Genomic DNA, 72,089 nt, shown 5'->3' on the forward strand with positions numbered 1-72,089 from the left:
GGAAAGGTGTGGACAGCACTTGAGATCGGAAGCGTTGGACATTGTGGGCCAGCAGGTACTATCCTATCTTTAAATGAGATGTTACGAAATATTGGTGTAATAGTATTCCTAAAAATGCACCAATTCTGGAGATGGAATGGCCGGCTGAAGGGGTAGGAGGAGGCCGTATTTTTTTTTTAACACCATGTGTGCATGAACTGAAGGCTTGCACACAAGTTGTTAAATTCATTTTTTATAGCCTGATAGTCCAGAATACATACAAGTTTGTCACATGTTGAAACAAAGAATGTTTTCCAGATCGAATTGGCGTTGTGCCCCTCATTCTTTCCAATATTGTGGGCAAAGAATGGGTCATTTGTTGTAGGTAGAAGAGGAATGGTGTACTAATATTGGTACCAGAAGAACGCACCTCCAAGGGATGAAGAGGTTCTTGGCGCGCTACACACCTGTTGGATCGTGGAGTAACACTTTAAGGAAAGGTATGGACAGCACTTGCGATCGGGAGCATTGGACATTCTGGGCCAGCAAGTACAATCCTAACTTTAAGCTAGATTTTAGGAAATATTGGTGTTATAATACTCCTAAAAATGCACCAGTTCTGGAGATGGAATGGCTGGCTGAAGGGGTAGGAGGAGGCCGGATTTTTTTTAACACCATGTGTGCATGAACTAAATGCTTGCACACATATTGTTAATTCATTTTTTAGAGCCTGATAGTCCAGAATACATACAAGTTTGTCACCTGTTAAGACAAAGAATGTTTTCCAGTTCGAATTGGCATTGTGCCCATCATTCTTTCCCATATTGTGGGCAAAGAATGGGTCATTTGTTGTAGGTAGAAGAGGAATCATGTACTAATATTGGTACCAGAAAAACACGCCTCCAAAGAATGAAGAGGAACTTGGCGCGCCACACACCTGTTGGATCGTGGAGTAACACGTTAAGGAAAGGTATGGACAGCACTTGCGATCAGGAGCATTGGACATTCTGGGCCAGCAGGTACTATCCTATCTTTAAACTAGATGTTAGGAAATATTGGTGTAATAATACTCCTATAAATGCACCAATTCTGGAGATGGAATGGCCGGCAGAAGGGGTAGGAGGAGGCCGGATTTTTTTTAACACCATGTGTGCATGAACTGAAGGCTTGCACACAAGTTGTTAATCTCATTTTTTTATAGCCTGATAGTCCAGAATACATACAAGTTTGTCACATGTTAAAACAAAGAATGCTTTCCAGTTCGAATTGGCGTTATGTCCCTCATTCTTTCCCATATTGTGGGCAAAGAATGGGTCATCTGTTGTAGGTAGAAGAGGAATGGTGTACTAATATTGGTACCAGAAGAACGCGTCTCCAAGGAATGAAGAGGAACTTGGCGCGCTACAAACCTGTTGGATTGTGGAGTAACACATTTAGGAAAGGTATGGACAGCACTTGCGATCGGGAGCGTTGGACATTCTGGGCCAGCAGGTACTATCCTATCTTTAAACTAGACTTTAGGAAATATTGGTGTCATAATACTCCTAAAAATGCACCAATTCTGGAGATGGAATGGCCGGCTGAAGGGGTAGGAGGAGGCCAGATTTTTATTATCATCATGTATGCATGCACTGAAGGCATGCACACATGTTGTTAAATAAATTTTTTATAACCTGATAGTCCAGAATACATACAAGTTTGTCACATGTTAAGACAAAGAATGTTTTCCAGTTCAAATTGGCGTTGTGCCCCTCATTCTTTCCCATATTGTGGGCAAAGAATGGGTCATTTGTTGTAGGTAGAAGAGGAATGGTGTACTAATATTGGTACCTGAAGAACGCGCCTCCAAGGGATGAAGAGGAACTTGGCGCGCTACACACCTGTTGGATTGTGGAGTAACACATTTAGGAAAGGTATGGACAGCACTTGCGATCGGGAGCGTTGGACATTCTGGGTCAGCAGGTACTATCCTATCTTTAAACTAGATGTTAGGAAATATTGGTGTTATAATACTCCTAAAAATGCACCAATTCTGGAGATGGAATGGCCGGCTGAAAGGGTAGGAGGAGGCCGGATTTTTATTATCATCATGTGTGCATGCACTGAAGGCTTGCACACATGTTGTTAAATACATTTTTTATAACCTGATAGTCCAGAATACATACAAGTTTGTCACATGTTAAGACAAAGAATGTTTTCCAGTTCGAATTGGCATTGTGCCCCTCATTCTTTCCCATATTGTGGGCAAAGAATGGGTCATTTGTTGTAGGTAGAAGAGGAATGGTGTACTAATATTAGTACCAGAAGAACGCGCCTCCAAGGGATGAAGAGGAACTTGGCGCGCTACACACCTGTTGGATCGTGCAGTAACACATTTAGGAAAGGTATGGACAGCACTTGCAATCGGGAGTGTTGGACATTGTGGGCCAGCAGGTACTATCCTATCTTTAAATGAGATGTTAGGAAATATTGGTGTAATAATATTCCTAAAAATGCACCAATTCTGGAGATGGAATGGCCGGCTGAAGGGGTAGGAGGAGGCCGGATTTTTTTTAACACCATGTGTGCATGAACTGAAGGCTTGCACACAAGTTGTTAATCTCATTTTTTTATAGCCTGATAGTCCAGAATACATACAAGTTTGTCACATGTTAAAACACAGAATGCTTTCCAGTTCGAATTGGCGTTGTGTCCCTCATTCTTTCCCATATTGTGGGCAAAGAATGGGTCATCTGTTGTAGGTAGAAGAGGAATGGTGTACTAATATTGGTACCAGAAGAACGCGTCTCCAAGGAATGAAGAGGAACTTGGCGCGCTACAAACCTGTTGGATTGTGGAGTAACACATTTAGGAAAGGTATGGACAGCACTTGCGATCGGGAGCGTTGGACATTCTGGGCCAGCAGGTACTATCCTATCTTTAAATGAGATGTTAGGAAATATTGGTGTAATAATATTCCTAAAAATTCACCAATTCTGGAGATGGAATGGCCGGCTGAAGGGGTAGGAGGAGGCCGTATTATTTTTCAACACCATGTGTGCATGAACTGAAGGCTTGCACACAAGTTGTTAAATTCATTTTTTATAGCCTGATAGTCCAGAATACATAAATTTTTGTCACATGTTGAAACAAAGAATGTTTTCCAGTTCGAATTGGCGTTGTGCCCCTCATTCTTTCCCATATTGTGGGCAAAAAATGGGTCATTTGTTGTAGGTAGAAGAGGAATGGTGTACTAATATTGGTACCAGAAGAACGCACCTCCAAGGGATGAAGAGGATCTTGGCGCGCTACACACCTGTTGGATCGTGGAGTAACACATCAAGGAAAGGTATGGACAGCACTTGCGATCGGGAGCATTGGACATTCTGGGCCAGCAGGTACTATCCTATCTTTAAGCTAGATTTTAGGAAATATTGGTGTAATAGTATTCCTAAAAATGCACCAATTCTGGAGATGGAATGGCTGGCTGAAGGCGTAGGAGGAGGCCGGATTGTTTTTTAACACCATGTGTGCATGAACTAAATGCTTGCACACATATTGTTAATTCATTTTTTAGAGCCTGATAGTCCAGAATACATACATGTTTGTCACCTGTTAAGACAAAGAATGTTTTCCAGTTCGAATTGGCGTTGTGCCCATCATTCTTTCCCATATTGTGGGCAAAGAATGGGTCATTTGTTGTAGGTAGAAGAGGAATCATGTACTAATATTGGTACCAGGAGAACGCGCCTCCAAGGGATGAAGAGGAACTTGGCACGCTACACACCTGTTGGATCGTGGAGTAACACGTTAAGGAAAGGTGTGGACAGCACTTGCGATCGGGAGCGTTGGACATTGTGGGCCAGCAGGTACTATCCTATCTTTAAATGAGATGTTAGGAAATATTGGTGTAATAGTATTCCTAAAAATGCACCAATTCTGGAGATGGAATGGCTGGCTGAAGGGGTAGGAGGAGGCCGGATTTTTTTTAACACCATGTGTGCATGAACTAAATGCTTGCACACATATTGTTAATTCATTTTTTAGAGCCTGATAGTCCAGAATACATACAAGTTTGTCACCTGTTAAGACAAAGAATGTTTTCCAGTTCGAATTGGCGTTGTGCCCATCATTCTTTCCCATATTGTGGGCAAAGAATGTGTCATTTGTTGTAGGTAGAAGAGGAATCATGTACTAATATTGGTACCAGGAGAACGCGCCTCCAAGGGATGAAGAGAAACTTGGCACGCTACACACCTGTTGGATCGTGGAGTAACACGTTAAGGAAAGGTATGGACAGCACTTGCGATCAGGAGCATTGGACATTCTGGGCCAGCAAGTACTATCCTATCTTTAAACTAGATGTTAGGAAATATTGGTGTTTTAATACTCCTAAAAATGCACCAATTCTGGAGATGGAATGGCCGGCTGAAGGGGTAGGAGGAGGCCGGATTTTTATTATCATCATGTGTGCATGCACTGAAGGCTTGCACACATGTTGTTAAATACATTTTTTATAACCTGATAGTCCAGAATACATACAAGTTTGTCACATGTTAAGACAAAGACTGTTTTCCAGTTCGAATTGGCGTTGTGCCCCTCATTCTTTCCCATATTGTCGGCAAAGAATGGGTCATTTGTTGTAGGTAGAAGAGGAATGGTGTACTAATATTAGTACCAGAAGAACGCGCCTCCAAGGGATGAAGAGGAACTTGGCGCGCTACACACCTGTTGGATCGTGCAGTAACACATTTAGGAAAGGTATAGACAGCACTTGCAATCGGGAGCGTTGGACATTGTGGGCCAGCAGGTACTATCCTATCTTTAAATGAGATGTTAGTAAATATTGGTATAATAATACTACTAAAAATGCACCAATACAGGAGATGGAATGGCCGGCTGAAGGGGAAGGAGGAGGCCGGATTCTTTTTAACACCATGTGTGCATGAACTGAAGGCTTGCACACATGTTGTTAAATTCATTTTTTATAGCCTGATAGTCCAGAATACATACAAGTTTGTCACATGTTAAGACAAAGAATGTTTTCCAGTTCGAAATGGTGTTGTGTCCTTCATTCTTTCCCATATTGTGGGCAAAGAATGGGTCATTTGTTGTAGGTAGAAGAGGAATCGTGTCCTAATATTGGTACCAGGAGAACGCGCCTCCAAGGGATGAAGAGGAACTTGGCACGCTACACACCTGTTGGATCGTGGAGTAACACGTTAAGGAAAGGTATGTACAGCACTTGCGATCAGGAGCATTGGACATTCTGGGCCAGCAGGTACTATCCTATCTTTAAACTAGATGTTAGGAAATATTGGTGTAATAATACTCCTATAAATGCACCAATTCTGGAGATGGAATGGCCGACTGAAGGGGTAGGAGGAGGCCGGATTTTTTTTAACACCATGTGTGCATGAACTGAAGGCTTGCACACAAGTTGTTAATCTCATTTTTTTATAGCCTGATAGTCCAGAATACATACAAGTTTGTCACATGTTAAGACAAAGAATGTTTTCCAGTTCGAATTGGCGTTGTGCCCCTCATTCTTTCCCATATTGTGGGCAAAGAATGGGTCATTTGTTGTAGGTAGAAGAGGAATGGTGTACTAATATTGGTACCAGAAGAACGCGCCTCCAAGGGATGAAGAGGAATTTGGCACGCTACAGACCTGTTTGATCGTGGAGAAACACATTTAGGAAAGGTATGGACAGCACTTGCGATCGGGAGCGTTGGACATTCTGGGCTAGCAGGTACTATTCTATCTTTAAATTAGATTTTAGGAAATATCGGTTTTATAATACTCCTAAAAACGCACCAATTCTGGAGATCGAATGGCTGGCTGAAGGGGTAGGAGGAGGCCGGATTTTTATTAACATCATGTGTGCATGCACTGAAGGCTTGCACACATGTTGTTAAATTAATTTTTTATAGCCTGATAGTCCAGAATACATACAAGTTTGTCAAATGTTAAGACAAAGACTGTTTTCCAGTTCGAATTGGCGTTGTGCCCCTCATTCTTTCCCATATTGTGGGCAAAGAATGGGTCATTTGTTGTAGGTAGAAGAGGAATGGTGTACTAATATTGGCACCAGAAGAACATGCCTCCAAGGGATGAAGAGGAACTTGGCTCGAGAAACACCTGTTGGATCATGGAGTAACACATTTAGGAAAGGTATGGACAGCATATGCGAACGGGAGCGTTGGACATTCTGGGCCAGCAGGTACTATCCTATCTTTAAACTAAATGTTAGGAAATATTGGTGTAATAATACTCCTGAAAATGCACCAATTCTGGAGATGGAATGGGCAGCTTAATGGGTAGGAGGAGGCCGTTTTTTTTTAACACCATGTGTACATGCACTGAAGGCTTGCACACATGTTGCTAAATTCATATTTCCTAGCCTGATAGTCCAGAATACATTCAAGTTTGTCACACGTTGAAACAAAGAATGTTTTCCAGTTCGATTTGGCGATGTGCCCCTCATTCTTTCCCATATTGTGGGAAAAGAATGGGTCATTTGTTGTTGATAGTTGAGGAATGGTGTACTAATATTGGTACCAGAAGAACGCGCCTCCAAGAGATGAAGAGGAACTTGGCGCGCTACACACCTGTTGGATCGTGGAGTAACACATTTAGGAAAGGTATGGACAGCACTTGCAACCGGGAGCGTTGGACATTCTGGGTCAGCAGGTACTATACTATCTTTAAACTAGATGTTAGGAAATATTGGTGTAATAATACTCCTAAAAATGCACCAATTCTGGAGATGGAATGGCCGGCTGAAGGGGTAGGAGGAGGCCGGATTTTTATTAACAACATGTGTGCATGCACTGAAGGCTTGCACACATGTTGTTAAATTCATTTTTTATAGCCTGATAGTCCAGAATACATACACGTTTGTCACACATTAAGACAAAGAATGTTTTCCAGTTCGAATTGGCGTTGTGCCCCTCATTCTTTCCCATATTGTGGGCAAAGAATGGGTCATTTGTTGTAGGTAGTAGAGGAATGGTGTACTAATATTGGTACCAGAAGAACGCGCCTCCAAGGGATGAAGAGGAACTTGGCGCGCTACACACCTGTTGGATCGTGGAGTAACACATTTAGGAAAGGTATGGACAGCACTTGCAATCGGGAGCGTTGGACATTCTGGGCCAGCAGGTACTATCCTATCTTTAAACTAGATGTTAGGAAATATTAGTGTAATAATAGTCCTGAAAATGCACCAATTCTGGAGATGGAATGGGCAGCTGAAGGGGTAGGAGGAGGCCGTTTTTTTTTTAACACCATGTGTGCATGAACTGAATGCTTTCACACATGTTAAATTCATTTTTCCTAGCCTGATAGTCCAGAATACATACAAGTTTGTCACACGTTGAAACAAAGAATGTTTTCCAGTTTGATTTGGCGGTGTGCCCCTCATTCTTTCCCATATTGTGTGCAAAGAATGGGTCATTTGTTGTAGGTTGAAGAGGAATCGTGTACTAATATTGGTACCAGGAGAATGCGCCTCCAAGGGATGAAGAGGAACTTGGCGCGCTACACACCTGTTGGATCGTGGAGTAACACATTAAGGAAAGGTATGGACAGCACTTGCGATCGGGAGCGTTGGACATTCTGGGCCAGCAGGTACTATCCTATCTTTAAACTAGATGTTAGGAAATATTGGTGTAATAATACTCCTAAAAATGCACCAGTTCTGGAGATGGAATGGCCGGCTGAAGGGTTAGGAGGAGGCCGGATTTTTTTTAACACCATGTGTGCATGAACTGAAGGCTTGCACACATGTTGTTAAATTCATTTTTTACAGCCTGATAGTCCAGAATACATACAAGTTTGTCACACGTTGAAACAAAGAATGTTTTCCAGTTCGAATTGTCGTTGTGCCCCTTATTCTTTCCCATATTGTGGGCAAAGATTGAGTCATTTGCTGTGGGAAGAAGAGGAATGGTGTACTAATATTGGTAGCAGAAGAACTTGCCTCCAAAGGATGAAGAGGAACTTGGCACACTACACACCTTTTGGATCTTGGAGTAACACATTTAGAAAAGGTATGGACAGCACTTGCGATCGGGAGCGTCAGGCATTTTGGGCCATCAGGTACTATCCTATCTTTAACCTAGATGATAGGAAATATTGGTGTAATAATACTCCTGAAAATGCACCAATTCTGGAGATGGATAGGCCAGCTGAAGGGGTAGGAGGAGGCCGGATTTAGTTTTTAACACCATGTGTGCATGCACTGAAGACTTGCACACATGTTGTTGAATTCATTTTTCATAGCCTGATAGTCTAGAATACATACAAGTTTGGCGCACGTTGAAACAGTGAATATTTTCCAGCTCGAATTGGCGTTTCTGCCGCTCATTTTTTCCATATTGTGAGCAAAGAATGGGTCATTTGTTGTAGGTAGAAGAGGAATGGTGTACTAATATTAGTACCAGAAGAACGCACCTCCAAAGGATGAAGAGGAACTTGGCGCGCTACGCACCTGTTGGATCGTGGAGTAACTCATTTAGGAAAGGTATAGACAGCACTTGCGATCGGGAGCGTCCGGCATTGTAGGCCATCAGGTACTTTCCTGTCTTTAAACTAGATGATAGGAAATATTGGTGTAATAATACTCCTGAAAATGCACCAATTCTGGAGATGGAATGGCCGGTTAGGAAGAGGGGTAGGAAGAGGCTGGATTTTTTTTAACACCATGTGTGCATGGACTGAAGGCTTGCATACATGTTGTTAAATTCATTTTGATAGTCTGATAGTCTAGAATACATACAAGTTTGTCACAAGTTGAAAAAGCAAATCTTTTCCAGTTCGAATTGCCGTTGTGCCCCTCATTCTTTCTCATATTGTGGGCAAAGAATGGGTCACTTGTTGTAGGTAGAAGAGGAATGGTGTACTAATATTGGTACCAGAAGAACGTGCCTTCAAAGTATCAAGAGGTACGTGGAGCGCTATGCTCCTGTTGGATCGTGGAGTAACACATTAACCCCTTCCCACGATTTGGCATGACTGTACGTCCGGAATCAAAGTGATTTCCCGCATTCGGGCGTACAGTTACGCCGAAGCTTCAAACTGTCACCATGTCAACAGACAGCAGTTTATTTTTTGATAAAAAGAGTTTATTTAAAAAAAAATGAAAACATTTTTTTTTAAAAAGTTACAAAAATAATGTGTTCGTTAGTTAGGTAGGAAGAGTTAGTTAGTATGGCCAAAAGAGTCTTTACAGCCGAGGAAGCATATGAAATGCTGTGTGCCGATACGGACAGCGCTAGTGAAGGTGAAGCACAGTTCGTGCTTTCATCATCTGCATCCAGTGACTCTGAGTCTGCACCCCCCAGTCGGCGAAGAAGAGCCGTAGGTCCTGCTCTGCCTGAGCTGACCTGGGAAGCTGCGGACAATTATACCCCCCAGGTGCCTGAATTTACAGCCCCCTCAGGCATTTAAATTGAAACAACGGGTTTCAGCCCCCTTGATTATTTTAAACTTTTTTTTTCAGATGCCTTTTTAGAACTAATTGTCCAGCAGACCATCATTTATGCGGAACAATTTATTGCCCAGAATCCCAACTCATTTTATGGGAGATGCCAAAATTGGAACCCCACAAACCCAGTGGAATTGCGGAAGTTTTGGGGCTTATTTTTAAGTTTTTGACTCATAAAAAAGCCCAGTATTAGAGACTTTTGGTCCCCTGATATTTTATACCCCCGTTTACCGCACAGTAATGACAAGGAAGCGATTCGAAACCATCCTAAAGTTCCTGCATTACAATGACAATAGTCAGTGCCCACCCACACAGGACCCAAATTTTGATAGGCTGTATAAAATAAGACCATTGATTGCCCACTACACCCAAAATTTTTCCCAAGTTTATACCCCCAACAAAATATTTCGGTGGATGAATCACTAGTGAGCTTCAAGGGTAGACTGCACTTCAGGCAGTATCTACCCAATAAAAGAGCCCGGTACGGCATAAAACTCTACAAGCTATGTGAAAGTGCCACCGGTTACACCTACTCTTTTAGGGTCTATGAGGGAATAGACTCCCATATAGATCCCCCAGAATGCCCCCCTTCCTCAAAATTAGTGGAAAGATCGTATGGGATCTTATCCATCCTTTACTTGACAAAGGATATCATCTTTATCTGGACAACTTTTACAATAGTGTCCCATTGTTAAAAGTTCTCTCGTCCAGATCCACCTTGGCGTGCGGAAAAATCCGCAAAGATCAGAAGGGCCTCCCCAAAACTTTTCTGGGACAGATCCTAAAATTAGGAGAGAGCAGAGCTGTCTGCAGCAACGATCTGCGCCTCCTGAAATATAGGGATAAAAGGGACGTCCTTATACTGACCAGCATTCACGACAGCAGAGGCAGCCTTGTCACTGTACGCGGATCCACCACCCAAGTTCCCAAACCATATTGTGTACAGGAGTACAACAAATATATGGGTGGCGTTGACCTGTCTGACCAGGTTATAAAACCATACAGCGCCATGCGCAAGACCAGGGTATGGTATAAAAGCTGTCTGTGCATCTTACACAGATGGCAGCATACAACGCCTTTGTCCTCTACAGATACGCTGGCAGTGGGGATACGTTCCTGCAATTTCAGGAAAAGGTCATCAAGTCCCTGATATTTGGTGACCAGGAAGGGGAGGGCAGTTCATCCGGTTCTTCTGTCAGCAGGATAATTCCATGTCAGCATTTCTCCACAGGAATCCCCCCCACTGAAAAAAAACAGAAGCCCCCAAAAAAATGCTGTGTGTGTGCCAAGCGAGGCATTCGTAAGGACACCACATACCATTGTGAGACATGTCCCACAAATCCCAGCCTGTGCATGAAACAATGTTTCAAAATATATCATACCTCCTTGGATTTTTTATTTATTTATTCTTCATTCACCTTTTCTGTCTCCCATATTGGCCATGACCAATTATTCATTTTTTTTACTGACCAGCCCCATTTAAAATTTGATCATTCAAAATTTGTAAAAAAACACCAAAAACAAAACTAAAAATTCTCACTATACCAAGGACCCGAGGGAGTGTCTGTCTCATCCAGGTTGCAAATTTTTTTTTTGCTGAGGCCTTTGATTTATTTTTTAGGCTGGATTTTATGGAATGGTGGGTAGGTTGGTAGTGGTACCTGCCATTCCCTCTCCCTCCATTGCAGGTTTTCCAGGTTGTCCTCCTTATTTACTAAAGTTAAAGTATTTCTTATTATACCCCTAGATGAATACCTAGAGGGTTGTCACTTCACAATTTAAAAATTCTCACTATACCCCTAGATGAATACCTAGAGGGTTGTCACTTTACAAATTAAAAATTCTCACTCTACCCCTAGATGAATACCTTGAAAGGTGTTACATTACAATCTAAATCTTCTCACTATACCGCTAGATGAATTCTTTGAGGGGTTTAGTTTCATAAATGGGGTCACTTCTCTGGGTTTCTAATGTTTTGACACCCCAGAGCCTCTGTTTTCATGACACAGGGCAGTAAATGCCATCGTAGTAGGCCTCAGATGTTGCATGGTGCTCTTTACCTTCTGAGCCCCGCCACATACTCAAACAGCAGTTTATCTCCACAAATGGGGTATTGCCGTATTCAGGAGAAATAGCATAACAACCTGTGGGTGCTTTTTCTCCTTTAACCCCTTGTGAAAATTATGAGTTTGGGGCTAAAGCAGCATTTAATTTGAAAAAAATCTAAATTTTATTATTTTACTGCCTTTGTATGAAACACCTGTGGGGTCAAACTGCTCACTATACCACTTGAAAAATTCCTTGAGGGGTGTAGTTTCCCAAATGGAGTCACTTTTGGGGAGTTTCCACTGCACTGGTACCTTTAAAAATGTGACATGGAGCAGAGAAATCAATCCACCACTCCAAAATCTAAATGGCGTGCCTTCCTTTCTGAGTCCTGCCGCTTGCCCAAACATCTTATTGGAATATAATGTAATTTTTCATTTTCACTGCCCAATTCTAATGAAATCTATGAAACACCTGTGGGGTCAAAATGCTCACTACACCCCTAGATGAATTCCTCAAGGGGTGTAGTTTCCTAAATGGAGTCACTTTTGGGGGGTTTCCACTGTACTGGTACCTTAGGAGCTTTACAAATGCGACATGGTGCAGAGAAATGAATCCAGCAAAATCTGCGCTCCAAAAGCTAAATGGCGTGACTTCCCTTCCGAGTCCTGCCACTTGCCCAAACAGCAGTTTATGACCACATGTTTGGTATTTCCGTACTCTGGAGAAGTTGCTTTACAAATGTTGGGGTGCTTCTTCTGATTATTTGTTTAAAAAAATAAAAATTTTGAGGTAAAGCTACATCTTATTGGAAAATAATGCGATTTTTCATTTTCACTGCCCAATTCTAATGAAATCTATGGAACACCTGTGGGGTCAAAATGCTCACTACACCCCCTAGATGAATTCCTCAAGGGGTGTAGTTTCCTAAATGGAGTCACTTTTTGGGGGGTTTCCACTGTACTGATACCTTAGGAGCTTTACAAATGCGACATGATGCAGAGAAATTAATCCAGCAAAATCAGCGCTCCAAAAGCTAAATGGCGTGCCTTCCCTTCCGAGTCCTGCTGCTTGCCCAGACAGCAGTTTATGACCACATGTTTGGTATTTCCATACTCTGGAGAAGTTGCTTTACAAATGTTGGGGTGCTTTTCCTCATTTATTTGTTGAAAAAATTTAAAATTTTGAGGTAAATCTACATCTTATTGGAAAATAATTGAATTTATTCATCTTCACTGCCAAATTTTAATGAAATCTCTGAAACAAAGAATGCTTTCCAGTTCGAATTGGCGTTGTGTCCCTCATTCTTTCCCATATTGTGGGCAAAGAATGGGTCATCTGTTGCAGGTAGAAGAGGAATGGTGTACTAATATTGGTACCAGAAGAACGCGTCTCCAAGGAATGAAGAGGAACTTGGCGCGCTACAAACCTGTTGGATTGTGGAGTAACACATTTAGGAAAGGTATGGACAGCACTTGCGATCGGGAGCGTAGGACATTCTGGGCCAGCAGGTACTATCCTATCTTTAAACTAGACTTTAGGAAATATTGGTGTTATAATACTCCTAAAAATGCACCAATTCTGGAGATGGAATGGCCGGCTGAAGGGGTAGGAGGAGGCCGGATTTTTATTATCATCATGTGTGCATGCACTGAAGGCATGCACACATGTTGTTAAATAAATTTTTTATAACCTGATAGTCCAGAATACATACAAGTTTGTCACATGTTAAGACAAAGAATGTTTTCCAGTTCAAATTGGCGTTGTGCCCCTCATTCTTTCCCATATTGTGGGCAAAGAATGGGTCATTTGTTGTAGGTAGAAGAGGAATGGTGTACTAATATTGGTACCAGAAGAACGCGCCTCCAAGGGATGAAGAGGAACTTGGCGCGCTACACACCTGTTGGATTGTGGAGTAACACATTTAGGAAAGGTATGGACAGCACTTGCGATCGGGAGCGTTGGACATTCTGGGCCAGCAGGTACTATCCTATCTTTAAACTAGACTTTAGGAAATATTGGTGTTATAATACTCCTAAAAATGCACCAATTCTGGAGATGGAATGGCCGGCTGAAGGGGTAGGAGGAGGCCGGATTTTTAATATCATCATGTGTGCATGCACTGAAGGCTTGCACACAAGTTGTTAAATAAATTTTTTATAACCTGATAGTCCAGAATACATACAAGTTTGTCACATGTTAAGACAAAGAATGTTTTCCAGTTCGAATGGGCGTTGTGCCCCTCATTCTTTCCCATATTGTGGGCAAAGAATGGGTCATTTGTTGTAGGTAGAAGAGGAATGGTGTACTAATATTAGTACCAGAAGAACGCGCCTCCAAGGGATGAAGAGGAACTTGGCGCGCTACACACCTGTTGAATCATGCAGTAACACATTTAGGAAAGGTATGGACAGCACTTGCGATCGGGAGCGTTGGACATTGTGGGCCAGCAGGTACTATCCTATCTTTCAATGAGATGTTAGGAAATATTGGTGTAATAATATTCCTAAAAATGCACCAATTCTGGAGATGGAATGGCCAGCTGAAGGGGTAGGAGGAGGCCAGATTTTTTTTAACACCATGTGTGCATGAACTGAAGGCTTGCACACAAGTTGTTAATCTCATTTTTTTTATAGCCTGATAGTCCAGAATACATACAAGTTTGTCACATGTTAAAACAAAGAATGCTTTCCAGTTCGAATTGGCGTTGTGTCCCTCATTCTTTCCCATATTGTGGGCAAAGAATGGGTCATCTGTTGTAGGTAGAAGAGGAATGGTGTACTAATATTGGTACCAGAAGAACGCGTCTCCAAGGAATGAAGAGGAACTTGGTGCGCTACAAACCTGTTGGATTGTGGAGTAACACATTTAGGAAAGGTATGGACAGCACTTGCGATCGGGAGCGTAGGACATTCTGGGCCAGCAGGTACTATCCTATCTTTAAACTAGACTTTAGGAAATATTGGTGTTATAATACTCCTAAAAATGCACCAATTCTGGAGATGGAATGGCCGGCTGAAGGGGTAGGAGGAGGCCGGATTTTTATTATCATCATGTGTGCATGCACTGAAGGCATGCACACATGTTGTTAAATAAATTTTTTATAACCTGATAGTCCAGAATACATACAAGTTTGTCACATGTTAAGACAAAGAATGTTTTCCAGTTCAAATTGGCGTTGTGCCCCTCATTCTTTCCCATATTGTGGGCAAAGAATGGGTCATTTGTTGTAGGTAGAAGAGGAATGGTGTACTAATATTAGTACCAGAAGAACGCGCCTCCAAGGGATGAAGAGGAACTTGGCGCGCTACACACCTGTTGAATCATGCAGTAACACATTTAGGAAAGGTATGGACAGCACTTGCGATCGGGAGCGTTGGACATTGTGGGCCAGCAGGTACTATCCTATCTTTCAATGAGATGTTAGGAAATATTGGTGTAATAATATTCCTAAAAATGCACCAATTCTGGAGATGGAATGGCCGGCTGAAGGGGTAGGAGGAGGCCAGATTTTTTTTAACACCATGTGTGCATGAACTGAAGGCTTGCACACAAGTTGTTAATCTCATTTTTTTATAGCCTGATAGTCCAGAATACATACAAGTTTGTCACATGTTAAAACAAAGAATGCTTTCCAGTTCGAATTGGCGTTGTGTCCCTCATTCTTTCCCATATTGTGGGCACAGAAAGGGTCATCTGTTGTAGGTAGAAGAGGAAAGGTGTACTAATATTGGTACCAGAAGAACGCGTCTCCAAGGAATGAAGAGGAACTTGGCGCGCTACAAACCTGTTGGATTGTGGAGTAACACATTTAGGAAAGGTATGGACAGCACTTGCGATCGGGAGCGTAGGACATTCTGGGCCAGCAGGTACTATCCTATCTTTAAACTAGACTTTAGGAAATATTGGTGTTATAATACTCCTAAAAATGCACCAATTCTGGAGATGGAATGGCCGGCTGAAGGGGTAGGAGGAGGCCGGATTTTTATTATCATCATGTGTGCATGCACTGAAGGCATGCACACATGTTGTTAAATAAATTTTTTATAACCTGATAGTCCAGAATACATACAAGTTTGTCACATGTTAAGACAAAGAATGTTTTCCAGTTCAAATTGGCGTTGTGCCCCTCATTCTTTCCCATATTGTGGGCAAAGAATGGGTCATTTGTTGTAGGTAGAAGAGGAATGGTGTACTAATATTGGTACCAGAAGAATGCGCCTCCAAGGGATGAAGAGGAACTTGGCGCACTACACACCTGTTGGATTGTGGAGTAACACATTTAGGAAAGGTATGGACAGCACTTGCGATCGGGAGCGTTGGACATTCTGGGCCAGCAGGTACTATCCTATCTTTAAACTAGACTTTAGGAAATATTGGTGTTATAATACTCCTAAAAATGCACCAATTCTGGAGATGGAATGGCCGGCTGAAGGGGTAGGAGGAGGCCGGATTTTTATTATCATCATGTGTGCATGCACTGAAGGCTTGCACACAAGTTGTTAAATTCATTTTTTATAGACTGATAATCCAGAATACATACAAGTTTGTCACATGTTAAAACAAAGAATGCTTTCCAGTTCGAATTGGCGTTGTGCCCCTCATTCTTTCCCATATTGTGGGCAAAAAATGGGTCATTTGTTTTAGGTAGAAAAGGAATGGTGTACTAATATTGGTACCAGAAGAACGCGCCTCCAAGGGATGAAGAGGAACTTGGTGCGCTACACTTCTGTTGGATTGTGGAGTAACACATTTAGGAAAGGTATGGACAGCACTTGCGATCGGGAGCGTTGGACATTCTGGGCCAGCAGGTACTATCCTATCTTTAAACTAGACTTTAGGAAATATTGGTGTTATGATACTCCTAAAAATGCACCAATTCTGGATATGGAATGGCCGGCTGAAGGGGTAGGAGGAGGCCGGATTTTTATTATCATCATGTGTGCATGCACTGAAGGCATGCACACATGTTGTTAAATACATTTTTTATAACCTGATAGTCCAGAATACATACAAGTTTGTCACATGTTAAGACAAAGAATGTTTTCCAGTTCGAATTGGCGTTGTGCCCCTCATTCTTTCCCATATTGTGGGCAAAGAATGGGTCATTTGTTGTAGGTAGAAGAGGAATGGTGTACTAATATTGGTACCAGAAGAACGCGCCTCCAAGGGATGAAGAGGAATTTGGCACGCTACAGACCTGTTTGATCGTGGAGAAACACATTTAGGAAAGGTATGGACAGCACTTGCGATCGGGAGCGTTGGACATTCTGGGCTAGCAGGTACTATTCTATCTTTAAATTAGATTTTAGGAAATATCGGTTTTATAATACTCCTAAAAACGCACCAATTCTGGAGATCGAATGGCTGGCTGAAGGGGTAGGAGGAGGCCGGATTTTTATTAACATCATGTGTGCATGCACTGAAGGCTTGCACACATGTTGTTAAATTAATTTTTTATAGCCTGATAGTCCAGAATACATACAAGTTTGTCACATGTTAAGACAAAGACTGTTTTCCAGTTCGAATTGGCGTTGTGCCCCTCATTCTTTCCCATATTGTGGGCAAAGAATGGGTCATTTGTTGTAGGTAGAAGAGGAATGGTGTACTAATATTGGCACCAGAAGAACATGCCTCCAAGGGATGAAGAGGAACTTGGCTCGAGAAACACCTGTTGGATCATGGAGTAACACATTTAGGAAAGGTATGGACAGCATATGCGAACGGGAGCGTTGGACATTCTGGGCCAGCAGGTACTATCCTATCTTTAAACTAAATGTTAGGAAATATTGGTGTAATAATACTCCTGAAAATGCACCAATTCTGGAGATGGAATGGGCAGCTGAATGGGTAGGAGGAGGCCGGTTTTTTTTAACACCATGTGTACATGCACTGAAGGCTTGCACACATGTTGCTAAATTCATATTTCCTAGCCTGATAGTCCAGAATACATTCAAGTTTGTCACACGTTGAAACAAAGAATGTTTTCCAGTTCGATTTGGCGATGTGCCCCTCATTCTTTCCCATATTGTGGGAAAAGAATGGGTCATTTGTTGTTGATAGTTGAGGAATGGTGTACTAATATTGGTACCAGAAGAACGCGCCTCCAAGAGATGAAGAGGAACTTGGCGCGCTACACACCTGTTGGATCGTGGAGTAACACATTTAGGAAAGGTATGGACAGCACTTGCAACCGGGAGCGTTGGACATTCTGGGTCAGCAGGTACTATACTATCTTTAAACTAGATGTTAGGAAATATTGGTGTAATAATACTCCTAAAAATGCACCAATTCTGGAGATGGAATGGCCGGCTGAAGGGGTAGGAGGAGGCCGGATTTTTATTAACAACATGTGTGCATGCACTGAAGGCTTGCACACATGTTGTTAAATTCATTTTTTATAGCCTGATAGTCCAGAATACATACACGTTTGTCACACATTAAGACAAAGAATGTTTTCCAGTTCGAATTGGCGTTGTGCCCCTCATTCTTTCCCATATTGTGGGCAAAGAATGGGTCATTTGTTGTAGGTAGTAGAGGAATGGTGTACTAATATTGGTACCAGAAGAACGCGCCTCCAAGGGATGAAGAGGAACTTGGCGCGCTACACACCTGTTGGATCGTGGAGTAACACATTTAGGAAAGGTATGGACAGCACTTGCAATCGGGAGCGTTGGACATTCTGGGCCAGCAGGTACTATCCTATCTTTAAACTAGATGTTAGGAAATATTAGTGTAATAATAGTCCTGAAAATGCACCAATTCTGGAGATGGAATGGGCAGCTGAAGGGGTAGGAGGAGGCCGTTTTTTTTTTAACACCATGTGTGCATGAACTGAATGCTTTCACACATGTTAAATTCATTTTTCCTAGCCTGATAGTCCAGAATACATACAAGTTTGTCACACGTTGAAACAAAGAATGTTTTCCAGTTTGATTTGGCGTTGTGCCCCTCATTCTTTCCCATATTGTGTGCAAAGAATGGGTCATTTGTTGTAGGTAGAAGAGGAATTGTGTACTAATATTGGTACCAGAAGAACGCGCCTCCAAGGGATGAAGAGGAACTTGGCACGCTACGCACCTTTTGGATCTTGGAGTAACACATTCAGGAAAGGTATAGACAGCACTTGTGATCATAAGCGTCGGGCATTCTAGGCCATCAGGTACTCTCCTATCTTTAAACAAGATGATAGGAAATATTGGTGCAATAATACTCCTGAAAATGCACCCGTTCTGGAGATGGAATGGCCGGCTGAAGGGGTAGGAGGAGGTAGGAATTTTTTTAACACAATGTGTGCATGCACTGAAGGCTTTCCCACATGTTGTTAAATTCATTTTTCATAGCCTGATAGTCCAGAATACATACAAGTTTGTCACACGTTGAAACAAAGAATGTTTTCCAGTTCGAATTGTCGTTGTGCCCCTTATTCTTTCCCATATTGTGGGCAAAGAATGAGTCATTTGCTGTGGGAAGAAGAGGAATGGTGTACTAATATTGGTAGCAGAAGAACTTGCCTCCAAAGGATGAAGAGGAACTTGGCACACTACGCACCTTTTGGATCTTGGAGTAACACATTTAGAAAAGGTATGGACAGCACTTGCGATCGGGAGCGTCAGGCATTTTGGGCCATCAGGTACTATCCTATCTTTAACCTAGATGATAGGAAATATTGGTGTAATAATACTCCTAAAAATGCACCAATTCTGGAGATCGATAGGCCAGCTGAAGGGGTAGGAGGAGGCCGGATTTAGTTTTTAACACCATGTGTGCATGCACTGAAGACTTGCACACATGTTGTTGAATTCATTTTTCATAGCCTGATAGTCTAGAATACATACAAGTTTGGCGCACGTTGAAACAGTGAATATTTTCCAGCTCGAATTGGCGTTTCTGCCGCTCATTTTTTCTCATATTGTGAGCAAAGAATGGGTCATTTGTTGTAGGTAGAAGAGGAATGGTGTACTAATATTAGTACCAGAAGAACGCACCTCCAAAGGATGAAGAGGAACTTGGCGCGCTACGCACCTGTTGGATCGTGGAGTAACTCATTTAGGAAAGGTATAGACAGCACTTGCGATCGGGAGCGTCAGGCATTGTAGGCCATCAGGTACTTTCCTGTCTTTAAACTAGATGATAGGAAATATTGGTGTAATAATACTCCTGAAAATGCACCAATTCTGGAGATGGAATGGCCGGTTAGGAAGAGGGGTAGGAAGAGGCTGGATTTTTTTTAACACCATGTGTGCATGGACTGAAGGCTTGCATACATGTTGTTAAATTCATTTTGATAGTCTGATAGTCTAGAATACATACAAGTTTGTCACAAGTTGAAAAAGCAAATCTTTTCCAGTTCGAATTGCCGTTGTGCCCCTCATTCTTTCTCATATTGTGGGCAAAGAATGGGTCACTTGTTGTAGGTAGAAGAGGAATGGTGTACTAATATTGGTACCAGAAGAACGTGCCTTCAAAGTATCAAGAGGTACGTGGAGCGCTATGCTCCTGTTGGATCGTGGAGTAACACATTAACCCCTTCCCACGATTTGGCATGACTGTACGTCCGGAATCAAAGTGATTTCCCGCATTCGGGCGTACAGTTACGCCGAAGCTTCAAACTGTCACCATGTCAACAGACAGCAGTTTATTTTTTGATAAAAAGAGTTTATTTTAAAAAAAAATGAAAACATTTTTTTTTTAAAAGTTACAAAAATAATGTGTTCGTTAGTTAGGTAGGAAGAGTTAGTTAGTATGGCCAAAAGAGTCTTTACAGCCGAGGAAGCATATGAAATGCTGTGTGCCGATACGGACAGCGCTAGTGAAGGTGAAGCACAGTTCGTGCTTTCATCATCTGCATCCAGTGACTCTGAGTCTGCACCCCCCAGTCGGCGAAGAAGAGCCGTAGGTCCTGCTCTGCCTGAGCTGACCTGGGAAGCTGCGGACAATTATACCCCCCAGGTGCCTGAATTTACAGCCCCCTCAGGCATTTAAATTGAAACAACGGGTTTCAGCCCCCTTGATTATTTTAAACTTTTTTTTTCAGATGCCTTTTTAGAACTAATTGTCCAGCAGACCATCATTTATGCGGAACAATTTATTGCCCAGAATCCCAACTCATTTTATGGGAGAGGCCAAAATTGGAACCCCACAAACCCAGTGGAATTGCGGAAGTTTTGGGGCTTATTTTTAAGTTTTTGACTCATAAAAAAGCCCAGTATTAGAGACTTTTGGTCCCCTGATATTTTATACCCCCGTTTACCGCACAGTAATGACAAGGAAGCGATTCGAAACCATCCTAAAGTTCCTGCATTACAATGACAATAGTCAGTGCCCACCCACACAGGACCCAAATTTTGATAGGCTGTATAAAATAAGACCATTGATTGCCCACTACACCCAAAATTTTTCCCAAGTTTATACCCCCAACAAAATATTTCGGTGGATGAATCACTAGTGAGCTTCAAGGGTAGACTGCACTTCAGGCAGTATCTACCCAATAAAAGAGCCCGGTACGGCATAAAACTCTACAAGCTATGTGAAAGTGCCACCGGTTACACCTACTCTTTTAGGGTCTATGAGGGAATAGACTCCCATATAGATCCCCCAGAATGCCCCCCTTCCTCAAAATTAGTGGAAAGATCGTATGGGATCTTATCCATCCTTTACTTGACAAAGGATATCATCTTTATCTGGACAACTTTTACAATAGTGTCCCATTGTTAAAAGTTCTCTCGTCCAGATCCACCTTGGCGTGCGGAAAAATCCGCAAAGATCAGAAGGGCCTCCCCAAAACTTTTCTGGGACAGATCCTAAAATTAGGAGAGAGCAGAGCTGTCTGCAGCAACGATCTGCGCCTCCTGAAATATAGGGATAAAAGGGACGTCCTTATACTGACCAGCATTCACGACAGCAGAGGCAGCCTTGTCACTGTACGCGGATCCACCACCCAAGTTCCCAAACCATATTGTGTACAGGAGTACAACAAATATATGGGTGGCGTTGACCTGTCTGACCAGGTTATAAAACCATACAGCGCCATGCGCAAGACCAGGGTATGGTATAAAAGCTGTCTGTGCATCTTACACAGATGGCAGCATACAACGCCTTTGTCCTCTACAGATACGCTGGCAGTGGGGATACGTTCCTGCAATTTCAGGAAAAGGTCATCAAGTCCCTGATATTTGGTGACCAGGAAGGGGAGGGCAGTTCATCCGGTTCTTCTGTCAGCAGGATAATTCCATGTCAGCATTTCTCCACAGGAATCCCCCCCACTGAAAAAAAACAGAAGCCCCCAAAAAAATGCTGTGTGTGTGCCAAGCGAGGCATTCGTAAGGACACCACATACCATTGTGAGACATGTCCCACAAATCCCAGCCTGTGCATGAAACAATGTTTCAAAATATATCATACCTCCTTGGATTTTTTATTTATTTATTCTTCATTCACCTTTTCTGTCTCCCATATTGGCCATGACCAATTATTCATTTTTTTTACTGACCAGCCCCATTTAAAATTTGATCATTCAAAATTTGTAAAAAAACACCAAAAACAAAACTAAAAATTCTCACTATACCAAGGACCCGAGGGAGTGTCTGTCTCATCCAGGTTGCAAATTTTTTTTTTGCTGAGGCCTTTGATTTATTTTTTAGGCTGGATTTTATGGAATGGTGGGTAGGTTGGTAGTGGTACCTGCCATTCCCTCTCCCTCCATTGCAGGTTTTCCAGGTTGTCCTCCTTATTTACTAAAGTTAAAGTATTTCTTATTATACCCCTAGATGAATACCTAGAGGGTTGTCACTTCACAATTTAAAAATTCTCACTATACCCCTAGATGAATACCTAGAGGGTTGTCACTTTACAAATTAAAAATTCTCACTCTACCCCTAGATGAATACCTTGAAAGGTGTTACATTACAATCTAAATCTTCTCACTATACCGCTAGATGAATTCTTTGAGGGGTTTAGTTTCATAAATGGGGTCACTTCTCTGGGTTTCTAATGTTTTGACACCCCAGAGCCTCTGTTTTCATGACACAGGGCAGTAAATGCCATCGTAGTAGGCCTCAGATGTTGCATGGTGCTCTTTACCTTCTGAGCCCCGCCACATACTCAAACAGCAGTTTATCTCCACAAATGGGGTATTGCCGTATTCAGGAGAAATAGCATAACAACCTGTGGGTGCTTTTTCTCCTTTAACCCCTTGTGAAAATTATGAGTTTGGGGCTAAAGCAGCATTTAATTTGAAAAAAATCTAAATTTTATTATTTTACTGCCTTTGTATGAAACACCTGTGGGGTCAAACTGCTCACTATACCACTTGAAAAATTCCTTGAGGGGTGTAGTTTCCCCAATGGAGTCACTTTTGGGGAGTTTCCACTGCACTGGTACCTTTAAAAATGTGACATGGAGCAGAGAAATCAATCCACCACTCCAAAATCTAAATGGCGTGCCTTCCTTTCTGAGTCCTGCCGCTTGCCCAAACATCTTATTGGAATATAATGTAATTTTTCATTTTCACTGCCCAATTCTAATGAAATCTATGAAACACCTGTGGGGTCAAAATGCTCACTACACCCCTAGATGAATTCCTCAAGGGGTGTAGTTTCCTAAATGGAGTCACTTTTGGGGGGTTTCCACTGTACTGGTAACCTTAGGAGCTTTACAAATGCGACATGGTGCAGAGAAATGAATCCAGCAAAATCTGCGCTCCAAAAGCTAAATGGCGTGACTTCCCTTCCGAGTCCTGCCACTTGCCCAAACAGCAGTTTATGACCACATGTTTGGTATTTCCGTACTCTGGAGAAGTTGCTTTACAAATGTTGGGGTGCTTCTTCTGATTATTTGTTTAAAAAAATAAAAATTTTGAGGTAAAGCTACATCTTATTGGAAAATAATGCGATTTTTCATTTTCACTGCCCAATTCTAATGAAATCTATGGAACACCTGTGGGGTCAAAATGCTCACTACACCCCCTAGATGAATTCCTCAAGGGGTGTAGTTTCATAAATGGAGTCACTTTTTGGGGGGTTTCCACTGTACTGATACCTTAGGAGCTTTACAAATGCGACATGATGCAGAGAAATTAATCCAGCAAAATCAGCGCTCCAAAAGCTAAATGGCGTGCCTTCCCTTCCGAGTCCTGCTGCTTGCCCAGACAGCAGTTTATGACCACATGTTTGGTATTTCCATACTCTGGAGAAGTTGCTTTACAAATGTTGGGGTGCTTTTCCTCATTTATTTGTTGAAAAAATTTAACATTTTGAGGTAAATCTACATCTTATTGGAAAATAATTGAATTTATTCATCTTCACTGCCAAATTTTAATGAAATCTCTGAAACACCTGTGGGGTCAAAATGCTCACTACACCCCTTTGTGAATTCCTCAAGCGGTGTAGTTTCCAAAATGGGGTCTTTTTTGGGGTGTTTCCGTTATTTTTGCACCACAAGACCTCTTCTAACCTGACATGGTGCCTGAAATATAATTTAAGAAAAGGAAGGCCCAAAAATCCTCTAGGTACTCCTTTGCTTCTGGGGCTTTTGTTTCAGTCCAGTAGCGCACAAGGGCCACATGTGGGATATTTCTAAAAACTTCAGAATCACGGCAATAAATATTCAGTTGTGTTTCTCTGGTAAAAAACCTTCAGTATTACAGGAAAAATTTATCAAAATGGAATTTCTGCAAAAAAAATTAAATTTGCAAATTTCCCTTCCACTTTGCTTTAATTTCTGTGAAACGCATAAAGGGTTAAGAAACTTTCTAAATGTTGTTTTGAATACTTTAATGGGTGCAGTTTTTAAAATGGGGTGATTTTTGGGAGTTCCTAATATATAGGGCCCTCAAAGCCACTTCAGAACTGAACTGGTCCCTAAAAAAATTGACTTTTGACATTTTCTTGAAAATTTGAGAAATTGCTGCTAAACTTATAAGCCTGGTAACGTCCTAGAAAAATAAAAGGATGTTCAAAAAACAATGCCAATCTAAAGTAGACATATGGGAAATGTTAGCTAGTAACTATTTTGTGTGGTATAACTATCTGTCTTACAAGCAGATACATTTAAATTTAGAAAATGCTAATTTTTTCACACAAAAATATTAAATATATCGACCAAATTTTTTCTCTAACTTAAAGTACAATATGTCACGAGAAAACAATCTCAGAATCGCTTGGATAGGTAAAAGCATTCCCAAGTTATTACCACATATAGTAACACACGTCAGATTTAAAAAATGAGGCTGTGTCATATGGTCCAAAAGTGGCTGCGTCCTTAAGGGGTTAAGGAAAGGTATGGACACCACTTGCGTTCGGGAACGCCAGACATTCTGGGCCACCAGGTGCTATCCTATCTTTAACCTACGTGTATATATATATATATTCAACACCAGAACTAAGCTTGATACATAAATACAGCACCAGAACTAAGCTCAGTACATAAATACAGCATCAGAACCAAGCTCAGTACATCTATACAGCACAAGAACCAAGCTCAGTACATATATTCAGCACCAGAACAAAGCTCAGTATAGATATACAGCACCACAACCAAGGTAATACATAAATACAACACCAGAGCTAAGCTCAATTCATTTATACAGCAGTAGAACTAAGCTTAGTACATAAATATAGCATCAGAATGGAATTCCATACATATATATAGCACTAGAACCAAGCTCATACATATATACAGCACCAGAATCGAGCTAATACATATATACTCTACCTGAACCAAGCTCAGTACATAAACACAGCACCAGTACAAAGCTAAGTACATATATACAACACCAAAAGCAAGCTCAATACGTATATACAGCACCAGAACAAAGCTCAGTGCATAAATCCAGAACCAAGCTCAGTACATAAATATAGTCCCAGGACCAAGCTCAGCACATAAATATAGCCCCAGAACCACTCTCAGTACATATATATATATATATATATATATACACACATACATATATATATATATATTACACTAGAACCAAGCTCAGTACATTAATACAACACTAGAACAAAGCTCAGTACAGAAATACATCTAAAGATCCAAGCTCAACACCTATATACAGTACCAGAACAAAGCTCAGAATATAAATACAGCACAAGAATCAAGCTTAGTACATATATATATATATATATATATACAGTACTAGAGCCAAATTAATACATAAATACACAATCAGAACCAAGCTCCTATATTTATACAGCACCAGAACAAAACATAGTACATAAATACAGTACCAGAACCAAGCTCAGTACATATATACAGCACTAGAACAAAGCTCAGTGCATAAATTGAAATTTGGGGGGGGGGGGCATACTTCCCCAAAGAAATTTAGAATCAAGCAAGTAGCCATGACTTGGCAAAGTCTGCAGGTAACGTACATGTTAGGTCAGGTTCACACCGCAGATGTTTAGGCTGAAAAACACGAGGCTGATATCAAGACTAAACAGACTTTGAATCCAGGCGGTTTTTAGAACTGATATTCCAAGGATTTTTGAAGCTTGTTTTGAAGTGTTTTTAAAAAAAGGGACATGTCACTTTTTTATAAACCATTTTTTTACGTGGTGTTTTTAATTCAGCAGTGAAGAAACACACCTCATATGAACTACACAGTGTATTTTCCTTATGAAAACAAAGGGAAGCAGTTTGCAGGCGTATTTCAAGTTAATTCCGGAGCGTAACACGAGCATTTTAGCTCTGAAATACGCCTGAAGATAAGATTTTGATCATGCCCTTAATGTGTAATCTGGAAATACTCCTTTAAGACCCATTTACATTTATATTATTGTTACAAATGTTATAAATGCACAAAAAGATCAATGTTAAAACATTAGTAAATAGATTTTGTATCCATAAAAATAGAGGATATCTGTGGTGGCATCTTCATATAAAAATACCTTATGTGCCCGCACAATCACCATGACGTAACTGTAAGTCATGATGGCATAATGTAAGACAATCCGTGACGTACAGTTATGCCATGTAGGCTTAAGGGGTTAATGTTATTACTGAACGGTGTATAATCATCAAGGGCATAAGAATAGGGGTTGCAAAGGTAAAAGCCTCACCGGGGGATGGAATATGAGGGGCCAAAAGACGATACTAATATTATAAATGGCACTTAGTCTATCTAAATAGTTGCCTATTGGTCAGTGTCTGTAGCGTCCAAAATAAAAAGAATACGTAATTTCTAAACAAGGTTGTAATAATAGAGACGACCCCTCTAAATCCAGAAGTGACAGTTTTACACAGGGATCCAATTTATATAAGTGACACTATTGATGTAATTGTTCTGCAATATGTCAGCTTCTATGTACAGATGTAGAGATCTTTAACTTGACTTAATGTGTTAAATACACAGTGGCAAGAAACTTACATTTCACTTTTTCACTGGTTTTCAATGGCTTAAGTGGTAAGTTACAGCGCTGCAGCAAGTTATCAGAGTCAGGATAAAAGCCCTTTTACACTGGCCGATTATCGGACGGACAAACGTTCATAGTACGCTCGTCCCCTATAATTGCCCTGTGTAAACAGGGCAGCGATCAGCAGATGAACGAGTAAACGCTCTATCATATGCTGATCGTATAGTTTAAAAAAAGTTAAATATTATCGTTGTCGGCAGCACATCTCTCTGTGTAAACAGGGAGACGCACTGCCGACATGATAATAATGTATGGGGACGAGCGATAGGAGTAACGACTGCTCGTCCACATACATAGCTCTGTGTGACAGGAGCAAATGAGCACCGATCAACGATGTCTTGTTGGTCGGCGCGCGCTGCACCGGCCGAATATCGGCAGGTGTAAAAGGCCGTTAAGGATTGCTACATCTGTACATGACTTCACACAAACAAACAAGAAGTTTATCTGCTCACCAGGCCGTGCATGTGTCCAATAAACTCTCGGTGTGCGAATAATAGTCTGGTAACTTTGTAGAGCATTAAAAATTAGATAATCCAGAAGTGAAACGAAATTAAATCAAATATATCCTTTATTAGTATATCAGTTTATATCCATCTAGTAACAGCTTACATGTTTCATACATTACATGTTCTTAGTCGTAGCCACTATAGCAACACACGTATCTTTCTTCCAGGTCTATAAAACAGCAGTCCCATGTAACATGCCTATATTCAGTGTATACACAGACAGTCTATCCAGCCAGTAGGAGATAATCGATGATGTAACAGATACTGCAGCCACTTATGATGTCACTGATGATGTCATAGACAGTACTAGTCGTTAGGTTCTATGTACAGCTGGATTACACTCACTTTGCACTTGATATTTGATCAGTGTATCCTACAGCTCACGACTTTTTTGGCTTTTTCTACCATTTCTGGCAATAACATCTGGACCAGGACTGTGATGACTGTGATTGACAGGTAAGATGCAGCATTTTCTCATTTATCAGCTATAATGTCAGTGTTATTAATTATACATGTTACTGGATACATGAAATATATATGCTCTAGAAATTCTCATATAAGGCCGGATTCACACTGGACATTACTGCAGCAATTTCTAACCACACAAACATCTCACCACATATAAAATTGTAGAAGGAATTTTTTATGATGATTGTCGGGAGTTGGGTTATTTTTTTTTAGACAAACCGTTCAAGATCCAGTAACATGTTTCTATTAACGGAAGTAACAACTGAACATGTGGATTTTACATTCAGATTTCAATTTTTCATATTTCCCCATTAAAGTTACAACTTACTATTTCCTGAAAATTGCAGCTATCAGTAATGTGTGAATGGAAATGTGAATTCTTAAGTATTTTCTAAAACAGACATGTCAGGAGAGACGTCAGATCCTCTATAATTTTATATGTATGTTCTGTCCTTTGTATAAAATGGTCTTATTTACCTTTTATATGGGTTTTCCATGACCTTAATATTGATGGCCTATACTTAGAATAGTCCATCAATATCCGATGGGGATCTTACTCCTGGCACCCCCATGATCAGAGTAACGGGGCCACACCCCCCTGGTGGTCAGCCCCATGTTCTCTTCATTGTTTACCAGGCAAAACTCCATGCATTTGGTAGTGGCTGTTCTTAGTATTGCAGCTTAGAGAGCTGCAGTACCAGGCACAGCCTCTACAAAATGTACAGCACTGTGCCTGGTAAGCAATAAAGGGGCCCCTTCATTCAGCTTTTTGTTCGGGATGTTGGGAGTTGGACCCTCAATGATCTGTTATCCATAGCCTTTTCTAAGGGTTGATCATCAGTATTAAAGTCCCGGAAAACCCCTTCAATGTTCATGTTCCATATTTGCCAGATTACAGACTATGCTCACTATAGGAGAATATGAGGGAGGTCACAACCACCACCTCCTTCACCAAATAACTCTGCCATGGGGCATACCGCTGAGGTATTTTCTATAGGCAATAATATAAGAGGATTAATATAAAGTGCTATAGTAAGAAGAATGATATTATTGTATGTTATTGCACATTTCAGGCTACAGTGAATATAAACTCTGTATGTATGTGCCAGTAGATGTATCCTCAAGGCCAGGAAGCTGTAGCATAAGCCTCCATAGGGAAGTTTACATTTGCTTTCTCATAGAAGATGTTGCTGTTAGACTTTCACTGAGATGGATCCAATAGATGCTAATAATATACTTATAGACAGATGTAAACTGAATTTGTGGGTATTGACTTTTATATGATATTCTCCCATATTGTCTCAACAGGTCATGGCACAAGACCCAGAGCCACAACTTCCTGGGAAGTGCCTTGAATACAGCGAACAGGTCAGATTTATTTTTTCATCCATATTACTTATTATGTGTTTAATTAAACAAACATCTTACTAATAGAATATCTGATTCTGTAAACCGGATAAACCAGCCTGGTTATATTATATCTATCTATCTATCTATCTATCTTATATACTCTTTGGCATCTATTAAGGGTCCAGGTCCTCTAAAGCTTATCCAAAAGATAAAATATTTGAGTATAAAACTGAACCTGCATTTTAAGCTTTATTCATGAACTCATTGAGTGAATATGCGATGGTGAAAGTAGCGACTCCCCATAACTCCCCAACAACAGTTTCCGCAGGTGATTCCGCTCCTTCATGTGATTTAGGCAGAATGGTAACTTCGAAAAAACTTGGAGGCAGTGATAGTTATCAGAGTCTAAAGGGGAAACCAAGTATCTCACCTTTGTATTTTATTCTCAACAGATCCCTCGATTTGCCCCAGAAGTGCTGGTGCCGGCCCAGTGTCCTGAATACAGCACTCAGGTATTGATCTATCTTTCCTTTAATTTGCCTTTCATGAATATTACTCATACACATCCCAAATTATCTGGTCAGAAAACAGATAGCACTCCTTCATGTCATATAAGCAGATAGATACCTGGCACTTGGAGGCAGTCATAGTTATCATGAATACTCTTAGTCTTTTGACACCAAGGTGTTCACCAAACAGTCACATAATCCTACTCATGGATACAGAGCTATACATAGAACATAGGGGTCCCCAAACCAAAAATCAAACTGGGCCCTCAATTATGGTGCCCAAATTTAGCTTCTGAGGACAAAAGGGCGTGATGTTTGTTTACCTCTCCATTTCCTTCCCATGACCTTTGGGCCAGTTCCCCACCGCCTTGGTTCCTAACAATGTAGTTTCTCTGGAGAGTGGAGTCCTGCGTAGGTTGTCACAAGCTAGCCGCAAAAAGGATAGGACGAACACGGGCCCATATAAGCCGGTGTATCTCTATGCATGTGCGCCCGTGCTTGACTATTTTCATTAAAAGATAATACAAGGAATTTTCACGCTGATAAGTTGTCACCTACATTAGTATCTGTGACCTGAAAAACTCCTTAAGCCGTGTTCACCCGTTACGATTAATTAGCATTTTTTGTGAAAATGAAAGCAAAAACCGTGAATTGACCATGTTTCACTTTGCGTTTTGGCACAAATTATCCCAGTTTTTCTATGCATTTTTAACATACAACAATTATAGGCCATGTCCCTAAAAATTCTGAAACTATCAGCACTGATTGTATAGTATCAGACCATGGCCAATGAAAAAAGTAAATAGCAGTTGTCAATTTCTTCTTACATTTCCAGGAGTAATAAAAGAGGAACCACACAGTGAGGAGCTCTATCATGGTCTCAGGTCCAGGTGTAGGAGGGCTGCTCAAAGAATATAAAGAGCGCCCAACTAATGCCCAGCATATAAAGTAGGAGAGTCCAAGGTAAGTGCCGAATATTTCTTGTATCTCTGCAAATACGTTATATCACATATTTACTGGCTGGATGGTTAATAACAATAATAGATATTTTCTCTGGTACTGAAATCCAGGAACCCAGTTTAATTTATCTCACATTGTCCCTCAGAAAACAAGGTTGTTCTGCCTAATATTCCCCGCTTCAATACTGGGGGTGTTAGATGGAAGAATAGAAAAAAAGTGCCCCTCACAAAATATAGTGACTTCTTATTACTGACAAGCTAGAAGTCTGTAATATATTAGGAAAAGAGACCAAGAACCTGGAAATCCGATGAGGTCAACTATGGATCCAGACTAAGCTGCCACCTAAACTTATTTGTTGTCAGCAAACTTGGTGCATGCCCAGTATATTCATTATATATATCCACATTATATGTATTTTGAGACACCACAAAAGAAAAAGAGAATCAGAAACTCCACATTTCTCTATAGTTTCCCTTTAATTTCTGGTTTATATAGAGATATAACTTTAAGCTCCTGGGCCTTGATGCCAAATCTATATCAGGTCCAGCCAAGTATCATATACCATATATAATCTACACTCTCACAGACAGAAGAGACTGGTTTTATGGAAAATAGGCTCCTGGGCAACAAGCAAAGTAGACTCGCACCCACTAGGTCATCTTTTTATATTGTTTTTTTTTTATTTATCTGGTGGTCTAAGGCTGTGAAAGGGTTCAGTGTAAATTCACTGGTGGTTTAAGATAGTAAAGGGATTGTTTTTACATTACCTGATGGTCAAGGGCAGTCAAGGGGGTCAAAAGTGTAATCAAGGTTCCTCTAGGAGATGGGGGCACTGCAGATTTGCCCAGATTGCGACCCCCTTATACATGTTCATGGACACCAGGGCCTGTGTGTGACTGGTTGCAACCTCCTAACCCCTATAGTTATGTTCCCTGGGTTTACACTAACATTACAAAATGTGTTCAATGTCTGACTCGTCCTGTGATAGAAAATGAAATATGTGAAAGTAAATATATTATTATTCGTTTTAGATATCTGAATATGTGGCACCGGTGACAGCCGACATGCTAGAAGATCTACTGTATATATGTAAGTATTTTAGCAAATAGCAACCTATAGAAATTCTATAATCTAATGTCATCCAGAATGTTCCTATAGAGACACATGACAAGACTGTGGGAACAAATTCCCTAATGCTACAGACCTGTCAACCAGGGCCGGTCTTAGGGGTGTGCGACCTGTGCGGTTACACTGGGTGCATTACCTGTCACTACTGAATGGGGCACTGCTGGCATTGATGTCTTGAGCACCCAGGGCCTGCACACCTAATCCCTCAGTTGGTGCAAAAACCTAAGGAAACGGCACTGTTCAGGATGCAGATACATTCCCTTGATAATGGATTACATTACAGTGTGGCAGACAATATCTGTCTGGCGGTGTTATTTGGGCACTGTATGATTGCATTATTTGAGTACTATATTGTACTCCTTAAAGCTGAATTCACACTCTGCAAATTTGCTGCGCGGCAAAATTCACAAGTGTTACAGATATATTTTACTGCAACTCTGTATTATTATAGAAATGCTCCATAAAGAAGATATTATGATACTAGAAGTATATAAGGGACTTGTTATTTAGGTAATTTCCTAATACACCGTTGGCTTATGGGGGAGCATACAGTGCACACAGAGTGTCTACATTACCAGTACTGCAGTCTGTGCGCCACCATACAGGTCCGTCCACATGAAATTGCTGTGTACATGAGCCCTAATGTACATTTCCTTCATTGTTGGGTGATCTATACTGAGCACACGTCAGTCTGTCTGAAGATTTGAAACTACACAATTATCCTTTTTTCCAGAACACCTTAAGATCGGCTGCCTGCTGCCAGGGGAACTCTCCGAAGCAATATCTCATCTATACAAGGTGCGTCTATCATTAGTTACTATATGCAATATTCATCAATACCCTTCACAGTTATAATGACACTTTTTTGTGCCCTGGGTAGGAATGCCTCTTTTGTATGCCTCCACAATAAGGAAGCCCCCTTTTGTAAGCCTCCACTAAGTATTTTTATGCCCCCATTAATAGCGCCCCCTTTGCGCCACAAAAATAAAAAATGATACTCACCTAATAGACAAAGAACCTGGTCAGACATTCTGCTTCCTTTGAAATCAGTGGCCTTGCGCAGACGTTGTAATTTAGTGACGTCATCGCGCTGGGCCGCTGACGTCATCAGCAAACTCCCAGTGCCTCGGAGGCTACAGGCCGGAACTAGGCCATGGCCTACGAAATCATACGGTAGGGCAGGATCACAATGGCTCCATGTGCCGTCATGGTTGGTCCAATTTCAGGGGCATATGGGGCCCCATCGCTGTGGGCCAGCCCAAAGCCCTGGGCCCTGGGCAGTCACTCCATTCACACCTTTGGTAATCCGCCACTGGTTGGGGTCAGGTCTCTGCTCTAGATAAAAATGTTTCCATCGTTTGTACTAATACATTGTCTTCCTTATTCCTAGCATTAATTCCTCATAAGAGTCGATGACAACCACACGTCTCAGGAGGGCAGGTCAAAGAATAAGCAGAGCCCTCCACCTCACATCACATAACATTCTACATTCAGCCTAACGTATTCAGTAGGAGAGTCCAAGGTCAGTGTATTTTATTTCCTGCATCTCTACACGATCACACAGGGCGCATTACTGGTCAATACTGAAGGGTGCACCACCACCATAGATACACAGAGCACCCACAGCTTGTACTCCCGATCCAGCACTTTGTACTCAAATCTACAAAAACACAAAAAGATGCAATCCCTAGTTGTTATAATTGTTATTTGGGCACTATATGATTAAATTATTTGGGTACAACATGGTACATCATAAGTGGGAGGGGGCCCATAGAAGATACTGCACAGGACATCAATAAACCTAAGGTCGGCCCTGGATGTAACATAATAACTGCAGCAGTAACATGCCGTCCACACTGACATGACCGCTGTGGTCTAGTAACCAAAGACAACAGAACCACCAGCGCAGGAGCCACAGTAATATAGAAGATTAGTAGTGACTATTCGTTATTGTTAGCCATATATATACTGAGGTTTGTAGAACTGTCAGAAAAACCCTTTTATGAATATTTTCTCAGGTATCTAAATCTAGAAACCTAATACCCCATGTTCTACTCTCTCGACTCCAGTCCAAAAGACTCCACAATAGACAAATTAGATGTATTCCATTAAGGATAAGTTTATATAGGAGAATAACTATAAGCTCCTGGTCCCGGATATAAAATCTATATCATGGTCCTCTAACTATCATGTGCCATTATACTGCTGGTGTTATTTATGTGGCAGAGAGGCTATTGGACTCGTCGTGTGATAGAAAATGAAATGTGTGAAAGTAAATATATTATTATTCATTATAGATATGGGGTTATTTTATGTATATGCATTAAACCCATTTTGTATTTTACAGACATTTATAACATCTGAATATGTGGCACCAGTGACAGCCGACATGCTAGAAGATCTACTATATAGATGTAAGTATTATAGCAAATAACCTATAGAAATTCTATAATCTAATGTCATCCAGAATGTTCCTATAGAGACACATGACAAGCAAGACTGTGGGGACAAATACCCCAATGTTGTCAATAGGCTGAACATATATTTGTTGATATGATGAACTATACTAGGCACACATCATAATATATTTACAATTTAAACTTTTTGGTCCAGAAATACTTAAGATCGGCTGCATGCTGCCAGGGGGACTCTCTGAAGCAATATTTCATCTATATGCGGTATGTCCATCATTACTTACTATATACAGTACCCGCTAGTAGCTCTCTGCACTGAAAAAGTCATGAACGGGCAAAATGCCCATAAGAAACCACAAGGAGGGCCTTGTGGCCCCCACGAAGAGAGGGGTAGTAGTGGGGAGTCTTAGATAGTTGGCAGGGATAGCAATAGTGTAGGTAATGTTTTTTTCTTTTTGTCTAAATGGAGCTGTCCACATGTCTGGGGGTGCCAAGTAGTCTACGGGGAAAGGTATTGGCCTGAAGATAGACACAAAGGCCATTGGTTGAGGGGATTAGGGGTGGAGTAGCGTAGCGAGATTTAAGGCAGGTGCTCCTTGCCAAGAACATTTGCAACTCATCAAGACCTGGTACAAGCATTCGCAAGCGCTTGGGGAGAAGTAGCGTGAGGAGTCAGGATGCCGGCGGCTGCTGCAACTACTTGCAGCGGACACATTAGTGCCTTTGATCTTACAGCGCCATTGGTGAAAGTTCGGTAGCCCTAATTTAGGCCTACTCTTTTAAATCAAAACTGGAGGCGGCCGTACCACTGCAATGCCATAGACAAGGAGTTGAGTAAGTTACATTATCCAGTCATTATCTGCAGACATGGGTGACAATGGATGCTGGCAGAATGTTTTTATATTTATAAGACTCAAGCAGAAAGCAGTGGAAGGGGTCAGGATATCGCCACATATAGAGCAGCCACAAGTCATGCAGCACATGATGAGATACATCTATGATTAGTTACTATATACAGTACCCGCCGGTCAATCTCTACACTTAACATCATTCCAGATGTGTCCTCTAGTTTTCTGATTTGAAAATGTATTGAGCTGACAGCAGCTAAAGATAGGAGGGCAACCTACCTGCAACATACCTGGAACATATTGCCCCAAACAGGGGCGTACATAGACACCAGAGGGCCCCTGTAAAAGAACAGTATATGAGCCTTAGCTCTCCAACCATATATCATCTCCCATATCATAGAGTATCCCCTTATGTCTCTCCATCCTCCAGTAATTGTGAGCTATGAAATTCATTGTCTCAATGCATTACATGCAATCTGACAGTAGGATGCTACTAGCTACTTTAAGGGTGATAGTGGACCCCCTTACCTGCTGGACCCCGATGCAGCTGCCTGGGTCTCACATATGGTATGTCCACCCATAATTTATGTGAGAAAGTCATATGGGAAAAGCCCTCTGATAAGTTAAAAGATGGTTGCCCATTAGGCCTATGCATTTAATAGCCACTGATTTCATGTTGTGTAACCGCTGAGGGGTTATATTATATAATACTGTATATTGTAATGCCGTGGTGAAGGAAAGGTACAGGGTTCAGGAGCCTTCTCTACTACTTAGTGTAACAGCGCTGGGCACGTGTGCCAAGTATTCCACACTTAGCCCCAAACTTTGCTAGCAGTCAGGGGAGACACTGCTCACCTAACGGTTGTCATTACTACAAGTAATAAAAGCGGGCGGCAGAAAGCGGACCTATCCATGCTGCCCATCACCCTGGGGTCCACAACGTTTAGCTGCAGGATTGTAGGGGTAGGGGTGGCAGGACTTCTAGTATAGTTACTCTGTATCTATTTGTGAATATGTGTATGAACCCTCTCAGAAACCCCATAATAGTTTACTGTTGTGATGTAATAAGAATATAGTTCATTATTCTCAGTCGAATCACATTATTATGAGCAGCAGCAAATCCAGAGTAACCGCCGTGTGCAGTATGGACAGCAGTTAGACGGTCTGGGAGTGACTCAATGAGGGGCTTGTAGGTTGCCTCAGGTATCTGGAGCCATGCTGACTACAGTGCATCCCACATTTGCTGGAGGGCGCGTGGGGGAGGATCCATAGAGCGAACAAGATGATCGAGACGGTCCCACAGATGCTCAATTGGGTTCAAGTCTGGCGAATTAGGGGGCTAGAGAAGTACTTGGACGTCTTAATCGTGCTCTTCCAAACACTGTCGGACATTTCTAGCCGTGTAACATGTCGCATTGTCTTGCTGTGAGATTACATCTGCCCCAGGGAAGACAAACAGCATTTATGAGTGGACGTGATCTGCAACGATGGATTCATACCCAAATCGGATCAGAGTGCCTTTCACATGGATGAGTGGGCTCAGAGAATGCCATGAAAAAAATCCCCAGAAATTTCCAGCAATGTTTGCAGCAATGTTTACGGAGTATTTGTTCTCTGATGTTTCTCGCCTGACACGCCAACGTCCATACGTTCGATTGAGCAGAAAACCTGACTCATCGGAGAAGGCAACCCTTTGCCAATCATCGGTGGTCCAATTCCGATACTGCCGTGCAAATTGAAGCCTTTTTTTCAGAGTGACCATCCATCTGCTTCAGAGCCCCATACGCAGTGGGGTTCTCTGAACTGTTGTTTTATACACATGTCTGGTGGCCCCCTATACTGTGTGTGGGGCACTAAAAAGGGATTATACTCTGTGTGGCGCACTATATAGGGCATTGTACAATGGGGTGGCATTATACTTTTTTATGGGCCATTTTTTTATGATGGGGTGGGTTTCGCACGGGGCACCATCTATCCTAAGACCGGCCCTGATACCAGGGTCCTCCAACTATCATGTGCCATTATACTGCTACTGTTATTTATGTGGCAGAGGGGCTATTGGAAAGTAAATATATTATAATTCATTAGAGATATGTGGTTATTTTATGTGTATGTATTTTACAAACATTTGAAACATCTGAATATGTGGCACCAGTGACAGCCGACATGCTAGAAGATCCACTGTATATATGTAAGTATTATAGCAAATAACCTGTAGAAAATCTATAATCTGATGTCATCCAGAATGTGCCTATAGAGACACATGACAACCAAGGCTGTGGGAACCAAAGTCGTCAATAGGCTCAACATATATTTGCTGAACCATACTAACCACACTTCATAATATCTCTGTCTACCAGCTTACTCGAGCTCTATGTTCTGCCAACGACCTTAGATTAAAATCCTCCATAATCCGAACCTCCCACTCTTCTCTCCAAGATTTTTCTCGCACTGCACCAGTCCTCTGGAATGCGCTAACGCAGACTTTCAGATTAATTCCCAATATCCACAGTTTTAAACGTGCCCTGAAAACAAATCTTTTTGGACAAGCCTATAACATTCCCTAATCGGACTCCTTTCCTTGGCCCCATTAGTCCTCAGAAAAAGATTCCTTCACACTCCTTGCACCATACTGCATTTCATGTTCGTTATACACGGATACTGGCTGGTGACCGGCTAATGTAGACTTATGTGCACTACCCCATGTGTATAAAAGATGGCTGGGCCATTGTACTGAACAAACACTTTTACACTTTGTGTCTCCCTTATTTCCTCATAGATTGTAAGCTCTTGCGAGCAGGGTCCTCAATCCTCCTGTCTGAATTGTAAACTAGCTTTGTCACTATGTAATGTCTGATATTGTCTGTTTATGTTGCCTCTAAATTGTAAAGTGCTGCGTAATATGTTGGCGCTATATAAATAAAGATTATTATTATTATTATTATTATTAAGGTGGGCCATGTGGCCCCCAGGAAGGGGTAGTGGTGGGGAAGTATGAAGAGTTTGGTAGGAATAGGCATAGTGTAGGCTAGGTTTTTTTTTTTGTTCAAATTGGAGGTTTGTACCTGAAGACTAGGTGTAAAATAATTGTGTGAGGGGATTAGGGCAGTAGAGGTAATTGGTTGAGGGGATTAGGGGTGGAGTAGTGTAGGGGGATTTTAGTCAGGGTTGCCCTTCCTAAAAAGTTTGCGACACATCAAGACCTTGAGGAGGTGGGAACTAGGGTGCTGGCGGCTACTGTAGTTCCTTGCACATCAAGTTCAAAGCACCACAGGCTGGAAGTTCAGTAGGCTTAATTTAGGCCTGCTATTTCAATGTGAAACTGGAGGTGGCCATAGGACTACGATTCAATAAACAAGTAGTTGAGTGAGTTGTGTTACCCAGTCACGGTCTTCAGGCATGGGTGACAATGAATACTGGCAGATGGTTTTTATATTTCAAGGAATCTGCAAAAAGCAGCAGAACGGACCAGGATATCGCCACGTATGGAGCCCCCACAAGTCATGCAACACAAGGGCTGTTTGGCTGGAAATGTCCTGGCATCGTAGAAACAAGGCAGGTATCCTCAAGGCAGGTATCCTCAAGGCAGGTATAAGCCTAGCAAAAATTTGAGGGAACATGGCAGGATGATGGGCAAAGTGCGAGGGCCCTTGCACAGGGTTCCTGAGAGGGTGAGGGCAGCATGATCCCAGGAGGGCCTCATAGTCTGAACATCGGGGTTGCCAAAATGTTTATAACACAGGGTACTGTCATAATGTTTGTAATTACAGGAGCAGTTTTTTGGAACGTGAAAAGCAGCAGAGAAAGCAATTCACTACAGGACCACTGGAAGGACAAGTGACAATATGACTAGTAGTGAAGCAATGGAAGAAGAAGGCATGGCAATAGCAGGTGGGCGAGTCTGATTCTGATCTGTCAGATGATTATGAGTGGTCTAATGTTGAGGATAGTAGGGCTGATGGGCAAGATGTTGAAGATGCTGAACAAATGTTCAAACAGGATGAAGGAAGAAGGTAAAAGCAAGTAAAAACATTCCGGACAATGGTATCAAAAAGGGCTTCGGGGAAATAGGAACAAGGGTGCCGGCAGCTGCTGCAGTTCCTTGTTAAGGGAAAAAGAGGCAGATGAGGTTAATAGAGATTGGGTGAAGGGATTTTTTTTAAAATATTGCAGTGTTATGGTGGTGAAGCAGGGCCCCCTTTTTTAATCAGATGGCAATAAAAAGGAATGATTCCCATAAAGAAGGCTAAGTATATAATAAACTATATATGTTGCATCTAAATTAATCATCAGTAAACGATGCAATAGACAAGTAGTTGAGGAGTTGCAGGCATGGGTGACGATGGATATTTGCACTGTGTTTTTGTGCCTACAGGACTCAAGCGGGAAGCAGTGAAAGGGGCCAGGATAACGCCACGCATAAAGCATCCAGAATTCATGCAGCACAAGTACTTGGACTTGGGATGTAATAGACTGTTCGGGAGCCATTTGTTGGCGAGGAAGGCAGTTGGCGTTCGAAACGCGTAAGCGGTTTTGCATCACCACTTCACCAGTTGTGGTTTAAGAAGTTTGTTTCTAATAAAGTCCTCAGATTGGATCGCTAGACCATATTTTCTACTGTTTGCTGTACATTTGTTGGACACTGGTGGTCAGGGAGTCACGAACATTGGTCATGGTGATCAACGGCTACCTGGGTAGAAGGCCAGCTGCATTCAGGCAGGCATGCATGTCCCTAGAAGTGGGATTGGTTGCTTGGTGATGAAGCACAAGGACTTGGGATGCAATGGACGGTTCAGACAGCATGGTGTACATTGGCCGGACATAGGTCTTCATTTGTTAACAACCTGCAAGCAAGGCAGAAGATTGTTTAAAAAACGAGTAATTGGTGAGGGCAAAGTAAGTCAGTTGCAAGTTTTCCTTACGCCCCGCCTATTTACATAGGTCAGACCCACAACCTTAAGTATTTGAATTACAAATAGTACACATGATCCCATTCAGCCCACCTAAAAGGAATACAGACCACACACCAAACCGCCTATAGGCATACAGGCAGGGGTGGGATTCAAATTTTTAACAACAAATTCTCTTTTTGTCTCACAAAGACATATGTGCCGTGGAAAGGGAGCACTCGCTGTGTATCGCACCATGGAAAATGATTCTAATAAACAAATAAAAAATTACAATATTCCAAATACACCCTATATTAAAGTTAACTCTAAATAAAGAAATTCCATGTCCAGAATGTTTAACTGGATTTCCACACTATTTATATAATTACATAAGCCTACATATCTACTTACCCACCCACACATCATATTAAAATCACCAATTACATATAGACCTATATGCGCATATTCAATATACTAAGCGTGCTCAGCCCATTTAGTTAGGCTGTGCACTGTGAGAAAGGTGGAGGACAGTGCGCCGTGCGCATTAAGCGATGAAAAAATCTCCCAGGCCAAGTTCGGTACATAAATACAACACCAGAACCAAAATCATACATATATATAAAACCAGAACCAAGCTCAGTACATAAATACAGCACCAGAACAAAGCTCAGAACATATATACACACACACACACACACACACACACACACACACACACACACACCACCAGAACCAAGTTCAGCACATAAATAGAGCATCAGAACCAAGCTCATTACATAAATACAGCACTAGAACAAAGCCCAGTAACTCAGCCTTTGGCCTCCTTCACACACAGAAATTTTCCGGCATTGGAAACAGCACCAAAGAAAACGTTTCTAAAAACGCTAGTGCTATTAAAAGGAAACAAGCATTTTCTGAAGGCTTGTTTAGTGGCGTTTTTATGTGTTGTCATTTGGTAGATCATCTTTTTTCTGGTGTTTTTGAAGTCCCATAGCAGCCTAAAAAGAGTTGTCTGGTTTTGGGAAAAGAAACCTCCACCCCCCCCCCCCCCCCGCCTCCTCCTTAAAAGAAATTTAGTGTGAAGCAAGTAGCCATGACTTGGTTTAGGGTATGTGCACACACACTAATTACGTCCGTAATTGACGGACGTATTTCGGCCGCAAGTACCGGACCGAACACACAGCAGGGAGCCGGGCTCCTAGCATCATACTTATGTACGATGCTAGGAGTCCCTGCCTCGCTGCAGGACAACTGTCCCGTACTGAAAACATGATTACAGTACGGGACAGTTGTCCTGCAGCGAGGCAGGGACTCCTAGCATCGTACATAAGTATGATGCTAGGAGCCCGGATCCCTGCACTGTGTCCGGTCCGGTACTTGCGGCCGAAATACGTCCGTCAATTACGGACGTAATTAGTGTGTGTGCACATACCCAAAGTCTGCAGGTAATGTGCATGTTGGGGCAGGTTCACACCGCAGATGTTTAGACTCAAAAATACGAGGCTGATACCAAGAGAAAACAGAGCGTTTTTTTTTGCGTCATGGGAAAAGGGGAAAATCAGCTTCTAAAAACACCTCAAAAAGGGACGTCACTTCTTTTTTTACGAAGGTGTTTTTTAATTCAGCAGCGAAAAAATACGCCTCATATGAAATAAAAAGTGTATTTCCCATTTAAATCAGTAAAAAGCAGTTTTCAGGCGTATTTCAAGTGTATTTCGGAGCGTAACACAGGCATTTTACGCTCTGAGATACGCCTGAAATAAACCATGTGAACATGCCCTTAATGTGTGAGTTGGGAATACTCCTTGAAGACCCATTTACACTTAAATTATTGTTACAATGTTATAAATGCACAAAAAAAATCAATATTAAATAATAGTAAATAGAAATTGTATCCATAAAAACTGCCCATATCTGTGGCGGCTTCTTCATATAAAAATACCTCCTGTGCCCGCACAATCACCATGATGTAAATGGACATCATGGTGGCCTTATGTAAGACAATCCCTGACAAACAGTAATGTCATGGGGGCTTAAGGGGTTAATGTTATGGCTGAACGGTGTATAATCATCAAGGGCATAATAATGGGGGTTGCAGAGGTAAAAGTCTCACCGGGGCCCTGGTGCCTGAGGGGGCCCAAAATAAGACACATCTATTATAAATAGAACACAGCCTATAAAAATAGTCGTCTATTGGTCAGTGTCTGTAGTGTCCGGAATAAAAAGAATTCGTCATTTCTAAATAAGGTTGTAATGATGAGACGACCCCATTATATAGAAGTGACAGTTTTACACAATGATCCAATTTATATAAGTGACACTATTGATATAATTGTTCCGCAATATGTCAGCTTCTATGTACAGATGTAGTGATCTTTAATTGACTTTTAATGGATTAAATACACAGTGCCAACAAACTTTAACCCCATAATGACTAGCGACGGATATATCTGTCACAAGCGGGTGCTATTTCCCGCATCATGATGGATATATCGGTCGCTTGTATCTTGTGGGTACTACCACTGTACCCACCAGATCCGCGACAGGAGAACGGCTGTATTACACAGCCAAGCTCCTGCTGCAACTGCCGGAATCAAAGACCTCTCCGATTCCAGCAGTTTAACCCCTTAGATGCCGCTGTCAATAGCAACTGCGGCATTTAAGATGTTTGACAGAGGGAGAGAGCTCCCTCTGCCACCCAATTGGCACACTCGCGATGCGATTGCGCAGGCGCCGATAGGTTTCCATGGCAGCCGGGGACCTCATAAAGACACCAAGGTCTGCCTTCAGTAACTGCTTTTTAGGCCATGCCAGAGGTAATAATTCTACCAAAGTATTATATCTGCGATCATTGTGAAGTCCCCTAGTGGGACTAAAAAAATTAAAAATAAAATTAAGAACAGTTAAACAAAGTTTCGAAAAAAAAAAAGGATTACAGTAAAAATAAAATAAAAACGCTTTTTTTCCCCATAAAAAGTAATTTTATTTAGTAAAAGTGTAAAAAATAAATAAATAGACATATATGGTGTCACTGCGATCGTAACGACTCAAACAATGAAATTAACACATTGATTTAACTGCCGGCATACAAAAGAAAAATGCACAAAACTATGGGAAAATTCCTTTTTTTTCCATTTGTTCCACAAAAAAAAAATAAAATAAAAGTCCAATGTATCCCAAAATAGTACCAATGAATACTACACCTTGTCGTGCATAAAACAAGCAAAAAAACAAGCCCACATATGGCCATATCAACAGAAAAATAAAAAGATTTTATTTTATTTTCAATTCCCTCCCAAAAAAAGTTAATAAAAGTTCAGAGTGTACTAAGTGCACCCAAAAATGGTGGAATTAAAATATGCAACTCATTCCGCCAAAAAAAAGCCCTAATACGGTTACTGGAAAAAATTTACTCTAAGGCTTTGTTCACATCTGCATCAGAGCTCCTTTCAGGCGTTCTGTCGGAGCTTCCCGTCAGAACGGAACCCTGACTGAAACAAACGGAAACTATAGGTTTCCATTTGCATCACCATTGCTTTCCATAGTAACGGATGCGGTGCAAATGGTTTTCGTTTGTCTCAGTTGTGCAAGGGTTCCGTCGTTTTGACATAAGGAATAGCGTAGTCGAGTATGGTATTCATTCCGTGAAAACGACGGAAACCTTGCATAACTGAGACAAACAGAAACCATTCGGACCGGATCCGTCACCATTGAAATCAATGATAATGCAAACGGAAACCTATGGTTTGTTTCAGTCAGGGTTCCGTTCTGACGGATAAATCCAACGGAACGCCAGAATGGATCCCTGACGCAGCTGTGAAGAAAGCCTTAGAAGTGCGACTGTTGAAAACAAAAAATAGTGCTTGGTCATTAACACGCAATAAGGTCATTAAGGGGTTAATTTTAACCTTTTCAATGGCTTAAGTGATAAGTGATCACGCTGCAGCAAGTTATCAGAGTCAGGATAAGGATTGCTACATCTGTACATGACTCCAAACAAACCTATAAGAAGTTCATCTGCTCACCAGGTCGTGCATGTGTCCAATAAACTCTCGGTGCGCGGATAATAGTCTGGTAACTTTATGGAGCATTAAAATTGAGATAATCCAGAACTCAAACAAAATTCAATAAAATGTATCCTTTATTATTATAACAGTTTATATCCATGTAGTAACAGATTACACGTTTCATACATTATACATTCTTAGTCATAGTCCCTATAATCACACATGTATCTTTCTTCCATGTTTATAAACAGCAGTCCCATGTAACGCCTATATCCAGTGTATACACAGACAGTCTGTCCAGGCGGTAGGAGATAACCGATGATGTAACTGATACTGCAGTCGCTTATGATGTCACTGATGATGTCATAGACAGTACTAGTCGTTAGGTTCTATGTGCAGCTGGATTACATATTTTCTACAATTTCTGCCAATGACATCTGGACCAGGACTGTGATTGACTGTGTGATTGACAGGTAAGATGCAGCATTTTATCATTAATTATACATGTTACTGGACACATGAAATATATACGCTCTAGAATTCTCATATAAGGCCAGATTCACACTGGACATTACTGCAGCAATTTCTAACCACACCAACACCTCACCACAACTATATGATTGTAGAAGGATTTTTTTCTGGTGATTGTCGGGGTTTTTTTTTTTTTTTTTTTAGACAAACAGTTCAAGTTCCAGTAAAATGTTTCTATTAACAGAAGTAAAAACTGAGCATGTGGATTTTACATGCGGATTTCAATGTTGAAATATTCACCAAAAAAAGTCACAACTTACTATTACTTAGAAAATACTTGAGAAGTCTAATTTCCATTCACACATTACTGATAGCTGCAATTTTTAAAACAGACATGTCAGGAGAGATGTCAGATCCTCTATAATTTTATATGTATGTTCTGTCCTTTCTATACATTTTCTTATTTACATTTTAAATTGGTTTCCCATGACTTTGATATTGATGGCCTATACTTAGGATAGTCCATCAATATCAGAATGGTGGGGATCCGACTCCTGCCACCCCCATGATCAGAGTAAAGGGGCCGCACCACCCTGGTCAGCAACATGTCCTCTTCATTGTTTTCCAGGAAAGCTCCATGCATTTGGTAGTGGCTGTGCTTGGTTATTGCTGCTCAGAGAGCTGCAGTACCAGGCACAGCCACTACAAAATGTACAGCACTGTGCCTGGTAAGGATTAACGAGGCCCCTTCATTCAGCTGGCTGGTTGGGGTGCCGGAAGTCAGACTCCTAACAATCTGATATTGATGGCCTTTGCTAAGGATTGGCTATTAATATCACTCAATGTTCATGTTCCACATTTGCCAGATTACAGACTATGGTAACTACAGGAAAATACTATGAGATCACAACCACCACCTCCTTCACCAAATAACTGTCATGGAGAATAACGCTGAGGTATTTTCTGTAGACATTAATATATAAAGACTAATATAAAGTGCTATAAGAAGAATTATATTATTATATAGGACTGGATCTTATAAAAGGGCTTCTCTATAATGCACAATGTTCTTCTATTCTGTGTCCTGGAGAGCTCTAGTGCACATTTGAGGCTTCAGTGAATATAAACTGTATGTATGTGGCAGTAGATGTATCCTCAAGACCAGGAAGCTGTAGCATAAGCCTCCATAGGGAAGTTTACATTTGCTTTCTCATAGAAGACGTTGATGTTAGACTTTCACTGAGATGGATCTAATAGCCACTGATAATATTCTTACAGACAGATAAAAACTGAATGTGTGGGTTATGACTTTTATATGATATTCTCCAATATTGTCTCAACAGGTCATGGCACAAGACCCAGATCCAGATTTATTTTTGCATGCATATTACTTATTATGTGTATTTCATTATTTCATTCTGAATAGGTATAAAAACCTCTTACTAATGGAATATGTGATGCTGTAAACCAGATTTAAAACAGCCTGGTTATATTCTTACACAGTAACCCCACAACCATCTTTCCCAAAGTCATGTCTCCCACCTAAGGGATCTATAGATATGTAGATAGAGTTCACATGTCCCAAAATCTGACTGTAAAAAATATCTTATGTATTTACTAACCTAAATTTAGTATTTCCGAACATAAATGTAAGAAACAATCCCCTGTAGTATTAGCAGAACATGAAATGTCGAAATATTATTTATGCTCAACACGACTTCACAGCTGAAAACATTATTCTCAGAAGAGGTTCATGGACTTTACCAGATCGTCAATATTACAAAAAATAGTGAAGAACATCTGATCTAAAGCTTCTATAGATATGGATTATACTTATTGATGCTTTCATTTTAGGTTCTCACCTTTGTGGACTAAGGAAGGATGATATAGTCCTATAGTCCATTCAGGTGGTTCTCTGACTGCCTGTACAAGGTAGAGAACTTCTTTAATAAATAAATTACATTTCCGCTTTGGTGTAACTTCTTGTAACATGACAACTACTCTTGTATCTACCCTGTGATTAGGGGTTTTATATTTTATCTTGGGTTTTGTCTGAACAAATCCCTCGATTTATACCAGAACTGCTGCTGCCGGGGAAGCCTCCTGAATACAGAGTCAGGCTTGATCTATCTTTACAGTAATTTATATTTCTTGTATACAGATGTGTCTTTCCTTAACTTGTCTCTAAACCTGACATATCCTGAAATGTATGGCACGAGATGTTAAAGTATACCTCCGACAGATGCCATCCATCAGCCTCCGTCACATATATACTCCCATGTTGGATAAATTGTATAAACCTAAAATACTGTACATGTTTTCTTTCTGGATGGCTGTGACGGACGCCTCTGATAGATCTCATATGTTCCTCATCTGTCGCCTATAGACTCCAATGTTAAAAAGTGTAAACGTTTAATGTATAAGTTTATAAGTGTAACTTCTTGTGACATGACAACTACTCTTGTATCTATCCTGTGATCAGAGGTTTTGTATTTTATTCCAAACAGATCCTTCGATTTGTCCCAGAACTGCTGCCGCCGGCGCAGTGTCCTGAATCTGTACAGCACTCAGGTATTGATCTATCTTTCCTTTCATTTACCTTTCCTGCATATTACTCACACACATCCCAAATTATCTGGCCAGAAAACACATGGCACTGTTTTGTATGACCGACCCCATTCCTTTATGTCACATAGGCAGATAGATACCTGACACTTGGAGGCAGTCCTAGTTATCACAAATACTCTTAGTCTTTTGACACCAAATAAGTTCACCAAACAGTCACATAATGTAAAGGGGGTTTCACACTGGGCGATTATCAGGCAGACAAGAGTTCATATAATGCTCGTTGCTGATATTTGCCCAGTGTAAAAAGGGCAGCGATCAGCACATGAACGAGCAAATGCTTGATCATCTGCTGGTCGTATCGTTTTAAAAAAAAGTCAAATATTATCATTGTTGGCAGCACATCTCCCTGAGTAAAAAGGTAGACGCGCTGCCGACATGATAATAATGTATGGGGACGAGTGATCAGAGTAACGACTGCTCGTCCCCAACCATAGCTCATTGTGACAAGAGCAAACGAGCGCCGATCAACGATGTATCGTTGATTGGCGCTTGTTGCACCTGAGTGTCGGCCGGTGTAAAAGGCCCTTTTACTCATGTATACAGAGCCATACATAGAAGATAAGAGTTCCTCATAGCAAAGATTAAATTGAGCCCTCCATTATAGTGCCCCAATTTAGCTACTGAGGACAGACGGGTCAGATGTTTGTTTACCTCTCTATTTTCTTCCCATGACCTTTGGGCCAATTCTCCGCCACCTTGCTTCCTAACAATGTAGTTCCTCTGGAGAGAGGAGTCCAGCGCAGATTGTCACCACCCAGCCGCAAAGAGGATAGGACCAACCTGGGCCCATATAAGCCGCATGGTGTAATTCTATGTATGTGCACCCTTGGTTGGCTATACTTTATTGAAACATAATGCAAGGAATTGTCAGGCTGATAAGTTGTCACCTACATCAATATCTGTCACCTAAAAAACGTCTTAAGCCTTGTTCACCCGTTAAGGTTAATTTGGCACAAATTATCACAGTTTTTTTATGCATTTGACCATACAACAATTATAGGCCGTGTCCCTAAACATTCTGAAATTATCAGCACTGATTGTATAGTATCAGACTATGGCAGATGACCAAAGGAAATAGTAACACGCAGTTGTAAAGGTTTTCTTACATTTCCAGGAGAAATAAAAAAGGAACGGCACAATGAAGCGCTCTATCATGATCTCAGGTCCAGGTGTAGGAGGGCGGCTCAAAGAATAAGGAGAGCGCCCAACTAATGCCCAGCATATAAAGTAGGAGAGTCCAAGGTAAGTCCTGAATATTTCTTGTATCTCTACACACATGTTATATCACATATTTACTGGCTGGATGGTTTATAGTAATAATGAATATTTTCTCTGGCAACGAAAACCAAGAAACCAGTTTCAGTTTTCTAACATTATCCCTCAGAAAACAAGGTTGTTCTTCCTAATATTCATCCCTTTAATGCTGGGGGTGGTAGATGGAAGAACAGAAAAAAATTTCCCTCACAAAACGTATTGAGCGCTTCAGAAACTCCACATTTCTCTATAGTTTCCCTTTAAGTTTCGGTTTATATAGACGTAACTTTAAGCTCCTGATTCTTGATACCAAATCTATACCAGGTCCTGCCAAGTATCATATACCACATATAATCTGGACTCCCACAGACACGATAGGCTGGTTTTAAAAAAAATGGGGTCCTGGGCAATAAGCAAATTAGAGTCGCACCGGAACCGACCCACCACAAAATCTTTTTAGACAATTTATTTTTTATTTATCTGGTGGTCTAGGGCTGAGGAAGGGTTCACCCCTATAGTTGTGTTCCCTGAGTTTAGACTAATATTACAAAATGTGTTCAATGTCTGACTCGCCCTGTGATAGAAAATGAAATGTGTGAAAGTAAATACATTATTACTATTCATTATAGATATGGGGTTATTTTATGTATATGCATTAAACCCATTATATATTTTACAGACATTTATAACATCTGAATATGTGGCACCAGTGACAGCCGACATGCTAGGAGATCCACTGTATATATGTGAGTATTATAGCAAATAACCTATAGAAATGCTATCATCTGATGTCATCCAGAATGTTCCCCTATAGAGATACATGACAAGACAGTGGGAACTAATTCCCCGATGTTGTCAATAGGCTGAACATATATTTGTTGATATGATGAACCATACTAGGCACACGTCATAATATCTTCACAGTTTATACTTTTTGTTGCAGAACATCTTAAGATCGGCTGCCTGCTGCCAGGGGGGCTCTCTGAAGCAATATTTCATCTATATGTGGTATGTCCATCATTAGTTATTACATACAGTACCCACCAGTCTCTCTCTACACCGAAATAGTGACGAGTGGGCAAAATACCCATAAGGTACCACAAGGAGGGTTCAGGGGAGTCTTAGATAGTTTTGTAGGGATAGGGATAGTTTAGGTAACGGGTTTCTTTGTCTAATATGGGGTTGGTCACATGGCTGGCGAGGCCAAGTAGTCTGGGGGTAAATGTAAGGGAAGAATAGAGGGGCGGTTTGGTTCTGCAGATAGACAGACTTAAGTTAATTGGTTGAGGGATTATGTGTAAAGTAAAGTAATTGGGTGAGGGGTTTAGTTGTGGAGTAGTGTAGGGGGGAATAAGTTAGGGTCTCCCTGCCAAGAACATTTGCGACACATTAATGCCTGGTAAAAACATTTTCAATATCTTGGGGGAGGTAACATGGGAACCAGGGTGCCGGCGATTGCTACAGTTTCTTGCAGTAGGGCTGTCGGTCCCTCGACCTTACGGTGCCACTGGTTAAAATTTCAGCGGGCCTAATTTAGGTTTACTCTTTCGGTGTGAAACTGTAGGTGGTCGTACAACTGCAATGCCATAGACAAAGAGTTTAACCCCTTCCCGACATTTGCCGTACATGTACGTCATGGAAAGCATTGACTTCCCGCATCTTGCCGTACATGTACGCCGAATGTTTGGGACCGGCTCAGAAGCTGAGCCGGTGCCATCATCACCGGATCTCAGCTGTATCTTACAGCTGACATCCGGCTGTAACGGCGGGGACCGAAATTAGCTTCGATCCCCGCCATTAACCCCTTAAGTGCAGCGCTCAAACGCGATCGCTGCACTTAAGGTGTTTGTAGCTCATCGGAACCCCAGTAATGAAATTGCCGGGGTTCCGGTGGCTGCAATGGCAACCGGAGGCCTAATACTGGCCTCCCGGTCTGCCTAGCACCGAAGCCGGTCAAGATCCGCCCGGCGGCGGAGCCTGATCGGCTTCCGTAGCTGCCGGCAAGATGGCGCCGGGTCAGGAGCTGATCCGGCGTCATCAGCGGTGGAAGTCAGCTGTACTGTACAGCTGACATCCACCTGTAATGGCAGGAACCGGAGCTAGCTCCGATCCCTGCCATTAACCCCTTCGATGCAGCAATCGAAAGCGATTGCTGCATCGTAGCGGTTACTAGCAGATCGCCAGCCCTGACAGGCAATCAGGACTGGCGACTGCTGTTATGGCAACAGGAGACACAATGGTCTCCTGCTCTGCCATTACGGAAGCCGATTTAGGCCCCGCCGGGAGGCGAAGCCTAATCGGCTTGCTGTCAGTGAATGACTGACAGATCTAATACATTGCACTACATAGGTAGTGCAATGTATTAGAAAAAAAAAAATCTGACCGTTGGACCTTCAAGTCCCCTAGTGGGACTTGAGAAAAAGTGTAAAAAAAAGTATAAAAAAGTGTAAAAAAAAGTGCAAATAATAAAAGTTTGAAAACAATAAAAGTTTCAAGTAATCAAATAAAACACATTCCCCCTTTTACTCTTATCAAGTCCTTTATTATTGAAAAATAATAATAAACCATATGTATTTGGTATCGCCGTGACCGTAACGACCTGAGGTATCAAAATATTATATTATTTATTGCACGCGGTGAACAGCGTAAAAAAAAAACGTAAAAAACGTTACCAGAGTTTCTGTTTTTTAGTCACTTTGCCCTACAAATGTTAGAATAAAAAGTGATCAAAAAGTCGCACGTATCCAAAAATGGTACCTATAAAAACTATAGCTCGTCCCGCAAAAAACAAGCCCTCATACACCTCCGTCGACAAAGAAATTAAAAAGTTATGGTTCTCAAAACTTGGCGACAGAAAAAATACATTCTTTTTACAAAAGTAATTTTATTGTGCAAAAAGTTGTAAAACATAAAAAAGTGCTATAAATAGGTATCGCCGGAATCGTACTGACCCACAGAATAAAGGTAACATGTAATTTATAACGCATGGTGAACGCTGTATAAAAAAAAAATGAAAAAAGCTGTGCCAGAATTGAGTTTTTTTGTTTACCTGGCATCCCAAAAAATAGGATAAAAGGTGATCAAAAAGTTGCATGTACCCCAAAATGGTACCAATAATCGCTACAGCTTGTCCCGCAACAAACATCCCTCATACCGCTACGTCTATGAAAAATAAAATCAGTTATGGCTCCAATAAGTCAGGAAATAAAAAAATATGCAGTTGTGCCCGAGGGGAACATTTCTTCTGTTTGAAGAGGCGATTTATCAAGGACCTAAAATTAGGGAACCAGGAAGGGAGGGCCCAAACATATCTGCTGGAAGCGACGGTGCCCGTATTATACCAGGACAACACTTCCTAGCAAAATTCCCCAAACTACAAAGGCGCGGAGTGTGGACCAAAAGGGGGATAAGAAAGGACGCCATTTATCAGTGCGACACCGGCCTGTGCAGAAATGATTGTGTCACAGCGTAACACACATCTATGGATCATTTTATTGTTTTTTTTTACCCCATTATTATACCACCTGACTATGCCCCTTATATACTCCGCCCGGCTTACATATGCCCCCACATTATAAACGGAAACACCAGTAAGACTCCAAACAAAACTACTACCAAGCAAAATCCACGCTCCAAAAGCCAAATGGCATTTCCTCCCATCTGAACCCTACAGCGTGCCCAAACAGCAGTTTCCTTCCACATATATGGCACCGTCATACCCGGGAGAGCCCTTTTAGCAATTTTTGGGGTGTGTGTCTCCAGTGGCATAAGCTGGGCACGACATATTTGCCACTGAATGGCATATCTAGGGAAAAATATAAATTTTTAATTTGCACCATCCACAGCGCATTCATTTATGGAAAAGACCTGTGGGGTGAAACGCTCACTACACCCCTTAATAAATGCCTTGAGGGGTGCAGTTTCCATAATGGGGTCACTTCCCAGGGGTTTATTTTTATTATTTCACATCTGAGCCTCTGCAGTTGTGAACCAATACTTTGTAAATCGCCAAATTAGGCCTCAATTTTACATGGTACGCTTTCACTCCTGAGCCTGGTCGACTGTCCAGGCAAGAGATTAGGGCCACATGTAGGGTGTTTCTAAAACCAGGAAACCCAGCATAATAATTAGAGAGCTGTCTTGTTATGGTGGCACAAGCCGGGCACCACATATTGTCCACATATCTGTGGAAAAAATCCCATTTTCACTCTGCAACATCGAGTTCACACTAATTTCTACAAAACATCTGCAGGGTTAACATGCTTACTACACCCCTAGGTAAATGCATTGAGGGGTGTAGTTTCCAAAATTGGGTCACTTCTGGGGGGTTTCCACTGTTTTGGGCCCACAGGCGCCCAGAAACCAATCCAGCAACATCTGCACTCCAAATGGCGGTCCTTCCCTTCTGAGCCCTGCCGTTTGCCCAAACAGCAGTTTATGACCACATATGGGGTATTGCCGTACTCGGTAGAAATTGCTTTACAAATGTTGGGTTATTTTTTTCCTTTATTTGTTGCGAAAATGAAAAAATTTGCGCTAAAGCTACGTCTTATTGAAGAAAAAGGATTGTTTTTATTTTCCCTGCCCAATTCTAATAAATTCTATGAAACATCTGTGGGGTCAAAATGCTCACTACGCCCCTAGATGAATTCCTCAAGAGGTGTAGTTTCCTAAATGGTGTCACTTTTTGGGCGTTTTCATTGTTTTTTCCCCTCAGGGGCTTTGCAAATGTGCCATGGCCGCCGCAAACCATTCCTGCTCAATGTGATCTCCAAAAGCCAAATAGCGCTCTTTCCCTTCTAAGCCAAGCCGTGTCTCCAAACAGCCGTTTATTACCACATGTGGGGCATTGTTTTACTCGGGAGAAATTGCTTTACAAATTTTACGGTGCTTTTTCTCCTTTAGTCCTTGTGGAAATGAGAAAAAATATCGCTAAACCTACATTTTCTTTGAAGAAATGTTGATTTTAATTTTCACGGCCTACTTCCAATAATTTCTGTAAAAAACATGTGCGGTCAAAATGCTCACTGTACCCCTAGATAATTTCCTTGAGGTGTGTAGTTTCCCAGATGGGGTCACTTTTGGGGGATTTTGACTGTTTTGGCACCGCAAGAGCCCTTCAAACCTGACATGGTGCCTAAAATATATTCTAACAAAAATAAGGCCCCAAAATCCACTAGGTGCTCCTTTGCTTCTGAGGCCGATGCTTCAGTCCAGTAGCACGCTACGGCCACATGTGGGATATTTCCTAAAACTGCAGAAACTGGGCAACAAATATTGAGTTGCATTTCTCTGGTAAAACCTTCTGTGTTATAAAAAAAATTGTACTAAAAATTTATTTCTGCAAAAAAATATGAAATTTGTAAATTTCACCTCTACTTTGCTTTAATTCCTGTGACATGTGTAAAGGGTTAAGACATTTTCTAAATGCTGTTTTTAATACTTTGAGGGGTGAAGTTTTTAAAATGGGGTGACTTTTTGGGGGTTTCTAATATATAAGGCCCTCAAAGCAACTTCACAACTGAACTGGCCCCTGTAAAAATGGCCTTTTGAAATTTTCATGAAAATGTGAGAAATTGCAGCTAAAGTTCTAAGCCTTGTGATGTCATAGAAAAATAAAAGGATGTTCAAAAAACGATGCCAATCTAAAGTAGACATATGGGGGATGTTAATTAGCAACAATTTTGTGTGTTATAACTGCCTGTCTTACAAGCAGATACATTTAAATTGAGAAAAATGCTAATTTTTGCAATTTTTCGCTACATTTTGGTGTTTTTCACAATTAAATACTGAACATATCGAGCAAATTTTGCCAGTAACTTAAAGTCCAATGTGTCACGAGAAAACAATCTCAGAATCGCTTGGATAGGTGAAAGCATTCCGGAGTTATTACCACATAAAGTGACACATGTCAGATTTGAAATATGAGGCTCGGTCAGGAAGGTCAAAAGTGGCTAAAGAGGGAAGGGGTTAATAAGTTGCATTACCAAGTCATTATCTGCAGACATGGGGGACAATGGATACTGGCAGAATGTTTTTCTATTTACAGGACTCGAGCAGAAAGTGGTGGAAGAGGTCAGGATATCACCACATATAGAGCGTCCACAAGTCATGCAGCACATGGTGAGGTACGTCTATCATTAGTTACTATATGCAGCACCCGCCTGTCGCTCCCTACACTAAATATCAATCCAGATGTGTCTTCGAGTTTTCTGTTTTGCAAATGTATTGAGCTGACAGCAGCTAAGGATAGGAGGGCAACCTACCTGCAACATACCTGGACGAAGATAATACCCCAAACAGGGGCGAACATAGATGACAGAGGGCCCCTGTACAAGAACAGTATATGGGCCCCTAGCTCTCCAACCACTCCCTTATCATAGAGAATCCTTCTTATGTCTCTCCAACAATCCTCCAGTAAATGTGAGCAATGAAATGTATTAGCACAATCCTTTACATGCAATCTAATAGACAGTAGGGTGCTACTAGCTACTTTTAGGGTGGCAGAGGACCCCCTTATCTGCTGGGTCCCAATGCAGCTGCACAGGTTTTACATATGGTATGTCCAACACTAATTTATATTAAAAAGTTATATGGAAAAGCCCTCTGATCAGTTAAATACCTGGGCCAAATAGGCAATGAACTGATTCCATGTCATGTAGCAGCTGAGGGGTTGTTTTATATAATGCTGTATAATACAAGTGATAAAAGCAGGCGGCAGGGAGCGGACCTGTCCATGCTGCCTGTCACTCTGACGTCCACAGCGTTTAGCTGCAGCATTGTAGGGTGGGGGTGACCGGACTCCTAATAACGTTACTCTGTGTGAATATTTGTATGAACCCTCTCAGAAACCCCATAATAGTTACTGTTGTGATGTAATAAGAATATAGATCATTATAGTAACTCACTGATAAGAGACACATTGTAGAAGCATAAAACTGAGATAATATCTAATACACATAAAGCTATAAAATACAATGTTGGGGACTTTTCTCAGTTCTAGATAAAAATGTTTCTATTGATGGGGATTTGTCCTAATACATAGTCTTTCTTGCTCCTAGCATAAAAGTTGGTGACAACCACACGTCCCAGGACAGATTAAAGAATAAGCAGATCCCAACACCTCACATCACATAACGTTCTACATTCAGCCGAACGTATTCAGTAGGAGAGTCCAAGGTCAGTGTATTTTATTTCCTGCATCTCTACACGATCGCACAGGGCGTATTACTCGTCAATACTGAAAAAGTAACGAGCAGACAAAATTCCCATAAGGAAAGATAAGGAGGGTCATGTGGCCCCAGAAAGGGGTAGTAGTGGGGAACTTTGGATAGTTTGGTAGGAATGGGCATAGTGTAGGTAATGGGTTTCTTTGTCCAAAATAAAGTAGCCACATGGCCTTGTTTGGACCAGAAGGTAGGTGTAAGGTACTTGTGTGAGGGGATAAGGAAAGAAGTAAAGGTAATTTGGTGAGGGGATTAGGGGTTGAGTAGTGTAGGGGTATTTTAGGCAGTGTTGTCCTGCCAAGTGCATTCACGACGTGTCAAGGTCTGGTAAAAGTATCTGCAAGGGTTTGAGGGAGGTGGGAACTAGGGTGCCGGCGGCTACTGCAGTTCCTTGCAGCGGGCCTGTTGGTGTTCTCTATCTCATGGTGCCACATGCTGGAAGTTCAGTAGGCCTAGTTTAGGCCTACTAATTCCGGTGTGAAACTGGGGGCGGCCGTACCACTACGATGCAATAGACAAGGAGCTGAGTGATATGCGTTACCCAGTCATGGCCTGCAGGCACAGGTGGCAATGGATACTGGTAGAATGTTTTTATATTTACAGAACTCAAGCTGAAAGCAGTGGATTGGAGCCCCAACAAGTCATGCAGCACAATGGGTGTAATCGACTGTTTGGAGGGGATGGCTGGAAATAAGTGTCCTGGCATCGTGGAAGCAAGGCAGGTATCCTCAATGGTATTAGCCTAGCAATATTTTGAACTAACATGGCATGATAATGGGCCAAGTGTCAGGGCCCTTGCGCAGGGTGCCTGAGTGGGTGAAAGCAGAATGACCCCAGGAAGGCTTCATAATCTGAGCATGGGAGAGGGGCATCTTCGTGGTTGCCAAAATGTTTACAACACAGGGTACTGGCACAATTGTTGTAATTACGGAAGCAGAGCGTCTAGACGTGAAGAGCAGCAGAAGAGACAAGTCACTACAGGACCACCGGTAGGACAAGGTGGCAGTATGACTAGAAGTGAAGCAATGGAAGAAATGGCATGGCAACTACAGGTGGGTGATTCTGATTCTGATCTGTCAGATGATTATAAATGGTCTGATGTGGAGGATAGAAGGACAGATGGGCAAGACATTAAAGATGCTGAAAAAAATTATCTAACAGGATGAAGGAAAAATGTAAAAGTGAGGAAGGGCGAGTGATTTGGGGGATACTGAAAGCCAATCCTTTAGTGGAAAGAGGGGTGAAAGTTTTGGGCCAGGACACGTTTGCTGACCTCTACCTACTCACACTTGCCCCTGGAAACGTTGGGAAAGATAAGGGAGGAAAGGTTTGTCTAGTTTTTGAGATATTTAGGAAAGCTGTTACGGCAAAATAGGTGGGGTAGCTGTCAAGGAAAGCAGAGGAGGTTAGTAGGGATTTGGTGAAGGGATTTTTTGAGTATTGCGGTGTTATGGTGGTGGAGCAAGGCCCCTTTTTTGATCAGTTGTCAAATAAAAAGGGATGGTGCTCAGAAAGCAGGCTGGTAAGTATAAAATAATACAACATCTGTTACATTTAAAAGAAGCATCAGTAAATGATGCAATAGACAAGGAGTTGAGTGAGTTGCATTAGCCAGGCAGGATCTGCCAGCATGGGTGACTATGGATACTGGCAGAATGTTTTTGTGCCTACAGGACTCAAGCAGGAAGCAGTGGAAGGGGCTAGATATTGCCACAGATGTAACGTCCACAAGTAATGCAGCATAAGGACCCGGACTTGGGATTTAAAAGACTGTTCTGTGGAGATGGCGTACATTTGTTGGCGAAGAACACAGTTGGCGTTCAAAAAGCCTAAAAACAATCTCTTGTATGATCACTTCATCAGACCTGGTGGTTTATGAAATGTTTTTCTAATAAAGACCTCATGTTGTCAGGTGGACCATATTTTCTTCTTTTTGCTGTACATTTGTTGGACAGGGGTGGTCAGGAAGTCACAAAGATTGGTCAGGGTGATCAACGGCTACCATGTGTTTTAAAATCGACATTAGCCAATCCTGACACATCTAGGTAAAGGCAATACTACACATTATTTCTAGAAACAGATTAATTGTTCAGCAAAATTGCATAAATACATGGACGCATATAAGGTTTGTGCGGAGCAATTTTACAATGAATTGAAATACAATACAATCTAATGGGAAAAGAAAGAGGAAAATAGCATTGCACAATATAAGCTAGAGAATAGATTTCAAAATGGGAAAAGTAGGAAAGAATAGGGGAAGCCAATACCTATATTATTAAATCTATTTTGATAGCTATACATGACTAAACATGCATAAATTATACATTAATTATAATTATAAATTATGTAACAATTTCACAACAGTGAGACTATTTTTCATTTGAAAAGGTTTTGTTCCAAATGAAAAATGTACACAGAAAATTAATTTGTATAGAAAATTTTAACAAAAATCACAATACAGAGTTAGGCCCCATGCACACGAACGTAAAAACGCCCGTAATCACGGGCCGTAATTTACGGCCCGTAATTACGGGCCCATAGACTTCTATTGGCCACGGGTACCTCCCCGTATGCTTACGGGAAGGTGCCCGTGCCGTTGAAAAATATAGAACATGTCCTATTTCAGGCCGTAATTATGACTCGGAGAGTTTATGCAGGAGAAAAGAGGATCATTCCAGGGGCGCTGCTGAGTGGTGGTAATAACAGGATCGAAGTTCGGAGATAATAAAAATGAAGGACTTTATTGGCTACGCGTTTCGACGATGGACAATCGTCTTCATCAGGCCATATACATAGTACAATGAACACGTCTTATATACCATCATGGTTCATACATGACACGAGTAAGAAAAACCGCCAAATATGCAAAGGTCAAGGTGCGTTCGTGACGTCACAGCCGGCTTATTTACCTTTGCAACCAATCAAAATTTTACATCGGTGAAAAAAGATACCTGTGTTACGTATATCACACATACATGATAAGTTTGTTATATAACATAAGAGTAAAAGACATAAAAAACAAAGTATTGTCGACATATGTATAATCTGAAACAAAAGTAAAAACAGGCATGAAATAAATGGTTTAAAAAGAACATAATCCGTGGAAGTAAAAAAACTGTGTTACAGACCTATAAGTTGTTACGTAGCAACGAAGGACGCCGGGACGCGAACCTGGTAACCAAGACAACCTGGCCGCAAACAGTGCTATAGGGAATACGAGGATACGTATCCGCCGTGGAAAACTAATAAAAGTTAAATCTTTATTAAGAGTATGTTTGCAAAATTAATGCTTGCAATTGTCGGGGTTTTTTTATAGCTATAACGTTGCCAGACAACTGATAAAAACAAACAAGGAGGACGGGAACAGCGAACAAAGGACATATCAGCACTCACTGTGAATGGACCAAAGCAAGAACCCTTCTGGACAGGTTTGTTAAACATATGAATAATATTTTTACGTATATAGTATTAATAAGCCAAATCTAGTGAACAGTATTTAATGCCAATTGAAAATAAACGGGGGAAAAATCGATACATTGTTATGTAGTGTCATAGGATGCACCACATATTTTTCGGCACTGGTGTTGTATTGTATCAGTGGACTAAATACTTTACACACAATGATTTATAATGGATGCATGAAATTCTGTTAAAAAACGCATAATGGAATCCAAAGGAAAACCGGCATTATATAAACTACGATAGAATTAGCGGAAAGAAAGTTGAATATATAATGACTAACTCGGGAGAAATAACATGATGGACCTAATAAATACGGAGAAAAATTCAAAGAAGGAAGTAGAAGGTATGGATAAGATATAATTATTATTTAGTACTTATTAATGTGTAATGATGAGAGTTACATTATTTTGGGTAGTTCCTTACATTTAAGAAAAAACTATTACTTAGTCAAGTGTCGATTCAGAGATATCGTTCAAACCCCCTGGGTATAAGGTCTGCAATTTAAAGATCCAATAGTTTTCTCTCTGTTTCAGTTTAGTATATCTATTGGGGACATCGCGGTGTATCTCTTCGATGGGTGTAACTGTGATATGTTTAAATTGACACTTATGTACATAAGTGAAGTGACGAGACACACTATGCTTCAAAAAACCTGTGTTCACATTGGATCTGTGTTTATTAATTCTAGATCTCAGTTGTTGTGTGGTTCGACCAATGTATTGGAGTTGACATGTGCATTCCATAAGGTAGATAACGTAGGAACTGCTGCAACTTAGGGATGACTTAATTGGGAAGATTTCTTTTGTAACAGTTGATGTATATGAATATTTTTTGTTGCTGATACTATTGCAGCATAGACAACGCGGGTGGCCACATTTGTATGAACCATTGGGTCTGGATAGCAACGTAGTAGTTGGTGATATTTTGGGTTTTCGGATTCTGCTCGGGGCCAGAATATTTCTCAGAGTTAGGGAACGACGAAAGGTGATGCTCGGATGGGAGGGTATCACATCTTTAAGGTAAGGGTCGTTTTTTAAAATATGCCAATGTTTGTTCAGAATTGTTCTAACAGTCTTGTTCCCTCGGGTGTAAGTAGTTATGAAATTAGTATGGTATTTATTTTGTTCTACTTTCTTCTTCTGTACCTGGTTTAGACAGGAGTTTTGAGATAGTTCCGAGGCTTTACATCTAGCATCTTGGATTAATTTTAAAGGAAAATTCTTCTCTCTGAATCTTTTTTCTAAAATGTTGCACTCAAATTTAAAATTTGCGTTGGTACTGCAATTTTTTCGAACTCTTCTAAATTGGCCGAAGGGCACATTAGTTAACCAAGGGCGATAGTGGGCACTTTTAAAATCAATATAACTATTTACATCGACAGATTTAAAATGGGTTTTTGTGACAAACTGTCCATTCTTGATGTCAAAGCTAATGGTTAGATCAAGAAAGTCTATAGAGATTTCCGAAAAAGTGTGTGTGAAGGAGATATCATAGCTATTGGTATTTAGATGCTTGATAAAGTTTGATGCTTCATTTGCTGTTCCTGTCCATACGAAAAACAGGTCATCAATATACCTCCTATATAGGAGAATGTTGTTCTTAAAAGGATGGTCCCCTAAGATGTATTCCTCTTCAAAAGCCCCCATGTACAGGTTTGCATAGGCAGGTGCGAATCTCGAGCCCATCGCACAACCCCTTGTTTGATTGTAAAATGTATGATTGAAGGTGAATGAATTATGGTGGAGAATGAAGTCAATACAATTAGTCAGAAAGGCAACCTGGTTGACAGGGATTAGGGTGTTAGATGATAAGAAGGATCTTATTACCTGCATACCTTTTTTATGGGGGATATTACTATACAGAGCGGTCACGTCAGCTGTTAGAAAAAATATGTGTGGTGTAGTCTTATCAATTTTGAGGTTAAATAAATTGTTTAGCAATTGGGTGGAATCTTTGAGATAGGAAGGTAACATAAGTACGAAAGGTTGCAGGTGTAGATCAACAAAGTGGGAAAGATTGCTGGTTAGTGAGCCGATGCCTGATATGATGGGGCGTCCTGGAGGGTCTATGAGTGTTTTGTGTATTTTTGGGAGGTGATAAATAAAGGGTATATTTGGGAAAGGTACATGTAGAAAACGTTTTTCTTTTTTAGTAAGAAGACCTTCGAGAAAAGCCTTCTCTATCATAGATGTGTATTCTTTAACATGGGTAGGGAGGGGATTTGACGCTAATTTACAATAGAATGTTTTATCATTTAAAATCCTCGACGTTTCATCCAAATATTTGTCCCTATTCTGAATAACAATGCCACCCCCTTTATCGGCAGGACGAATGACGATGTCATCGTTATTTTGGAGAGATTTTATGGCCTTTCTTTCATCGTGGGTCAGATTATCCTGGTAAGGAAAAGGGTTCTCTAAAGACCTAAATTCATTATTAACGAGAGTTGAGAAGGTTTCAATGAGGGGGCCTTGATGATGGACAGGATAGAAATCTGATTTTACAAAAACTTCAACTGGGATGGCCTTAGAACTTAAATCAGGTGTATGCGGGTCATCTATTGCCAATGGTAGTGTGTTAGGTTTCGGTAACGCAAAATGTCTAATAAGAGTAAGTTTTCTGATGAAACGGTTGAGGTCCATGAATAGATCAAAATCATTAGATGAGGAGGTAGGGCAAAATGACAAACCTCTATTAAGTAAATTCGTCTCGTCAACGTTTAATAGGTAAGATGACAAATTAAAAATTTTTATTGTTTTACTCGATTCTTCTTTGAGTTTATTCTCAGACCGTTGTTTGATGTGTTTCTTGCCACCTCTACGTCCTCTATGTCTATATTTAATTTTCTTTTTATTGAAATTTTCTGAATTTTCGGAAAAAAATTCGTGATGGTCTGGGCTTTGGGGCTCATTAGGAATGGTAATAGTATGTCGTTGCTGCTGACTGTGGGGGTTAACGGAGGTCTGGTCAGCTGTGAGGGAAGCCCTAAAAAAGAGGTTGCTGCGTAGGTGGTATCTAGCGAGGAAGTGACTAAATCTATTTTAGAATGATTGTCATTGAGTAGTAACGATGTTGAGGGGCCCATAGATGGACTCTCCTGGGTGTCAAGAATGGAAGAATGGGGAGTGCTGTGTACTGATAATTGAAGTAAAGATATCAGGCTGTTTTCTATGGAGTCGTTGAGTGAGGAAGAAGGAGAGTTAATTGTCATTGGGACTTCCATTGGTTCAGATGCAGAAAAAAACTTGGAGAGATGGAGTTCTAAGTCAGATGCTCTGAAGGCATTGACAGGCACTTCAGTAATTGATTTACTGGGTACCACATTGGTACAGGCATTGACAGGCACTTCAGTAATTATTTTACTGGGTACCACACTGTTCGCTTGATTAGGGTGGTGAATGCAAGGTTGTATTGCTACTGTGGGGTTCCGTGCCAGATGTTTCTTCGCCAAGTTAATGGTGGGTGTTCTGGTTAAGGAGTTGTCAGTGTTAGAACCATGATGGAATCTAGAACTATTTTTAAAAGACCTACTATAGGTGTTACCCTCAGCATGGGGGGCACGGGAGTTAGAAGGGGCCCTAAAACTTGAGTGGGCATCCAATGGTGCTGCATACGTTTTAAATGGGGTGTTGTATACGGTTGCAGCCTTATCTAATTTGGGAATGTGTGGAAAGGATGGTTTCCAGGCACCTAAAGCATTTAGGGTATAATCATTCCGATCCCTTTTTAATTTATTAATCTTTTTTAAAATGATGTCTTTTTCATATACATTCAATCTATTGCTAGTGGAAGTTTCTAATTTCTGGAAATCATGATGATCAACAAATTTGAGGAGTTCCTCTTTGATTGAAGAGATTTCAAGTTTGAGGATCTCACTGAGTGAGTTACGTTTTTTCAGTAACCTTTCCAGGAGTCCTGAATGGCACTGGTCCAAAAAAGATTTCAAATCAGTGCTAAAAAGCATGTCAGTAGGGTATGGGTTAATGAAAGAAAACCTAAGACCCCTCGGGGAAATATTTTCGTTAATGTACAATTGAAGAAAAAGGCAGTCTATGCTCTGTAGAGCTTCCTTTTTGAGGGTGTCCTCCAAAGTCAGATATAAATCAGTCATAAGCTTAGTTTGTTCAAGGGTAACAGCGTTACTCACTGTGGAGGGTAAAACCGTTGTAGAGTCAATGCCAATAAGCTGCATAATCAGGCTTTCTCGCAGGACATTCCGTTCATCAGTAAAATCCAGCATTCCGAGCGTTGATTGTAGGGATGTTGGTGAATCAGAGAAGCAGAGATCCACAGGGATGGTTCACCAAGGTAATTCGCAGAGATGGTTCAGCAAAGATGAGGGGTGGGTCTGTACACGCGGCTGCCAGTGCAGGAGAACCTAAGGACCGGTGATCTCAAAGGAGGTGAGGCCCCAGGGAACCGATCCAAATCTCCTGAAAGCGGAGTGCTAATTCAAAGATTGCACCCCGACCTAAATTGGAATAAAGAGAGAAAAAACACGGCGCCACCTTGTGCAGATCAGTCGGTAAAGGTAGGGCAATGATGCCGTAATATAAGTATTTTGCTCACCTAGGTAGGGAGTTAAACAAGCATATAAATGTAACCACAGTGCTGCTGCCAGATCCGAGACGGCATCCAAATGGACCGTTTGAGAGGAGAGTTTATGCAGGAGAAAAGAGGATCATTCCAGGGGCGCTGCTGAGTGGTGGTAATAACAGGATCGAAGTTCGGAGATAATAAAAATGAAGGACTTTATTGGCTACGCGTTTCGACGATGGACAATCGTCTTCATCAGGCCATATACATAGTACAATGAACACGTCTTATATACCATCATGGTTCATACATGACACGAGTAAGAAAAACCGCCAAATATGCAAAGGTCAAGGTGCGTTCGTGACGTCACAGCCGGCTTATTTACCTTTGCAACCAATCAAAATTTTACATCGGTGAAAAAAGATACCTGTGTTACGTATATCACACATACATGATAAGTTTGTTATATAACATAAGAGTAAAAGACATAAAAAACAAAGTATTGTCGACATATGTATAATCTGAAACAAAAGTAAAAACAGGCATGAAATAAATGGTTTAAAAAGAACATAATCCGTGGAAGTAAAAAAACTGTGTTACAGACCTATAAGTTGTTACGTAGCAACGAAGGACGCCGGGACGCGAACCTGGTAACCAAGACAACCTGGCCGCAAACAGTGCTATAGGGAATACGAGGATACGTATCCGCCGTGGAAAACTAATAAAAGTTAAATCTTTATTAAGAGTATGTTTGCAAAATTAATGCTTGCAATTGTCGGGGTTTTTTTATAGCTATAACGTTGCCAGACAACTGATAAAAACAAACAAGGAGGACGGGAACAGCGAACAAAGGACATATCAGCACTCACTGTGAATGGACCAAAGCAAGAACCCTTCTGGACAGGTTTGTTAAACATATGAATAATATTTTTACGTATATAGTATTAATAAGCCAAATCTAGTGAACAGTATTTAATGCCAATTGAAAATAAACGGGGGAAAAATCGATACATTGTTATGTAGTGTCATAGGATGCACCACATATTTTTCGGCACTGGTGTTGTATTGTATCAGTGGACTAAATACTTTACACACAATGATTTATAATGGATGCATGAAATTCTGTTAAAAAACGCATAATGGAATCCAAAGGAAAACCGGCATTATATAAACTACGATAGAATTAGCGGAAAGAAAGTTGAATATATAATGACTAACTCGGGAGAAATAACATGATGGACCTAATAAATACGGAGAAAAATTCAAAGAAGGAAGTAGAAGGTATGGATAAGATATAATTATTATTTAGTACTTATTAATGTGTAATGATGAGAGTTACATTATTTTGGGTAGTTCCTTACATTTAAGAAAAAACTATTACTTAGTCAAGTGTCGATTCAGAGATATCGTTCAAACCCCCTGGGTATAAGGTCTGCAATTTAAAGATCCAATAGTTTTCTCTCTGTTTCAGTTTAGTATATCTATTGGGGACATCGCGGTGTATCTCTTCGATGGGTGTAACTGTGATATGTTTAAATTGACACTTATGTACATAAGTGAAGTGACGAGACACACTATGCTTCAAAAAACCTGTGTTCACATTGGATCTGTGTTTATTAATTCTAGATCTCAGTTGTTGTGTGGTTCGACCAATGTATTGGAGTTGACATGTACATTCCATAAGGTAGATAACGTAGGAACTGCTGCAACTTAGGGATGACTTAATTGGGAAGATTTCTTTTGTAACAGTTGATGTATATGAATATTTTTTGTTGCTGATACTATTGCAGCATAGACAACGCGGGTGGCCACATTTGTATGAACCATTGGGTCTGGATAGCAACGTAGTAGTTGGTGATATTTTGGGTTTTCGGATTCTGCTCGGGGCCAGAATATTTCTCAGAGTTAGGGAACGACGAAAGGTGATGCTCGGATGGGAGGGTATCACATCTTTAAGGTAAGGGTCGTTTTTTAAAATATGCCAATGTTTGTTCAGAATTGTTCTAACAGTCTTGTTCCCTCGGGTGTAAGTAGTTATGAAATTAGTATGGTATTTATTTTGTTCTACTTTCTTCTTCTGTACCTGGTTTAGACAGGAGTTTTGAGATAGTTCCGAGGCTTTACATCTAGCATCTTGGATTAATTTTAAAGGAAAATTCTTCTCTCTGAATCTTTTTTCTAAAATGTTGCACTCAAATTTAAAATTTGCGTTGGTACTGCAATTTTTTCGAACTCTTCTAAATTGGCCGAAGGGCACATTAGTTAACCAAGGGCGATAGTGGGCACTTTTAAAATCAATATAACTATTTACATCGACAGATTTAAAATGGGTTTTTGTGACAAACTGTCCATTCTTGATGTCAAAGCTAATGGTTAGATCAAGAAAGTCTATAGAGATTTCCGAAAAAGTGTGTGTGAAGGAGATATCATAGCTATTGGTATTTAGATGCTTGATAAAGTTTGATGCTTCATTTGCTGTTCCTGTCCATACGAAAAACAGGTCATCAATATACCTCCTATATAGGAGAATGTTGTTCTTAAAAGGATGGTCCCCTAAGATGTATTCCTCTTCAAAAGCCCCCATGTACAGGTTTGCATAGGCAGGTGCGAATCTCGAGCCCATCGCACAACCCCTTGTTTGATTGTAAAATGTATGATTGAAGGTGAATGAATTATGGTGGAGAATGAAGTCAATACAATTAGTCAGAAAGGCAACCTGGTTGACAGGGATTAGGGTGTTAGATGATAAGAAGGATCTTATTACCTGCATACCTTTTTTATGGGGGATATTACTATACAGAGCGGTCACGTCAGCTGTTAGAAAAAATATGTGTGGTGTAGTCTTATCAATTTTGAGGTTAAATAAATTGTTTAGCAATTGGGTGGAATCTTTGAGATAGGAAGGTAACATAAGTACGAAAGGTTGCAGGTGTAGATCAACAAAGTGGGAAAGATTGCTGGTTAGTGAGCCGATGCCTGATATGATGGGGCGTCCTGGAGGGTCTATGAGTGTTTTGTGTATTTTTGGGAGGTGATAAATAAAGGGTATATTTGGGAAAGGTACATGTAGAAAACGTTTTTCTTTTTTAGTAAGAAGACCTTCGAGAAAAGCCTTCTCTATCATAGATGTGTATTCTTTAACATGGGTAGGGAGGGGATTTGACGCTAATTTACAATAGAATGTTTTATCATTTAAAATCCTCGACGTTTCATCCAAATATTTGTCCCTATTCTGAATAACAATGCCACCCCCTTTATCGGCAGGACGAATGACGATGTCATCGTTATTTTGGAGAGATTTTATGGCCTTTCTTTCATCGTGGGTCAGATTATCCTGGTAAGGAAAAGGGTTCTCTAAAGACCTAAATTCATTATTAACGAGAGTTGAGAAGGTTTCAATGAGGGGGCCTTGATGATGGACAGGATAGAAATCTGATTTTACAAAAACTTCAACTGGGATGGCCTTAGAACTTAAATCAGGTGTATGCGGGTCATCTATTGCCAATGGTAGTGTGTTAGGTTTCGGTAACGCAAAATGTCTAATAAGAGTAAGTTTTCTGATGAAACGGTTGAGGTCCATGAATAGATCAAAATCATTAGATGAGGAGGTAGGGCAAAATGACAAACCTCTATTAAGTAAATTCGTCTCGTCAACGTTTAATAGGTAAGATGACAAATTAAAAATTTTTATTGTTTTACTCGATTCTTCTTTGAGTTTATTCTCAGACCGTTGTTTGATGTGTTTCTTGCCACCTCTACGTCCTCTATGTCTATATTTAATTTTCTTTTTATTGAAATTTTCTGAATTTTCGGAAAAAAATTCGTGATGGTCTGGGCTTTGGGGCTCATTAGGAATGGTAATAGTATGTCGTTGCTGCTGACTGTGGGGGTTAACGGAGGTCTGGTCAGCTGTGAGGGAAGCCCTAAAAAAGAGGTTGCTGCGTAGGTGGTATCTAGCGAGGAAGTGACTAAATCTATTTTAGAATGATTGTCATTGAGTAGTAACGATGTTGAGGGGCCCATAGATGGACTCTCCTGGGTGTCAAGAATGGAAGAATGGGGAGTGCTGTGTACTGATAATTGAAGTAAAGATATCAGGCTGTTTTCTATGGAGTCGTTGAGTGAGGAAGAAGGAGAGTTAATTGTCATTGGGACTTCCATTGGTTCAGATGCAGAAAAAAACTTGGAGAGATGGAGTTCTAAGTCAGATGCTCTGAAGGCATTGACAGGCACTTCAGTAATTGATTTACTGGGTACCACATTGGTACAGGCATTGACAGGCACTTCAGTAATTATTTTACTGGGTACCACACTGTTCGCTTGATTAGGGTGGTGAATGCAAGGTTGTATTGCTACTGTGGGGTTCCGTGCCAGATGTTTCTTCGCCAAGTTAATGGTGGGTGTTCTGGTTAAGGAGTTGTCAGTGTTAGAACCATGATGGAATCTAGAACTATTTTTAAAAGACCTACTATAGGTGTTACCCTCAGCATGGGGGGCACGGGAGTTAGAAGGGGCCCTAAAACTTGAGTGGGCATCCAATGGTGCTGCATACGTTTTAAATGGGGTGTTGTATACGGTTGCAGCCTTATCTAATTTGGGAATGTGTGGAAAGGATGGTTTCCAGGCACCTAAAGCATTTAGGGTATAATCATTCCGATCCCTTTTTAATTTATTAATCTTTTTTAAAATGATGTCTTTTTCATATACATTCAATCTATTGCTAGTGGAAGTTTCTAATTTCTGGAAATCATGATGATCAACAAATTTGAGGAGTTCCTCTTTGATTGAAGAGATTTCAAGTTTGAGGATCTCACTGAGTGAGTTACGTTTTTTCAGTAACCTTTCCAGGAGTCCTGAATGGCACTGGTCCAAAAAAGATTTCAAATCAGTGCTAAAAAGCATGTCAGTAGGGTATGGGTTAATGAAAGAAAACCTAAGACCCCTCGGGGAAATATTTTCGTTAATGTACAATTGAAGAAAAAGGCAGTCTATGCTCTGTAGAGCTTCCTTTTTGAGGGTGTCTTCCAAAGTCAGATATAAATCAATCATAAGCTTAGTTTGTTCAAGGGTAACAGCGTTACTCACTGTGGAGGGTAAAACCGTTGTAGAGTCAATGCCAATAAGCTGCATAATCAGGCTTTCTCGCAGGACATTCCGTTCATCAGTAAAGTCCAGCATTCCGAGCGTTGATTGTAGGGATGTTGGTGAATCAGAGAAGCAGAGATCCACAGGGATGGTTCACCAAGGTAATTTGAAGAGGAATACATCTTAGGGGACCATCCTTTTAAGAACAACATTCTCCTATATAGGAGGTATATTGATGACCTGTTTTTCGTATGGACAGGAACAGCAAATGAAGCATCAAACTTTATCAAGCATCTAAATACCAATAGCTATGATATCTCCTTCACACACACTTTTTCGGAAATCTCTATAGACTTTCTTGATCTAACCATTAGCTTTGACATCAAGAATGGACAGTTTGTCACAAAAACCCATTTTAAATCTGTCGATGTAAATAGTTATATTGATTTTAAAAGTGCCCACTATCGCCCTTGGTTAACTAATGTGCCCTTCGGCCAATTTAGAAGAGTTCGAAAAAATTGCAGTACCAACGCAAATTTTAAATTTGAGTGCAACATTTTAGAAAAAAGATTCAGAGAGAAGAATTTTCCTTTAAAATTAATCCAAGATGCTAGATGTAAAGCCTCGGAACTATCTCAAAACTCCTGTCTAAACCAGGTACAGAAGAAGAAAGTAGAACAAAATTAAATACCATACTAATTTCATAACTACTTACACCCGAGGGAACAAGACTGTTAGAACAATTCTGAACAAACATTGGCATATTTTAAAAAACGACCCTTACCTTAAAGATGTGATACCCTCCCATCCGAGCATCACCTTTCGTCGTTCCCTAACTCTGAGAAATATTCTGGCCCCGAGCAGAATCCGAAAACCCAAAATATCACCAACTACTACGTTGCTATCCAGACCCAATGGTTCATACAAATGTGGCCACCCGCGTTGTCTATGCTGCAATAGTATCAGCAACAAAAAATATTCATATACATCAACTGTTACAAAAGAAATCTTCCCAATTAAGTCATCCCTAAGTTGCAGCAGTTCCTACGTTATCTACCTTATGGAATGTACATGTCAACTCCAATACATTGGTCGAACCACACAACAACTGAGATCTAGAATTAATAAACACAGATCCAATGTGAACACAGGTTTTTTGAAGCATAGTGTGTCTCGTCACTTCACTTATGTACATAAGTGTCAATTTAAACATATCACAGTTACACCCATCGAAGAGATACACCGCGATGTCCCCAATAGATATACTAAACTGAAACAGAGAGAAAACTATTGGATCTTTAAATTGCAGACCTTATACCCAGGGGGTTTGAACGATATCTCTGAATCGACACTTGACTAAGTAATAGTTTTTTCTTAAATGTAAGGAACTACCCAAAATAATGTAACTCTCATCATTACACATTAATAAGTACTAAATAATAATTATATCTTATCCATACCTTCTACTTCCTTCTTTGAATTTTTCTCCGTATTTATTAGGTCCATCATGTTATTTCTCCCGAGTTAGTCATTATATATTCAACTTTCTTTCCGCTAATTCTATCGTAGTTTATATAATGCCGGTTTTCCTTTGGATTCCATTATGCGTTTTTTAACAGAATTTCATGCATCCATTATAAATCATTGTGTGTAAAGTATTTAGTCCACTGATACAATACAACACCAGTGCCGAAAAATATGTGGTGCATCCTATGACACTACATAACAATGTATCGATTTTTCCCCCGTTTATTTTCAATTGGCATTAAATACTGTTCACTAGATTTGGCTTATTAATACTATATACGTAAAAATATTATTCATATGTTTAACAAACCTGTCCAGAAGGGTTCTTGCTTTGGTCCATTCACAGTGAGTGCTGATATGTCCTTTGTTCGCTGTTCCCGTCCTCCTTGTTTGTTTTTATCAGTTGTCTGGCAACGTTATAGCTATAAAAAAACCCCGACAATTGCAAGCATTAATTTTGCAAACATACTCTTAATAAAGATTTAACTTTTATTAGTTTTCCACGGCGGATACGTATCCTCGTATTCCCTATAGCACTGTTTGCGGCCAGGTTGTCTTGGTTACCAGGTTCGCGTCCCGGCGTCCTTCGTTGCTACGTAACAACTTATAGGTCTGTAACACAGTTTTTTTACTTCCACGGATTATGTTCTTTTTAAACCATTTATTTCATGCCTGTTTTTACTTTTGTTTCAGATTATACATATGTCGACAATACTTTGTTTTTTATGTCTTTTACTCTTATGTTATATAACAAACTTATCATGTATGTGTGATATACGTAACACAGGTATCTTTTTTCACCGATGTAAAATTTTGATTGGTTGCAAAGGTAAATAAGCCGGCTGTGACGTCACGAACGCACCTTGACCTTTGCATATTTGGCGGTTTTTCTTACTCGTGTCATGTATGAACCATGATGGTATATAAGACGTGTTCATTGTACTATGTATATGGCCTGATGAAGACGATTGTCCATCGTCGAAACGCGTAGCCAATAAAGTCCTTCATTTTTATTATCTCCGAACTTCGATCCTGTTATTACCACCACTCAGCAGCGCCCCTGGAATGATCCTCTTTTCTCCTGCATAAACTCTCCTCTCAAACGGTCCATTTGGATGCCGTCTCGGATCTGGCAGCAGCACTGTGGTTACATTTATATGCTTGTTTAACTCCCTACCTAGGTGAGCAAAATACTTATATTACGGCATCATTGCCCTACCTTTACCGACTGATCTGCACAAGGTGGCGCCGTGTTTTTTCTCTCTTTATTGTAATTATGACTCGGGCAGGCCCATAGAAGTCGATGGGGCTCCCGTAATTACGGGTGACTACGTGTGTGCACCCGTAATTATGGGAGCGTTGCTAGGCGACGTCAGTGCATAGTCACTGTCCAGGGTGCTGAAAGAGTTAAACGATCGGCAGTAACTCTTTTAGCACCAGGGACAGCGGCTACCGATCACAATATAGATAAAGCTGTAAAAAGAAAAAAAAAAAAAAGACGTTCATACTTACCCAGAACTCCCTGCTTCTTCCTCCAGTCCGGCCTCCTGGGATGACGTTACAGCCCATGTGACCGCTGCAGCCAATCACTGGCCAATCACAGGCTGCAGCGGTCACATGGACTGCCGCGTCATCCAGGGAGGTCGGGCTGGATGTCAAGAGAGGGACGCGTCACCAAGACAACGGCCGGGTAAGTATGAATTTCTTTTACTTTTATTACGGAAAGGGCTGTCCCTTCTCTCTATCCTGCACGGATAGAGAGAAGGGCTGCTGATTACTGCAGTGTAATTTTGCAGCGAAAAAGTGCCCGTAAATACGGGTGGAATACTGGTGACACCGGACCCGTATTTACGCCAGTATTTACGGGTGGACAAATATACGTTCGTGTGCATGGGGCCTTAATGTGCATATTT

General features: G+C 40.9%; 2 long non-coding RNA genes across 2 annotated transcripts; both read left to right on the forward strand.

Moving 5' to 3' along the window:
• The first annotated feature begins 27,776 nt into the window (after nucleotides 1-27,776).
• LOC142740476 (uncharacterized) lies at nucleotides 27,777-34,894 on the forward strand. The gene is made up of 9 exons (XR_012880711.1): nucleotides 27,777-27,870; nucleotides 29,191-29,250; nucleotides 29,685-29,744; nucleotides 30,577-30,704; nucleotides 31,733-31,790; nucleotides 32,563-32,627; nucleotides 33,220-33,351; nucleotides 34,177-34,243; nucleotides 34,443-34,894. It is a non-coding gene; the product is annotated as an uncharacterized LOC142740476 (long non-coding RNA).
• A 13,362-nt stretch (nucleotides 34,895-48,256) lies between these two features.
• Nucleotides 48,257-49,438, forward strand: LOC142740477 (uncharacterized). Its single transcript, XR_012880712.1, has 3 exons — nucleotides 48,257-48,328; nucleotides 49,020-49,086; nucleotides 49,284-49,438. It is a non-coding gene; the product is annotated as an uncharacterized LOC142740477 (long non-coding RNA).
• Nucleotides 49,439-72,089: the final 22,651 nt, after the last annotated feature.

Source organism: Rhinoderma darwinii, chromosome 2, assembly GCF_050947455.1.
Source record: "Rhinoderma darwinii isolate aRhiDar2 chromosome 2, aRhiDar2.hap1, whole genome shotgun sequence".
In the NCBI taxonomy this organism is placed as follows: Eukaryota; Metazoa; Chordata; class Amphibia; order Anura; family Rhinodermatidae; genus Rhinoderma; species Rhinoderma darwinii.